The sequence below is a fragment of the Euphorbia lathyris genome, chromosome 10 (genome assembly GCF_963576675.1).
Source record: "Euphorbia lathyris chromosome 10, ddEupLath1.1, whole genome shotgun sequence".
Classification (NCBI taxonomy): Eukaryota; Viridiplantae; Streptophyta; class Magnoliopsida; order Malpighiales; family Euphorbiaceae; genus Euphorbia; species Euphorbia lathyris.
Genome location: NC_088919.1, coordinates 45,525,669 through 45,597,757, shown reverse-complemented (window position 1 = coordinate 45,597,757; position 72,089 = coordinate 45,525,669). Strand labels below are relative to the sequence as shown.

At 39.9% G+C, this 72,089-nt stretch overlaps 2 protein-coding genes across 2 annotated transcripts; one reads left to right on the top strand and one right to left on the bottom strand.

Moving 5' to 3' along the window:
- The first annotated feature begins 58,563 nt into the window (after positions 1-58,563).
- On the top strand, positions 58,564-60,606 carry LOC136209788 (small ribosomal subunit protein uS12). The gene is made up of 4 exons (XM_066001371.1): positions 58,564-58,677; positions 59,823-59,978; positions 60,075-60,201; positions 60,301-60,606. The coding sequence occupies exons 1-4, from the start codon at positions 58,673-58,675 to the stop codon at positions 60,439-60,441; spliced, it is 429 nt and encodes a 142-aa protein (XP_065857443.1). The 5' UTR covers positions 58,564-58,672; the 3' UTR covers positions 60,442-60,606.
- Positions 60,607-62,204: 1,598 nt separating this feature from the next.
- LOC136209936 (uncharacterized) lies at positions 62,205-69,346 on the bottom strand. Its single transcript, XM_066001569.1, has 9 exons — positions 69,102-69,346; positions 68,231-68,404; positions 67,695-68,132; positions 66,255-66,286; positions 66,081-66,176; positions 65,639-65,792; positions 64,887-65,557; positions 63,141-64,725; positions 62,205-62,470 (listed from the first exon to the last, which is right to left on the bottom strand). Exons 1-8 carry the CDS (start codon positions 69,223-69,225, stop codon positions 63,178-63,180), a joined length of 3,237 nt encoding a protein of 1,078 aa, XP_065857641.1. The 5' UTR covers positions 69,226-69,346; the 3' UTR covers positions 62,205-62,470; positions 63,141-63,177.
- Positions 69,347-72,089: the final 2,743 nt, after the last annotated feature.

Genomic DNA, 72,089 nt, shown 5'->3' with positions numbered 1-72,089 from the left:
CTTTGACAATTAACTTATACAACACATTACATAAAGATATAGGCCTAAAATCTGGCATTCTATTTGGATGTTCACACTTTGATATCAATGTAATAATAGTATCTTTCATGTTTGCTGGAAATTCATTACGTTCAAGCCAACCTAAACAAGCAACATAGACATTGTAACTATGTATGGCCAAAATGTTGAAAAACCCTAGATTAAGACCATCGGGTCCTGGTGACTTATCCGGATGCATTTGAAAGATAGTAACTTTAAACTCATCATAACTTAAAGGCATAGTTAAATCAACATTCATCAAATTAGAAACCAGAGACAGAACCATATCAACAAAGGGTATAATCACATTCCAACAATGCATTGAAGAGATTAGAAAAAAATAAGCTTTTGCAAGGGAACACATACCATTCAAGTTCGAACGCTCAACTTGTGTTTAATCCATAAGGTCAGCTATCTAATTACTCCTCTTCTTCGCTTTAGGCACATCATGAAAGAATTTTGTATTACAATCACCTCCTTCCTTTTGACCAAAAAGCCTTAGCCTACTACTTCCAGTAAATATCTTTTTGCCCGAGTACCACATTTAGATGCCTTTTAGTTTGAAAGATCCGATCAATAGAAGTTGGATCCTCTTTATCACGTACCTAGGTTATACTCCACTTGTACCGGCTAATTTTCTTAGTGAACCGAGTGCGAAAATTGGAACCCCGCCGATTAATCAATAAAACATACGCAGCCAACTGATTTAGGACCGATGAATTTTCGTTTGCTGCCTGATGCGCCTCAGGGCAGATGCCCAATTGAGACTCGCTAAGGGATAAGTGTACCCTGTTGTTATTAAGTAATAATCTGGACAAGTCCAGGTATTGAATCCACATGATTTACTCCTGCAAGTACCGAGCTACTCAGTTTCTAGTGTTATTTAGGCTTCAGGGGGTTTAAGTTTGGTTTTGATTAAGTTAAACTACTCTTATCTAAATTATTCTACTCCTAAGTGATCTTTCAATAATGTAATTACCCGAAGGGATATGGCGTGATACGATAATGATGAATATAAATCGTTTAGACAATCAATTAATAACCTAATCTAAGTCACTTGTGTTCGAGGCGATTAACCCTACTTATCCTTCTGTGGTTCCTAGTTCGTGATTCCCTTGTAAGGCCGAAACTAGCTCTAAGGCTCAGAAATTTAGGCTTAATCTTCTATAAGGTCGTCAATCTTATAGGCTCTAACTAGGTCAGATTCAGCTCGCAATATGTGCCAACAAAATATTTGGATTTATGAATGAGTTAAACCAATCAAACAAAGCGAAAGACAATAAATAGATGAATCAATTGAACAAAACAAGAATTATATTAACATTAAAGATGAAGAAAATTGCCACGAAGATACAATGAGCCTAGGATTCATAGACTTGATCAAGAGATAAACAAGTTGTAAAAGAGTAAGAAAATCCCTTTCAGGGAACCTGTCTACCGTTGCAGGCGTCTTCCTAGGACTTAAGGAGGAACCTTAAACAATCCTCAGAGGATGGAGCTTCGAATGTTCTTCAATGGAGGAGGAAGGAGATGGAGGAGTTGGAGAGGATGATTCAAGGGGGAAAGCTAGGGTTTTTACAATGAAAGAAAGATATCTAATTTACATATGAATAGTCCTATTTATAGTTGCGGTTTGAGTCCCAAATCTGACCGAATTCGTTTCCTATTATAGGTGGGAGAATGGGGCAGCAAACGTGGCATCGTGGGGTCGGGAATCAGTCAAAAGACTGATTCTTGCAGGCCAGCTCACCGAGTTGGCCTAAAAAGGCTAGTTTGGCGAGCAGCAAGTGCCCAAACGCCTCGTGTGACTATCGGGTGTCCTCGAGACGCGATTTTTGCCAGAACTTGTTCCTGTTTTGACCTGCACACGCATGTAAACTCCAAACGATATTAGTTCCGAGGCTAAATTGACCCACCAATCGCTTGATTTGAGTAAAAACTCAGTTTGGTACGACTTTTGGTGGATCATTTAGCCATAATAGATAATTAAAAGCTAACATAAGTGCTAGTTTGGCAATATTTGCCCAAAAACGATCAGAAAACGAACTTAAACCACAAAAGTAAATAAAACATATACAAAATCTAATTAATACACACATATGCATATAAGTGCGAGAATTGCTCGCTTATTGACGAAAAACTAAACTAAAATCGTCCTAAAACCGTACCTAAAGATAGGGGGTTTTAACCCCTATCAAACCTCCTCACACTTAAAATTTTACTTGTCCCCAAGTAAACTAAAAACTAAACCCGCAATCACTAGCCAAACTAGAAAAAACCTCCTGGTTTTACTAGGTGCCTGACACAAATTCAAGCATCTGTAATTACATGTATTCGGAAGTATAAAGTAGAGACACGATATCCAAAAGCCGCATTTCAATTATCACAGGTCATATTCTTAAGAAAATGATACATGTTCAATTAAACGAGCTTAAGAGGATAGCTAAGTAAAACACCTCCATAGGTAGTTCACTCAATTCACACAATATTTAGTGGCTAAAGTGTTTACTCTCGGCTTATGTTCTTGCTTAGGATTACGTTGACTTTGCACGTTCATCTGAGTTCCTCTACTTTGCTACATGACTCCGATAATATCAAAAACAACCTCAAATTGGGGTTGTAATGTGGTTAGAAAGGGTTATAGGTACAGCAAAGATTAGAAGTTCTAGCACTAGAAAAACAAAGTTAAAAATGGCTTTAGCAAGTATGAAGCGATTGAGCTTTTTATTCATTATTTTTTCTGAGACGTTTTGATTTTAAGAACCGGGGAATGAAGTTCTCCCCTATTGTTCGTCTCTTTTTCTTTTTCTTTTAATGGTAATGCTCGTTCACTTCTTAGCCTTTTGGCTTGCTCTTATAGTGTCATAAACAAAGGAAAAGCGCTAAAATAAAACAAAGACTCAAGGTGAGCTTTGCAAAAAAAAGGGTTAGTTAACAAACTAAGTGATAGTTTGTAAAAATAAGGGTTAAAAAGAAAGAAAAACTACAAACTACAAAAATTAAGGCTCAAAGGGGCTTCCTAGAGTGGATGAAAAAGATAAAAATAAGGTAAAGAAAAGGTTAATTCTAATGAGGCCGATTCATCGTTTACCATCTCAAATCAGTCCATGCAGATTCAACTTAGTATTAGGTGCAAAATCTGTAATCTTCCACAAGTCAAAACATTCATACAAAAATGTCAAGAAATAGAGCTTTTTTTATGTTCGCTCTTAGGCTCAAATTCAACTCACAATTCTTTGGGTTTCAATTTTGTGCTTATTAGTTCTCCTCAACCTCAAATTCAATATCACATGTCTTCAATCCTTAAGTTATCTACCTAAGTACTGATTTTAGCATTTCTTCAAAAGTAGGGTCTAAATGCAATCTTTAGCTCATGCGTTTACATATACAAGGATTGTGTCCCACACCTAAACTAGTTGTCATGCAATTTTAGATTCGGTTCTTAGTCCCTAGAAATAAATAACGAAGTTTAGCTTCGAAGGAAGTTTCGGTTTTTAGGCCCTAAAACATGCAAAAACAGAAATAAAACCCCAAAAAATCAAAACTAAACTAGACACGAAGCAACAAAAATAAAAAAATTTATACAATTTTTGTAAGTTTGTCTACCCCTGCTCCTCACACTTAAATCATACAATAAGTTCCAACATTGCATATAAAACAAGGAAGCTCATATGTAAAGAGTTAGGGTGGAGAAGAAAACTCACTAATTACTTTGCAATTGCCAAAAACTTGATGATTGGCGGTGCCGGGTTTTTTATTTTATTTTTATTTTTTATTTTTTTATTTATAAACAGAAATCTATAATTGAAGGAAAATAAACCTGAAAAGTTTAATTAAAACTTGGGTTGCCTCCCAAAAAGCGCTACTTTATAGTCGGTTAACTCGATGTAGAGTTCCTTCCTAGGTGTAAGCTTTTATTCGCGTTAGGAACTCAAATTCCTTAACAAATAATCCATACCTACAAAACGGATTAGGAGCCTCAAATGAGTTTAATGATAATAAGAGGCCAAATTTAAACAGATTATGAAAACGTTTAGTTTGCTCCTTTTTGGATTCTCTTGGTAGGTCGAAGAGAAGGAAAACTTCTGAACATGGAGTAAACCCAAAATTTTCTATTTTTTGAGGAGAAGGTAGTTGATATACACAAGTTTTGATCTGATCATTTATCTCTATCACATGATTTAAGTTTTCAGATTTTGAACCGGGGTTGCTTACCGATTCCGGTTCCTCACTTACTTTGAGTGATATATGCGATAGTGGACTTGGTTCTACCTTTTTGCCGTTCCTCAAGGAGATGGCTTGAGCTGATCTCCTTTGTGGGATTTCTATGTTTTTGCTCAGAAGAGTACCTTGGGATTGCTTTTGCCTCTCATGGTTTATTTGAGCCAATTGGTTGCTCAAGTCATTACAAAACTCCTCATTGATTGTAAGTCGGGTTGACATTTCTTTCAAAAGGGACAGCACCTCATCTTGTGAGCTAGAGGGTTATGGAGGAACTTGGCTTGCTTGTTCATAAGGGAACATTCCCAATTCGTTTTCCTTATGCTCATTAACAAACCTATTTGGAGGCCTCAACATGTTAGGGTTCCCGTAGGATAGATTTGAGTGTTGAGGTCTCCTCCAATCATTATCATAAAAGCTATAAGAATTGGGGTTAGAATTGTACCTTTGGTGATTACCCACAAAACTTACACGTTTATTGGTGTTGAAGCTCAGTTTCGCCATCAAGATATCCATTTTCTTATTTAACTTGGCCGTGGAGGGATTGGGAGCCTCATTCTCCAGGGCATGAATGTGTTGTCTTGATGGGATAGTAAACTTTTGAGCTTGCCACTAGACTCTTTCTTGCCAATTAATTGATCAAAGAATGCTGAGAAAAAGTGAAGTTCTATAGCATAAAAGTTCATAAGTAGAGCACAAAACTTAACAAGTATAAAATTAAAAATCACAGCTATGAAATTTTAACAAGTATAATCAAGGGTTACAAGTACAAGATTTAACACTAACAGTCTATGCCTATGAATATATAAAGCAAAATAAATCAAAAGAAATTATAGCTACTGAGTTAATAAGAGTTTTATGTTTATACAAACAAAAAGGCAAATTGAACAGCTATGAACAAATACAAGAAGAAAGGTATGAATAATTATACACAGATACAATGCCTAAACTAACGAATTCGACCTTTGGTTTGATTGCAGAGAAAATAAATCCCCGGCAATGGCGCCAAAAACTTGATGCGCCTCAGGGCAGATGCCCAATTGAGACTCACTAAGGGATAAGTGTACCCCCGTCGTTATCAAGTAATAATCTGTACAAGTCCAGGTATCGAATCCACATGATTTACTCCTGCAAGTATCGAGCTACTCAGTTTCTAGTGTTATCTAGGCTTTTGGGGGGGGGGGGGGTTAAGCTTGGTTTTGGTTAAGTTAAACTACTCCTATCTAAATTATTCTACTCCTAAGTGATCTTTCAATAATGTAATTACCCGAATGGATATGGAATGATATGATAATGATGAATATAAATTGTTTAGACAACCAGTTAATAACCTAATCTAAGTCACTTGTGTTCGAGACGATTAACCCTACTTATCCTTCTGTGGTTTCTAGTTCGTGATTCCCTTGTAAGGCTGAAACTAGCTCTAAGGCTTAGAAATTTGGGCTTAATCTTCTATAAGGTCGGCAATCTTATAGGCTCTGACTAGGTCAGATTTAGCTCGCAATATTTGTTAACAAAATATTTGGATTTATGAATGAGTTAAACGAATCAAACAAAGCGTAAGACAAAGATTAAATAGATGAATCAATTGAACAAAACAAGAATTATATTAACATTAAAGATGAAGAAAATTGTCACGGAGATGCAATGAGCTTAGGATTCATAGACTGGATTAAGAGATAAACAAGTTGTAAAAGAGTAAGAAAATCCCTTTCAGAGAACCTGTCTACCATTGCAGGCGTCTTCCTAGGACTTAAGGAGGAACCTTGAATAATCCTCGAAGGATGGAGCTTCGAATGTTCTTCAATGGAGGAGAAAGGAGATGGAGGAGGAAGGAGATGGAGGAGTTGGAGAGGATGATTCAAAGGGGAAAGCTAGGGTTTTTACAATAAAAGAAAGATATCTAATTTACATATGAAAATTTCTATTTATAGTTGCGGTTTGAGTCCCAAATCTCACCGAATTTTTTTTCCTATTGCAGGTGGGAGAATGGGGCAGCAAACGTGGCATTGTAGGGCCGGGAATCAGCCAGGTCAGCTCGCCGAGCTGGCCTCTGAGGGCCAGCTTGGCGCACTAGCAGTGCCAGCTCACCGAGTTGGCCTAAAAAGGCCGGTTTGGCGAGCAGCAAGTGCCCAAATGCCCCGCGTGACTGCCGGGTGTCCCCGAGATGCGATTTTTGCCCGAACTTGTTCATGTTTTGACCTACACACATATGTAAACTCCAAATGACATTAGTTCTGAGGCTAAATTGACCCACCAATCGCTTGATTGGAGTAAAAACTCCATTTGGTGCGACTTTTGGTGGATCATTTAGTCATAATAGATAATTGAAAGCTAACATACGTGCTAGTTTGGCAATATTTGCCCAAAAATTATCAGAAAATGAACTTAAACCACAAAAGTAAATAAAACATATACAAAATCTAATTAACACACACACATGCATAGAAGTGCGAGAATTGCTCGCTTATTGACGAAAAACTAAACTAAAACCGTCCTAAAACCGTACCTAAAGATAGGGGTTTTGACCCCTATCACTGCCTAATAAGTTGTAACCAGATCTGCAAAATTTGGTTCTATTAAACATTCAATTTCAAAATAAAATTGATACTTTTTCATGCGAGTGTAATAGTAATTGGCCTCCATCGGTAAAGGGGAATGATCCGAGTAAGAAGATACCAAATTAGTTAACCTGTAATCAGCGAACTTGTGCATCCAGTTGGGCAACCCAAACACTCGATCAAACTTTTCCCGAATCCAATGGTCTGACCATTCATGTGCTCCCAAATGAACTCACTACCCTTCAGGCAAAGCTCATGAAGGTCATTGTTAAGAATAGCCTCTGAAAATTTAGATATAAGAAATAATGGATAAGCATTCCTTCTCATTTCTCATTTTGCTTAAAAATATAGTTAAAATCCCCTATAAAACAACTAGGTAATATAGAGCGTTCATCAAGATTACTTAGTAATGTCCAAGATTCCTTATCTCGTTGTCTGTCAACATAACCATAAAAACCTACTAACCTCTAATACCCTAATATGTGTCTGTAATAGATAATTCAATATGGTGACCCAAGCAACTCCTCACTGAAAAAATGTTATTATCTCTCTAAAGGACAGCCAGACCTCCACTATAACCCCTTGCATCCGCTGAAAAACGCCCATCATACGAGAAAATCCTTCATAATCCCTCCATACAATTAGAATCTACCAGAGTTTCCATTAGAAATACCACTTTCGATTTATGAGCTTTCAAAAGGTTACCTAATGACTGAACTGCCCGAGGGTTACCGAGACCCTAATAGTTTCAACTGAAGGAATTCATAACAATCAGCGGGTCTGATCCTTAGACCTTGTCCTTTCTATCTCATACAAATCAGTTTTACCCTTATTAATCAAATACAAAAACTAGTTCAATGTAACCTTAGTAACCTTTTTAGGACTCGACTGCATAGTTTTTGGAACGAGTGCCATCATACCCAACTTTTCCCTTCTCATTTTCCGAGCATCTTGAAATTCCATTTCATGTTCCTCCCCTATGCTCATATCAAAATCATCATCGACATTATGTTACCAGCCTCCATTGAAGTGCCCCCTCTCTCCATTCTCACAAACCCCCTTACATTCATTGAAACTCGTTAGTTCTTTCCTTCAACATCACCTCCTAGTTCTTGCAACCACCGAGACACTAGTTGATTACTCCCCCGCCTAATAGGAGCTACTAACCACATCCCATTCTCATTTTAACTTATTGGTATGAAGCTTGAATAATTTATCACAAAAACGCTTTGTATGCCCAAAGATACCATATAAATAACCAAAGTTACATAGTCGATCATATTTAAAATGAACCAGCATCCAATCCGACTATGACCGCTTCACTCGTTTACATCTTGATGGCGTATCGTCTAGTGTAGTGTTATTTTTAACGATGATTAAATGTGTATTGCGGTGAATGTGCTATGAATATGGATGTGATCTTTTAAATGTTCTAACTCCACTAGACACTACGACTACTTAGGGGCAAGTGTACCCCGTCGTATCAAGTAATAATCCGGTTAAGACCGGGTATCGAATCCACGGGATTTATAATTACAAATATTAGACGACTCGATTTCGTATGTTATTTAAGCGGTGATTACTTTGGGGTAAAGTAAGACACAACTACACACTATCCCTAACTATTGGCGACACAGATTTATATAGCTAAAACCCTATGAAGTAGGATGAATAACGATAAGTTATAATCACGATAAATAACGACTCTAAATGTATACGGATAATAATTTACTCTTGTAAAGACGACTAAGTGTAGTAGGACCGACCCGTGAAGCACTTAGACTACGTGATTCCTAGTCAAGGCGTGTCTAATGCGGGGGAATTAGAAACTAGGGCCCGTAAGTTCCGTGGCTTGTCAATTCCTACGGTTTCCGGTTTGTCACTTCCAGTAAGGCAACTCCTATATAACTCCCTAAGGATAGCCCGAATGGCGGCGGAAATCGCGTTCTCCTACACAATAATCAATTACGAATATCAAAACAAGTAATAAACATTAACACGTAAAGGGAAATAGAGATTATGAATCATAAATTATAAATATGGAAAGTGAATAGATGAAATACAACCAAGCCTAGTACATAGGAAGAGTACAAGCTAATTAGCGGGTAAAAAGGGAGAATCCGCCCTTGAAACTAGCTAACCGGACTCAAAGCCGTCTCCTAGGTCGTGGAGGTGGAACTCTCGAGCTTAGTGACGAGTGGTGGAATGGAACTTCAATGGAACGCCGAAACAACCGAACAAGCTCTCGAGGGGGAGAGTTTAACTACAAAATCTGAATCTAAATTACAATAATCAAAAAGAGTATAGTTTTGCTCTCTAGTGTGTAATTGGTGTCCCTAAATGAAGTTCAAGGGCTTCCTATTTATAAACATCAAGCAAGGGCAATGTTGTAACTTTACAAAGCACAAGTATGGAGCAACATTATTTGGGTGCAGAAATCCCATGATACGCCCCGCGTAAGTGCCCATTCCGTCAGAAATCTCCTGCATGTGGACCAATTCCATGTCTTGTTGTCTCAAGCACGCCTTGCGTAGCTAAAGTACGCCCCGCGTGTTTGAGTCTCTGAAGTTTTATTGCTTGAATTGGAGCTTTTACGCCGTGCGTAGCTGAAGTACGCCCCGCGTAAAAGAGTCTCTGAGCTTTTATCATTGAGGAATTGCCTGGTACGCCTCGCGTGTATGGTGATACGCCTCGCGTACGAAGAGTTGACTCAAGGAGACAGTGCAGTCTGACTTTCAGGATTAGGCCAATTATTTCCGACATGTGTCATACGCCCCGCGTAGGGTGGCATACGCCCCGCGTATGCTGAGTCAATTCCACATGGCGTCTGCAGATAAGGCAATTATTGCTGACACCATGTTTCACGCCCCGCATAAAGGATGATACGCCCCGCGTATTTGAGTAGATTTTTGCTCCTTGCTCGTACCTGAAATACAAATCTTGCGAGCCGAGTTAGCTTGACGTTTTTATTTCCTAAACTAATCAAAAACACGGAAAATTAACTGAAAGTACGAAATTTATTTTTATTTCTTTATTTTATCAAAACGCTTTATTTTTGTAATTAAACTTATTTATTTTATCCAAAATCAACCCGTAAATCACGCTAAAAAATAGGGGTAAAATACCCCTATCACATCTCTTCATCAATTTTCTTATATACATTGCCACTCTAATGCGCATGAAACTCGATCGGCGAGTACCCAAACTATTCTTCGGATCATACTCTAAAACCACTCCAATGAAATCTCCAAATTGTTTACCAACATTCTTCGACATACACCCCATAGGCAACTCATGCGCCTGCACCCATATATCGATAGAATCAAAAACTACATGTCCTGGCATCAAACCATCCTTCATACCCTACAAAACCAATATTTATTGTCAAAAGACCATTGTCCACCATCAAGCACCCTATTCAAATCCATCTCATAATAAATTTCAAATTTAAATAGGTTTGAATCAATGTCAACAATCCACACCCCTTTATTCGGTATCCATAAGTCCGCCAATTTGGTTTTCATGGCTGGTCACTTAATGATAAACGTTCCAACCAATATAAGGCGTTATTGTTGAGTTCCCTCGTCAGATGCAGCAATAGGGATCTCGAAGGCATCATGTTCATCATCTACAAGAGTTAGAGATTCCAATTCTCGTTCGTGATAGGAATGAACCCTAAAATGCAGTTGTTGGATCCGTAAAAAAAAATAAAGTCGATAATCGCAATGAAAGGCAACAGATAGAAAAAGCAAGGAGAAACAATACTGTCAGATATGAAATCAGAAAACAATGGGATCCGCCAAGAAGAAAAGCAAGAATCGCAACATTAAGGCATGGGATAGAAAAATGAGAGTAAACGAAACCTCCGAACGAAAACAGAATGACGAACAACACGAGCTTGACAAGTAAGAAAAACCATAGACATCACTCTCATAAGGAAGAGACTAGAAGGGCATAAATGTTAAAAACTTCTCTTTTCTTCTCTCAGGTTAATTTTTATTCTTTTAATTCGCGTCTAAAATTTATATCGAGATAAAGTTTTTTATAGTTGTTTTATATATACATGGACATAAAATAAATACTTTCGAATTATTTTCGTAGGGCGTCTATCTTTGGGTTTTCACGATTTGTGAGAAGCCTCTTGTAGGCATCCAAGATGTTCTTTTTTTGATTATTATAGGACGGTTCGTCTACGGATGATTCGGTCCTAGTTATCTATTTTCTGGATTTATAGTCTTTCATTCGACAAAAAAAAAAAAATAATAATAATTGAGTTTCAGGTTTAAAGTCGATTTGTAATTATTAGGAAGTTAATATATGGAATTATTATTGAGCGTGTAAAAGCTAAATATATTAAATTGAAAAATGGATAGTTTAATCAACAAATAAAAAGATTAAAGACCATAAAATGATTTTTTTGTGAATAATTAAACGAAATAAAGCATGAATAAGTAATAATGTAAGAGAAAAAATTGCCTATAATCTATAATCTGTTCAAAAAGTTTGATCAACACTCAAAATTTTCAAATTTGAGTTAGTTTTGAAGAGAACCGTTCCACAGGAACAAAAAATAACTTCCATCTTCATCCCTCTTCTTCTCTTCTCTCTGTATCAAAGTCCCTGTTTTGTTAATCTACTACAAGGAGGATAAAAGTTTGTCTTCTTTTTTTCTCCTTCTACTGGGTTAGGTTTCTGTAATTTTTGTTATTATTGTTTTTTGTTTTATTTATATCATATATTTTATCGGATCTTCTTTATCCGTTTGAATTGTATCTGCTCTCTATTATTCCGTCGTTTATATCTTTCTCGGATTTAGCAAGAGCGGAAATGGTTTATCTTATCGGTGGATCAATAAATCTGCGTGGTTGCAACAACAAAAAGGACTCAGATCCGAATGTTCGGAATGACTTAAAAGATGAAATTTGGTTTGCAGATGCTTTTCTACAGATTTCGATTTACGAAAAGTATATGGTATTTATACCTTTTTATGGTTTTATTTGCTCTTTGTAGTCTTTTTAATTCCTTCGTGGATCTTGTATTGGCTTTAGCCTTTACTCGTGTGAAGTTTAATTCTTTATATTTTGCTTATTGTACTTCTTCTATCATGTAATGAAAATACAAGCATTTTTCTAAAAAAAAAATGTAAAAAAATAATAAAAAAAAAAGATATAAGTTACTATGAATTGAATAATTAAATACTTTATTTAATTAAATTCTAAAAAATTCATGGAAAGATTTTTTTATTTATGATTATTATTTTTTAATCAATGTGTTTTCTTTTGTAAATTATATTCTTAACTTAGGGTATCAGTTTGATAACTCCTTTTAACACTTCAAATTAATACATGAAATATTTATTAGTTTAAGGTTTCATAACACCATTTAAAAAAAAATCCAATTACGTACCAATTAAAGTTATCTTGAGTGGTTAAGAGTTTCAATATGCTTAAATTAGATCTTAAATTCGAGTCTTAGCATACGTAAAAAGTTTTAATTGCGAGAAAATCTATTTAAAGTGTGTCTGACAAGTTTCGAACCGAAAAATCTAACAAAATTATATATAAAAAATTCAATTAAGTTAAGAAATAACTTATTATGATAAATCAAAATATTTAATTTAAACTTTTAAATTGAACATTATCAACTAATATATTTAAATTCAGTATTTATTTTTTTTAATAAAACAACAATATTTTAGAGTTTTTCATGAACAATGTTTGTATTTATTTGTGGTGATAAAATTATTCTTTTTATTTCCACAAAACATGTTAACATCATTTTTTTTGGTAGAAAAGGAAAGGAAAGCAAAGCAAAACAAGCAACTACACCGGGATTAGCCTAGGAAAGCTAACCCCAATCCTATCCTCTAAAAGAAGAGGAGAAAGAGCGATAGGGGGAACGGTAAGGGTAGAAACACCTAACACCCCCTCATGGCCTGCCGCCGCCAAGTGATCTGCAACACGGTTCTGCTCCCGGAAAATGTGGCTGAACTCAAGGATATCAAATGAGGGGCTAAGCCTCTTAATAGCTTTAATAAGGATGCGGCTATGAAGACCCATGGCATGACTACCCAAAATCATATTGATGGCCTCCAAGTTATCTGCCTCCGTTCAATTAATTATTATTTATTTTATTTAGTTATTATTGTTATTTTTATTTTTATTTTTTGGGTAGAATTTATTGTTATTTTTATTAATTGTGTATTACAATTTTATTTTTATAATTTATTTATTGATTAATTTAAAACATGTTCATATTAGACATTTTACATACTAACGGTAACTGTAAATCATAATTTTACAATAATTAATCAACTAATAATTAATAGTTAACTGCAATAACAAACAACTAATTGTAACGACAACTGTTATTAACTAACAACTGAACCAAATGGACCTTAATTTTTAATCTTATCAAACAACTCCTTAATTACAACATGTTTAAGATGGATGTCGATATAAAAGAAATTAAATTTAAACTTTATTTCAATAAACTCATATATCTTTGAAAAATGAAACAATTTTTATTTATATCATATGAATAATTCATATTCAAAAAATTATTATAAAAAATTCTATAAATTTTTGTTTTAAATTAGAAAAATTACTTGTTTCCATTATATATGCATGATATTCCTATAATTTGATGAGGGCATCCCTTACCTAAGCCCGAGCTCGAAGCCAAGAGACGGGGACGACGAGGGCCGAGTTAACCAACCGAGCACGCGAGGCGTGATCAGCAGGACGCGGGGCGTGCAGGACTCCCTTGCCGAAGAATTGTCCAGGAGAGACCTGACGCGGGGCGCCTCTCTCAGTACGCGGGACGTGAAACCAGAGCCCGAAGAGAAGGCTGTCCAGGAGGCCGAATACGCGGGACGTACCACCAGGGACGCCACGCGTGGAGTCCATCAACAGGAGTCACCAAGATCAGAGGCTCCAATACGCGGGGTGTGACTCCTGGGACGCCACGCGTGCAGCGTTCTTCAAAGACTCTTCAACCTCAGAAGCTTCGACACGCGGGGCGTACCTAGGGCCACGCGGGGCGTATCTTGCCGGAACAATACTTCTCCTCCAAGTTCTTGCTAAGAGGGGACCATTTCTGTTGATGCTTATTTACTGTTTTGCCCTAGACCTATTATTACTAAACTGCCATAGACTCTTTCCTTTCCTATTCTATCCTTAGTCACTTGTCTTTTCCAAAACCTTATTCATGGGTCTTTGGTCTTTTCCCTTCTTATTTGGGAGAGTATTTAAACTCCCTTCTTTGTAATGTTAAAGAACTTTTGATGAATATTGAATATAGCCTCCATTGGAGAACCAAAGATTCACCTTGTTTGGGTTAACTCAACCTTCAAGTCTAGCTTGAGAAGATTGAAATCTTTGTTGGTTTAAGATTAAAACCTCCAGTCGACTTTAATCTACATCAGTTGGTATCAGAGCCGAGTCGTTTTCCTTCCGGAGACTTTTTCTCGGAAATGGTTCAACCACGTATCACAAACGAAGCCACCGGATCCATGGAGCAACGGATTGAGGCACTAGAAGGCAATGTGAAGCATATCACGGAGTCTCTAAGAGCGATAGATGAGAAGCACGACACGAGTACCCAAGATCTTCGTCTCATCCTTGAAGAACTCACAATAACAACCCGAAATACTCAAGCTCTCTTAGCCGGAGAGCCTCCTCGGCGGCAAGAAGAGCAATCCCGTCCTCTATTTGACCGACAACCGACACCACCACCAAGGGGAACTTATGCACCCCAAGCCATGGACCCTCGGGTTCAAGAGGTAAGATGGACTAATCCCATCATCATTAGAAATGCGGATAGTGATAGTGATGGGGACTTGTTTGATGACTACGATATGCCTAGGATTGATAGGAATATGAGGATTAGGATGGATGATAATGCTATGCATGATAGACCTAGACATGATGTGCATGTGAATGATGTTGTTGGTCTCGCGCATGTGCGTACTGGGAATATGGATATTGTGCATAATGATGTTGTAGGTGGTTATGAGAGGGAGAATGTTGACTTGAATGACCCGTATGGGGTCGGGTAATGAAAGAGGCGGATATAAGGGCGAGCCGAATGTGAGAATGGGGTTTGGAGGCAATTTTGAGAGGGACGATGCCTTCAAATTGAAAGTAGACTTACCGTCATTCGGGGGAGAACTCGACATAGAGGGTTTTCTCGATTGGTTGTTAGATGTGGAGCGGTTCTTTGATTATGCGGGTATACCGAAGGAGCGGAAGGTCTGTTTGGTAGCTTACAAATTGAAAGGAGGAGCTTCAGTTTGGTGGGATAATATGAAAGAGGGGAGAAGAAGAGGAGGAAGGGAGCCGATCAGATCTTGGCTTAGAATGAAGTCGATGTTGCGGGAAAGGTTTCTACCACCCGACTATGAGCAGTACATTTACAGTTCCTATCAGAATTGTTCTCAATGTGCTAGGAGTGTGCACGAGTACACCTCGGAGTTCTTGCGGCTTTCGGCAAAGGCTAACTTGTCGGAAACCGAAAGCCAAAAGACTTCAAGGTATCTTGAAGGATTGAGGTACAACATCCAAGACCGGATTGGAACACAGATGGTGATTCGGGTGCAAGACACCCGTAATTTAGCATTGAAGGCCGAGGCACAGTTGAGTGTGAGGGGTCGTGAAGGCAATAGGAGAGCCGGGCTGAGAACACTTATGGAGGGAGAGGAGCTCCCAAGGGGATAGATAAGGGTAAAGGGGTTGCAAGTTCAAGCGATGCCAAGTGCGGGAAAGGCACCTAGTGGAGATGTGAGGCCTTTTAAGGCGACACAACCCCCTAGGGGCAACAACCCTTATGCGAGGCCGACTCCATTCAAATGTTTCCGATGTAATGAGTCGGGCCACCGTTCCAATGAGTGCCCCAAGAGAAGAAGCACCAACATGGTTGAGCGGTACGAAGACGATGAGGAATATGATGATGAAGGGGATGTGTGTTGTGAACCGATTGATGATGACTATGATGGGGAGTATGATGGTGGACAAGCCATATATGTAGTAAAAAGACTTTTGGTCTCAAGTAAGGTGGAGTCGGATCAACGACATCAATTGTTCCGAACCCGATGTCTAGTGCAAGGGGTGAAGTGCAATGTGATCATTGATAGTGGGAGTCAATAGAATATTATCAGTGGCACGGCAGCCAAAAGGTTCGGATTAACTATTGAGGTGCACCCTAGTCCGTATAATGTGGGGTGGATCAAGGACGTAGGTGAGATGAAGGTTACCCAAAGGTGTAGGGTACCCCTTGAGATCGGGGAGTACCAAGATGAGGTCTATTGTGACATCGTGGAGATGGATGCTTGCCACTTATTGTTGGGGCGTCCATGGCAATTTGATCGAGACACTACCCATGTCGGAAAGAAGAACACCTATCGGTTTGTAAAGGATGGACTTCGATATGTGCTAACACCTCTAGTGGGAGAGACCAAGAACAAAGGGAAGTCTACATTGATCGTTTGCCCAACTCACAAGGCGTTTATTAACGAGTGTGAGGAGAGTCAAACGGTCTATGTAGTGATGGTGAAGTCTAGCACGCCGACGACTGGGGTAGGAAGTGAAGGCGGAGAAGTTCCGAAAGATGTGGGAAGATTGCTCAATGAGTTCCGTGATGTCTTTCCGGAAGAGTTGCCGTATGGGCTGCCACCTCTACGGGACATCCAACACCATATTGATCTAGTGTCGGGAGCTAGCTTGCCTAGTCTTCCTCACTACCGGATGAGTCCCAAAGAGAGTGAAGTGATGAAGGAGAAGGTGGAGGATTTGATAAGAATGGGCTACGTTAGGGAGAGTATGAGTCTGTGTGCGGTACCGGCTTTGTTGACACCCAAGAAAGATGGGTCGTGGAGGATGTGTGTGGATAGTCGGGCCATCAACAAGATTACCATACGGTACAAGTTCCCGATTCCCCGACTTGATGATATGCTTGACCAATTGGGTGGGTCCAAGGTCTTCTCGAAGATTGATTTGAGGAGTGGGTACCACCAAATTCGGATCAAGGCGGGAGATGAGTGGAAGATGGCGTTTAAGACGCGTGATGGGTTGTATGAGTGGCTAGTGATGCCATTCAGGATGACCAATGCACCGAGTACTTTCATGAGGTTGATGAACCAAGTATTGTGTCCGGTGATTGGGAAGTTTGTGGTGGTCTACTTTGATGATATTCTCATCCATAGCAAGACATTAGAAGAACATGTGGAGCACTTGGGGACCGTGTTAGCTTTGCTTCGAGAGAATCAACTCTTTGCCAACACTAAGAAGTGTGACTTTATGATGGAGAGCTTGGTGTTTCTCGGGTATGTGGTTAGTGGGAGCGATATCCGGGTTGATGAAGAGAAAGTTAGGGCTATTCGAGAGTGGCCGACTCCGAAGACCGTTGGGGATATTAGAAGCTTTCATGGATTGGCTACTTTCTATAGGCGGTTCATCCGGAATTTCAGCGCTATCGTGGCTCCTATGACCGAGTGTTTGAAGAAAGGTAGGGGCTTCAAGTGGGGAGATAAGCAAGAGAGCAGTTTTGCGTTGATAAAGGAAAAGCTAAGCACCGCTCCGGTTTTAGCATTTCCAGATTTTGATAAGCTCTTTGAAGTTGAGTGTGATGCAAGTGGAGTAGGTGTCGGGGGAGTATTGATGCAAGAGAGGAGGCCCATTGCTTATTTCAGTGAGAAGTTGTGTGACTCGAGGCAAAAATGGGCCACCTATGATAAGGAATTCTATGCGGTAGTGCGGGCTCTCAAACATGGGAGCACTATCTCATTGGAAAGGAGTTCATGTTGTATACCGACCACTAAGCCCTCGAGTACTTGGGAATTCAAAGGCAACTCCGGAGTTCCATACATGCTAGGTGGTCCGCTTTTGTGGATAAGTTTCCCTATAAGCTTCTCCACAAAGCGGGTCAATAAAACAAAGTAGCGGATGCTTTGAGCCGAAGGGTGGCACTCCTCAAAACAGTGGCCTTGGAGTTAGTAGACTTTGATCACATCAAAAGGGAGTACTTTGACGATCCCGACTTTGGAAGTGAGTGGGAGAAGTGCAAGAACGGTACCGAAGGGGGAAAGTATCAATTAGTCGACGGGTTCCTCATGAGAGGTAGTCAAATGTGCCTCCCGTGTACGTCCATACGAGAAAGAGTGATCTGAGAACTACATGGAGGGGTGTTGGGAGGTCATTTCGGTCGAGATAAGACCTTTGAGGCGGTTAGCTCCCGATATTTCTGTCCTAGGATGAGGAGAGATGTGGCGTACATCGTAGAGCGATGCGAAAATTGCCAAACCTCCAAGGGACATGCTACTAATGCCGGATTACAGATGCACCTCCCGATCCCGAAAACTATTTGGGAGGATCTCTCAATGGACTTTGTGTTGGGACTACCAAGGACCCAACGGGGTATGGATTCTATATTCGTGGTGGTGGATAGGTGATAGGGGTCAAAAACCCCTATCTTTGGGTACGGTTTTAGAACGGTTTTTAGCGTTATTTAGTTAATAAGCGAGCAATTCTCGCATTTAAATGCTTTTGTGTGAGTTAGTTAGAAATTGGAAATGTTTTATTTACTTTTCGTTGTTCAGGCTCGTTTTATGATCAATTTAGGCAAATACGGCCAAAATGGCATGCATATTATAATTTCGTTATCTTTTGAAGCTAATTGATCCGTCAAAAGTCGCACCAAACGAAGCGTTTGCTCAAAATAAGTGATTGGCGGGTCAATTTAGCCTTTGGACTAATATTATCTGGAGTTTTTGTGCATGCGCAGGGATAAGTTCGGGCGAAAAACACGTTATTGGCATTCGGCAACCGCGCGGGGGCGCATCGGGCTAGACTGCTCGACGAACTGGCCTTCGTAGGCCAGCTCGCCGAGCAGGCCCCCTAGAGGCCTACTCGCCGAGCAGGCAGTGCCTGCTCGCGACGAGCAGTGCCTGCTCGCCGAGCAGCTCGCCCTGCTCGGCGAGCAGACCTGCGGGAATTGGTCAAAAAGACCAATTCTGCCCCCATGACGCCACGATGGACCCCACGACTTCCTACCTGCATAAAGACACGAAATAGGTCAAGAAAAGGGCCCGAGCCACGCCTATAAATAGGATTTTTCCAATGTAATTAGAGATCTTTTATCTTTTGTAATTTTCTTAGCTTTTCATCTTGAGAAATCCTCTCCACCTCCTCCATATCCTTCAAACCTCCATTGAAGACACCTCCGAAGCTCCGTTCACCGAGGATTGCTCAAACTCCATCCTTAAGTCCTAGGAAGACGCCTGCATTGGTAGACAGGTTCCCTGAAAGGGATTTTTCTTCTTTTACATTCTGTCTAGCCTCTGATACATGTTATGAATCCTAGGCTCATTGTAACTTCGTGACAATACTTTTCATCTTTGATATATATTATAGTTTTGTTTCTTCAATTGTTTTATTGCTTCAATCTTTGTCTTACGCTTTGTCTGATTGGTTTAACTCATTCGATAATCCCAAAATTAAGTTGGCACATATTGCGAGCTGAATCTGACCTAGTCAGTGCCTATAGGATTGACGACCCTATAGAAGATTAAGTCCAAATTGCTGAGCCTTAGAGCTAGTTTCGGCCTTATAAGGGAATCACGAACTAGGGACTTTAGGAGGATAGGTCGGGTTAATCGCCTCGGACACAAGTGACTTAGGTTTTAATTCAATTGCTTAAACAATCCATTTTCATTATCATCGTATCCCTTCATGTTCCTTCGGATAATTGCATTGGTAAAAGATCACTTAGGAGTAGTTTAACTTAATTAGGGGTAGAGTAACTTAATTAAGCGTAGAATAACTTAATTAGAATCAGATAACTTAGCTAGGAGTAGTATAATCCAACCTAGGAGTAGATTAACTTAAGAAAAACCAACTCAAAACCCCCCTAAGCCTAGATAACATCTGAAACCAAGTAACTCGATACTTGCAGAAATAAATCCTGTGGACGATACCTGGACTTTTCCAGAAATTTATTACTTGATAACGACGGGGTACACTTATCCCAAAGATCGGTCTCCTTCATGGGAGGCCGCATCAAGTTTTTGGCGTCGTTGCCGGGGATTTATTTCTTCTGCAATATCGAACCAAAGGTTGATTTGTTAGTTTAGGCATTCCTTTGTGAATATCTTTGTTTATATCGTCTATACTTGTTGATATATAATTTCTTTATACTTTTCTATACTTGTTCATATCTGTATACTGTTACTTATCAACTTTTGTGCTAGAACTTCACTGTTTCTCAGCATTCTCTGATCAATGAATTGACAAGAAAAAGTCGAGTGGCAAGCTCAAAAGTTTACTATCCCATCAAGACAATACATTCATGCCCTGGAGAATGAGGCTCCCAATCCTTCCATGGCCGACTTAAATGAGAAAATGGATATCTTGATGGCGAAACTGAGCCTCAACACCAATGAAAGTGTAAGTTTTGTGGGTAATCACCAAAGGTATAATTCTAACCCCAATTCTTATAGCTTTTATGGTAGTGATTGGAGGAGACCTCAACACTCAAATCTGTCCTACGGGAACCCTAACATGTTGAGGCCTCCAAATAGGTTTGTTAATAAGCACAGGGAAAACGAATTGGGAATGTTTCCTTATGAACAAGCAAGCCAAGTTCCTCCACAACCCTCTAGCTCACGAGATGAGGTGCTGTCCCTTTTGGAAGGAATATCAGCCCGACTTACAATCAATAAGGAGGTTTGCAAGGACTTGAGCAACCAATTGGCTCAAATAAACCATGAGATGTAAGAGCACTCCCGAGATGCCCTCCCAAGCATAAAGGAAAACATAGAAATCCCACAAAAGGGAATCAGCTCAAGCCATCTCTTTGAGGAATGACGAAAAGGTAGAACCAAGTCCACTGTCACATGCATCACTCAAGGTAAGTGAAGAACCGGAAGCGGTAAGCAACCCCGATTCAAAATCTGAAATTCTAAATCATGTGATAGAAATAAATGATCAAATTGAAGCTTGTGTATATCAACTACCTTTTCCTCAAAAGTTAGAAAAGTTTGGATTTACTCCTTGTTCAGAAGTTTTCATTCTCTTCGACCTACCAAGAGAATCCAAAAGGGAGCAAACCAAACTTTTTCATAATATGTTTAAATTCGGCCTCCTACTTTCATTAAACTTATTTGAGGCTCTTAATCCGTTTTGTAGGTACGGGTTATTTGTTAAGGAGTTCGAGTTCCTAACGCAAGTAGAAGCATACACCTAGGCGGGAATTCTATGTCGAGCTCACCGACTATAACGTAGCGCTTCTTGGGAGGCAACCCAAGTTTTAATAAAACTTTTCAGGTTTATTTTATTTATATTATACATTGATATTTTAGTTTAGTTGTTTAGTTTTCTTTTATTTTATTTTATTTTATTTTATTTTTATTTTTATTTTTTTTAAGTGTTCAGGTTTAAAATAAAATTAAAAAAAAAAAAATTGGCCCCAGGAGGCCCAGCTCGGCGAGCTGGGCACTGCTCGCCACGAGCTGGGCGCTGGCGCCCAGCCCGCCGCTGGGCACTGCGCCCAACCCGCTGCTCGGCCGAGATAAGCAACGGTTCGGGATTTTTTCCCGAACGGAGCTGAAATAAATAAATAATAATAATAATAATAATAATAAATTTGGCACCGCAAATCATCAAGTTTTTGGTGATTGCGATAAAATCAGTAAGTTGTCTTCTCCACCCTAACTTTTTACACTTGTTCTTTATGGTTTGGGATGCAATGTTGGAACTTATTGCATATTTTTAGTGTGAGGAGGAGGGGTAGACAAACTTACAAAAATTTATATAATTTTTAAATTTTTGTTGCGTCGTGTCTAGTTTAGTTTTGCGTTTTTCGGGTCTTATTTATGTTTTGCATGTTTAGGACCTAAAACCGTGAACCTCCTTCGAATCTAAACTTCGTTATTTGTCCTTGAGGGCTGAGAACCGAATCTAAGATTGCATGACAACTAGTTTAGGTGTAGGACACAATACTTGTATCTGTAAAAGCATGAGCTAAAGTTGCATTTAGACCCTACTTTTGAAGAAATGCTAAAATCATTACTTAGGTAGATAACTTAAGAATTGAAGGCATGTGATATTAAACTTGAGTTTGGGGAGAACTAGTAAACACAAAATTGAAACCCAAAGAATTGTGAGTTGAATTTGAGCCCAAGAGCGAACATCAAAAAGCTCTTTTTCTTGACATTTTTTTGTGAATGCTTTGACTTGTGGAAAGATTACAGATTTTGCACCTAATACTGTGTTGAACCTACATGCAATGATTTGAGATGGTAGACGATGAAATCAGCCTCATTAGAATCAACCCTTTTCTTTACCTTATTTTCTCTTTTTCAACCACTCTAGGAAGCCCCTTTGAGCCTGTATTTTTGTAGTTTGTAGATTTTTCTTGCATCCTAACCCAATTTTTGCAAACCATCACTTGGTTTGTTACTTAACCCAGTTTTTGCAAAGCTCGAATTGAGCCTTTGTTTTCTTCTAGCACTCTATCCTTGTTTATGGCATCATAGTAGCAAGCCAAAAGGCCAATAAGTGATTGAGCAATGCTATCTAAAAAAAGAGAAAGAAAAACAGAAAAAGAAAAGAAAAGAGACGAACAAAGAAGGAGAACTCTATCTCCCAGTTCTTAAAATCAAAACGTCTTAAAGAAAATATAACGAATAAAAAGCTCAGTCACTTCATACTCGCTAAAGCCATTGTAACTTTGTTTTTCTAGCACTAGAACTATTAACCCTTGTTGTACCTTTAACCCTCTAACCACATTACAACCCCAATTCGATGCTGTTTTTGATATCATCGGAGTCATATAGCATAGTAGAGGAACTCGGATGAACGTGAAAAATCAACGTAATCCTAAGCAAGAACATAAGCCGAGAGTAAACACTTTAGCCACTAAAATTGTGTGAAATGAGTGAACTACCTATGGTGAGGTGTTTTACTTAGCGACCCCCTCAAGCTCGTTTAATTGAACATGTGTCCTTTTTCTTAAAACATATGACCTATGATAATTGAAATGCGGCTTTTGGATATCGTGTCTCTACTTTGTATTTCCGAATGCATGTAATTGCAGATGCTCGAAATTGTGTCAAGCACCTACTCAAACCGTGAGGTTTTCTAGCTTGCTTGTGATTGCAGGTTTAGTTTTTTTTTGTTTACTTGGGGACAAGTAAAGTTTTAAGTGCGAGGAGGTTTGATAGGGGTCAAAAACCCCTATCTTTGGGTACGGTTTTAGAACGGTTTTTCTCGTTATTTAGTTAATAAGTGAGCAATTCTCGCATTTAAATGCTTTTGTGTGAGTTAGTTAGAAATTGGAAATGTTTTATTTACTTTTCGTTGTTCAGGCTCGTTTTATGATCAATTTAGGCAAATACGGCCAAAATGGCATGCATATTATAATTCCGTTATCTTTTGAAGCTAATTGATCCGTCAAAAGTCGCACCAAACGAAGCGTTTGCTCAAAATAAGCGATTGGCGGGTCAATTTAGCCTTTGGACTAATGTTATCTGGAGTTTTTGTGCATGCGCAGGGATAAGTTCGGGCGAAAAACACGTTATTGGCATTCGGCAACCGCGCGGGGGCACATCGGGCTAGACTGCTCGACGAACTGGCCTTCCTAGGCCAGCTCGCCGAGCAGGCCCTCTGGAGGCATGCTCGGCGAGCAGGCCCTCAGAGGCCTGCTCGCCGAGCAGCTCGCCCTGCTCGGCGAGCAGACCTGCGGGAATTGGTCAAAAAGACCAATGTCGCCCCCACGATGCCACGATGGACCCCACGACTTCCTACCTGCATAAGGACACGAAATAGGTCAAGAAAAGGGCCCGAGCCACGCCTATAAATAGGATTTTTCCAATGTAATTAGAGATCTTTTATCTTTTGTAATTTTCTTAGCTTTTCATCTTGAGAAATCCTCTCCACCTCCTCCATATCCTTCAAACCTCCATTGAAGACACCTCTGAAGCTCCGTTCACCGAGGATTGCTCAAGCTCCATCCTAAAGTCCTAGGAAGACGCCTGCATTGGTAGACAGGTTCCCTGAAAGGGATTTTTCTTCTTTTACATTCTGTCTAGCCTCTGATACATGTTATGAATCCTAGGCTCATTGTAACTTCGTGACAATACTTTTCATCTTTGATATATATTATAGTTTTGTTTCTTCAATTGTTTTATTGCTTCAATCTTTGTCTTACGCTTTTTCTGATTGGTTTAACTCATTCGATAATCCCAAAATTAAGTTGGCACATATTGCGAGCTGAATCTGACCTAGTCAGTGCCTATAGGATTGACGACCCTATAGAAGATTAAGCCCAAATTGCTGAGCCTTAGAGCTAGTTTCGGCCTTACAAGGGAATCACGAACTAGGGACTTTAGGAGGATAGGTCGGGTTAATCGCCTCGGACACAAGTGACTTAGGTTTTAATTCAATTGCTTAAACAATCCATTTTCATTATCATCGTATCCCTTCATGTTCCTTCGGATAATTGCATTGGTAAAAGATCACTTAGGAGTAGTTTAACTTAATTAGGGGTAGAGTAACTTAATTAGGCATAGAATAACTTAATTAGAATCAGATAACTTAGCTAGGAGTAGTATAATCCAACCTAGGAGTAGATTAACTTAAGAAAAACCAACTCAAAACCCCCTAAGCCTAGATAACACCTGAAACCAAGTAACTCGATACTTGCAGAAATAAATCCTGTGGACGATACCTAGACTTTTCCAAAAATTTATTACTTGATAACGACGGGGTACACTTATCGCAAAGATCGGTCTCCTTCACGGGAGGCCGCATCAATAGGTTCTAAAAAATGGCTCGCTTCATCCCGTGTCGAAAGACTAGTGACGCCACCGCCATTGCTAAGCTTTTCTTCCGTGAGGTGGTGAGACTACATGGGGTACCAAAGACCATAGTATCGGATCGGGACACCAAGTTTGTTAGCCACTTTTGGCGGACTCTTTGGGCCATCCTCGGATCCACTTTGAAGTTTAGTACCATGGCTCACCCACAAACGGATAGGCAAACTGAGGCGGTAAATCGGACTTTGGGAAACTTATTGAGAAGCAAGTGTCGAGACAAACCTAAAATATGGGATTATGTGATCGCCCAAGCCGAATTTGCCTACAACTCCGCCGTGAGTTCGACCACCGGGAAGTCTCCTTTCGAGGTTGTGTATACCAAGGCACCAAACCATTTACTTGATTTGGGCGAAGTCCTGAAGGGAGAGAAGAAGAGTGTAGCGGCACACCACTTGGCCAACGACTACCACCAAATGCACCAAGAAGTTCGGCATAGTATTAAGGAGAAGAATAGTAAGATCAAGGCCAAGGTTGATGAGCACCGGAGAGATGTTCAGTTTGAGGTGGGGGATGAGGTGATGGTATACTTGGGAAAAGAGCGACTCATGCATGCTCCTAGTAGCGAATTGAGGCCAAGGAAGTACGACCCCTATCGGATCACCAAGAAGATTAGTGTCAATGCCTACCAACTAACCCTTCCTAATTGGCTTGGGAAGATGTCTTCTTCTTTTAATGTGCATGATCTTAGCTTGTGGAAGCCAGAGGGAGCGTTACCAACCAAGGCATCGGAGACGGAGTCTGCCTCTTTTAAAGAAGGGGAGAATGATGAGGGCATCCCTTACCTAAGCCCGAACTCGGAGCCAAGAGACGGGGATGACGAGGGCCGGGTTAACCAACCGAGCACGCGAGGCATGATCAGCAGGATGCGGGGCGTGCGGGACTCCCTTACCGAAGAATTGTCCAGGAGAGACCTGACGTGGGGCGCCTCTCTCAGTACGCGGGACGTGAAACCAGAGCCCGAAGCGAAGGCTGTCCAAGAGGCCGAATACGCGGGACGTACCACCAGGGACGCCACGCGTGGAGTCCATCAACATGAGTCACCAAGATCAGAGGCTCCAATACGCGGGGCGTGACTCCTGGGACGCCACGCGTGCAGCGTTCTTCAAAGACTCTTCAATCTCAGAAGCTTCGACACGCGGGGCGTACCTAGGGCCACGCGGGGCATATCCTGCCAGAACAATACTTCTCCTCCAAGTTCTTACTAAGAGGGGACCATTTCTGTTGATGCTTATTTACTGTTTTGCCCTCGACCTATTATTACTAAACTGCCATAGACTCTTTCCTTTCCTATTATATCCTTAGTCACTTGTCTTGTCCAAAACCCTATTCATGGGTCTTTGGTCGTTTCCCTTCTTATTTGGGAGAGTATTTAAACTCCCTTCTTTGTAATGTTAAAGAACTTTTGATGAATATTGAATATAGCCTCCATTGGAGCACCAAGGATTCACCTTGTTTGGGTTAACTCAACCTTCAAGTCTAGCTTGAGAAGATTGAAATATTTGTTGGTTTAAGATTAAAACCTCCAGTCGACTTTAATCTACATCATAATTATTAACTTATTTTCTTTTAAGCCCCAACATTCAACATATAAAAATTGAATTACAAGTAAAACAGAGTCTCAATTATTAATAGTTTAATTATTATTATTTTTGTCATGAGAATGTATTCCACCTTTTTTAGCATGAAATTAAAAAGCATAAGTAATCAACACATTTAATTAATAATTGATGAAGGATAAGGGCACAAGAGTGATATTAGGCCCAAAGGCTACGAATCTAGCCCACTTGCTCCACCAATAACCTCTTGATGTCAAAAAGGATCCGACCATTACGACGAGATCATGAGTTAACCCATGACATTTAGGACATTCCACAGACAACAATAGTAACCTATAAATAAGAGTACTCGTCCTTTAGTGCATGGATGTTTTTCTCTCTCACTTCTCTCTATTTTCTCTCTACATTACTACACTTATACTTTCTACACTGACTTAATCATTAGAGTGTCTTCTATAGACCGCTTCTAGCGCAGGTACAGACGGCCAAGACCCTTCAAGAACCCATCGATTCCAACTTCTCATCATTTGATACAGTGAGTGTGGAACTTATCATTTAAAACTCCTCCACGATCATCTGTGCAATTGTCACACCCGACCTTAGACGACCTCAATCGGCATCGGGCGTGAAATAGAAAGATTATAATCAACACCTAGGAGTCTCCAATTTATTCCAATATCATAATATCATATTATATTACAATTGAAATACCAAAGTTCTAATCATAATTCTAACAATAAGCAGCCAACTTCCAAACCTCGCCTAATCGGTCGGTAACCTTCTCTATATCATGTACTTTCTCACCTAAAAACATTAAAACATTTGAAAATGGTGAGACAAAAATCTCAGTAAGAAACTATCAGCTATAAAAACCAACTTTATTTAACATAGCTACATATATACATTTATAAAGGGATTTAATCAAAACCTTATAAAATATACTCAAAACGTAAAGTCATAATATAGTCAAAGGATTAAACCAAAATCCAAAATATATATAATCTTGTATTCATTCTTGAGTTCAAAACCTTATAAAATATGGTAATCAAATAAGTGTTTTATCAAACCAACTCGTATTTAATCAAACGTAAAACCTTATATCAAAATCAATCATAACCGAAAACATAATCCAAATGAACTTAAAACATTGTATCCATCCTCGAGTTTCTCCCCTTAAGTATCAATCCATAACCACATATATAAGCGAGACGTCTCTTAACATTGCCTATCCCATATGGTCTTACCCAACACTTCACTGTCATACCCAATAGGTCTTCAGACTGTGTACACAGGCCATGTCCATCACTGAACATGGTCTTCAAATATGGAACCACTGATCCGGATAACTCTCAATGGATATAAAATCATAACGTGCTCAAAATTCCTTTCACAATCAAATTCCAAACTATTTCATACCATAAATTAGCCCTTTTATATCATAAAAGTTATATTTAGACTTCAATCCGAAATAATAACAACAATAACCGCAATAGATTTCTCAATCCAAAAACAATTCGTAAGAAATCATCAAATTCATTTTGTTCAATATAGATATATATTGAAACCAAAAACATATATGTAAATATGTAAATCAACCAAATTAAGCCTTAAATCAACATAATCAAGTAAAATCTGAAATTCACATAGAAGCACAGTCAATAGCTTCATTTGAACCATAATTTCACAATAAAAAGCAAAATCATGAAAAACCCCAATTTTACAAAATTCCTGCATAACCCTAAAATATCAATTTCTGAAAATTCTTTGATTATATATATTTCTATATACATAAAACTCAAAATATAGTTGATAGTTACTTACCTCGGTTAAAATACACCCGTTCAATTCGCCTCTAAATCCTGTCTAAACCGTTTCTCTCCAAACATTGCCGAAACTCAAAAACTCTTCGGTTCGGTCTTAGATCTATGCATAACGATGTTATGGTTCTAATTTCGAGTAATTCGGACGGTCGAATCTCCGTAAATCAAAGAAACGGTGGAGAAACGGTTCGAGATCGATGAATCTGGAGAAGAAGCAGAAAGAAAAAGAAAAAGAAAAAGTAAAGATGATGATGGTGGTGGATCATACGGGAAGGTTTGGGATATATATCCCAAATCTGGCAAATATCCTTTTTGGTCCTTCATCTTTATATAATCTTTTAATAAGTACCCTAAACTTTTAATTTACACCTAAACGCATCGAATTAACTCCAAATTTTTCCTATAACACCAAATAAAAATCACATACCCCATAATTATCATATATACTAATATTAAGATATAAATTCTAGAAATTTAGACACGAACGTGACAGCAATAGCCAGCATGATGGAAACTCCCCTCTAGTCCGGCTCCTACGAAGGAGATTGTGGGCACTAGCTAGCCTAACATGAAAAAGAGATTGAGCGAGGACGGGGAAATGGCAAGCACAAACTCAGAAGATGAATCTCCAGACCCCACTATATAGCTTATGAAGACGCTACAGAAATTCCAAACAACTTAATGTCATGAGGCCATGTTTAAGCCAGGCCAAAATCTCGTGTGGTGTAGAGACTTCCCCAAGTCTCGGCTAGCCAACTCATACCAAATAGGTTTATCCCTTTTAAGTGTATCGTTAATATGTTTATTAGTATTCTGTCCTAGAGGGTCTCCCTGTATATAAACCTCACCTTATAAGGGGCAAACACTATGAGGTATCTCGGAGCCCATAGTGTCCACAGAGTTCCACCTTATGGAGACATCTGTCTTCCTTCACAAAGGTTGGATGCCCAACTCTCCTATTCCTTGATGGACTAAGGTGGACCGCTTAAGTTGATGGTGGTGGAGGAGGTGGCTCTTTGCCAGATTGAGTACCTTGATTGGTAACTGGACTTTGATGGATTTCTGGAGCTGAGTCATCAACATGTTGAGTTGGAGGTGGAGTTTGATCCGACGGACGCCGAGCGCACGTCTCGTGCCGCCGATTTTCCTTCGCTTATTATCCTTTATATATTTTTTCAAAACTTCCGGAATCAATCGCTTCAACCGTCTTGTTTTCAGGTTTTCGTCACAGGTCCTCCGACTCGGTGTCTACAGTTGCCCCTACTTTTCTATTTTGACAGTGACGTGTGTGTTTCGAAAACGTTTTTTGCTAACGCAACACATGCAATGTAAAACATATAAAAGTAAAAGACACGTAAAGAGTAGGAGGGAACATACCTGACCTTCGCGCTGCGGGTTCCGGTGTCATCCTCTGATTCCTTCCATCGTCACCTTTGGAATGGCCATCGATGAATGTTCTTTTCTCGGAATCTAGCGTACGTTGGTTATGGCTCAAAAGCAATTTCGGTGTACGACCGCTAACGGGATGGCTCAAAAGCAACTCAGGTCTGCGACCGCGAGTAAGATGGCTCAAAAGCGACCCTGGTCCACGACCGCGGGTAAAATGGCTCAAAAGCAACTCAGGTCTGCGACCTTGAGTAAGATGGCTCAAAAGCAACTCTGGTCTACGACCGAGAGCAAGAAGGCTCAAAATCGACCCTGGTCCACGACCGCGGGTAAAATGGCTCAAAAGCAACTCCGGTCTGCGACCGTGAGTCAGATGGCTCAAAAGCAACTCTGGTCTACGACCGAGAGTAAAATGGCTCAAAAGCGACTCTGGCCTACGACCGAAAGTAAGATGGCTCAAAAGCGACCCTGGTCCACGACCACGGGTAAGATGGCTCAAAAGCGACCCTGGTCCACGACCGCGGGTACAATGGCTCAAAAGCAACTCAGGTCTGCGACCTTGAGTCAGATGGCTCAAAAGCAACTCCGGTCTACGACCGTGAGTCAGATGGCTCAAAAGCAACTCTGGTCTACGACCGAGAGTAAGATGGCTCAAAAGCAACTCTGGTCTACGACCGAGAGTAAGATGGCTCAAAAGCGACCCTGGTCTACGACCGCGGGTAAGATGGCTCAAAAGCGACCCTGGTCCACGACCGCGGGTAAAATGGCTCAAAAGCAACTCAGGTCTGCGACCTTGAGTCAAATGGCTCAAAAGCAACTCCGGTCTACGGCCGTGAGTCAGATGGCTCAAAAGCAACTCCGGTCTGCGACCGTGAGTAAGATGGCTCAAAAGCGGGGATTGTCTCTGGATTCTTTTACAACACTGTTGTCTGTATTTTCTTACTGGAGCTAGCATCTCGGAGGTTTAATGGGGACGTATTTTAGTCTTGAATGATATAGACTAACGATTATTTTTCTGTTGACTGTTGTCTGTATTTTGACTGGTGTCACTGTTCTGTAAAAATTGACTGTTGTCTGGAGTTCATATCTTGACAATGTTGGTCGCTGTCTGGGAGAAATGCAGGCTAAAACGGACTGCAAATCGGAGGTCTGTGCACCTAGTAATTAATTATTTACTTTTTACCTTTATGTCAAATCGTACTTTTTTCACTATTTACGGGAATGTCATTCCCTTTTCCTATATAAGGTGGTGGGGTTTCATTTCAACCCCACACCTTTTCTCTCTTCTTTCTCTCACTAGACTTCAATTTGGATTATTCTCGGGATGGATTTAGATGAATGGGATGGCACTAGAGGCATGGACGAGGTTTACGTAAACCTGGATAGAGTGGATACTTTCCACGACCCTACGACGCATTTGAGCAGGACACGCTGCAACGAGGTAAGTAATTTCTCACTTTTATTTGATTCGAACTCTAGGCTTTAGCATTCCTATTCGAACATGATTTGCATGCTAACCCTTAGACTGCCTTAGAGGACTTTAGCTAGAAAACGTGAATTCCTTTACTTACAAGTAGCACTTGTTTATTTTTGTAAGAATGCGCGCTATATGCATGTGAATAGTGACACTACAAATTTATGCATGCTAACGGTATAAACAACGTGAATAGTGAAGATGTGAATAGTGCACGTAAATAGTAAAAACGTGAATAGTAAAAACTTAGCTAATGCACGTGAATAGTAAAAACGTGAATAGTGCACGTGAATAGTGAAAACGCGAATAGTGCACGTGAATAGTGAAAACGCGAATAGTGCACGTGAATAGTGAAAACATGAATAGTGCACGTGAATAGTGAAAACGCGAATAGTGCACGTGAATAGTAAAAACTTAACTAACGCACGTGAATAGTAAAAACGTGAATAGTAAAAACTTAGCTAATGCACGTAAACAGTAAAACCTAATATATGCTCCTTGTCCCCGCAGATGAGGGTGGATTAAAGAATTGACTAAACCCTACGTGAATGACCCTACAGGAGAGATTTTTACAGAAAATTGGTCCTAACTGACCGGATGTCTCTATGAAAGAATACCTAGTCTTAACACGTTCTTATCAATTGCATGCTTTAGGAGCTGTATTTAAATTTTCTTGTCTTGTTCTTTTTAGTTCATTGAGATTTCGGGGACCACCGCCGAGATTCACTCGTGGTACGATAGGCTAGGTGCCGCGGCGAGAGCCCGCATGCGTGAGTTGGGCTTCGAGCCTTTTATTGCAGCGTTGCCCCGCACCAACGGGGTATGCGATCATTTCGGCCTGCGGGCCTTATGTGAGCGGTGGGTTGACTCGACCCACACCTTCCACCTTTCTTTTGGGGAGATGACCATCTCGCCCAGAGATTTCTCACTGCTGATAGGGTTGCGAGGGAGCAATACTCCCGTTCCTTTCCATTTCGATATGATGCGACCACGGGTCGACCTTGCTAGGCTCGCTGCCTTGATTGGACCGGGAGTTCGTCTTTGTGCCAAATCTACTCCAGCGAAGTTTATTTCCACCGCGAGCCTCTTGAGTCGGCGAGATTTCTGCGAGACAGACGATACCGACTTGGCAGTTCTCAGCTTCTTAGTGTATACTCTGAGTGAGACGATTTTCCGCACGAAGGGCGGAAAGGTACACGCATGTCTCATTCAGGCGCTCAGCGATCTGGATGCAGCGGCTTCCTACGATTGGGCAGGGGCAGGCTTAGCCTTTCTCTACAAGTTTTTGGATCTGACTTGCAGGAAGCGCAAGGATTTCGGTGGTTACACCTTTGCTCTGCTGGTACGTGACGCCTTCTTGACTTGCCCGTCTTATCTTCTTCACGTTTTTCACACTCCTAGTCCTTGTTTTTACCGCAGGTGTGGGCGTATGAGAGGCACATCCTTCCCAGCCGGTCTCGATCTCGACCGAGAGTACCGAGGCCGCCTTTCATGACTCGATGGAGGGATTTTGACTTGAGCGCCGAAAGGAGTCGGACGGTGCCACGGCTCCTACATTGGATCGACTCGCTGACCCTCACACAGGTAGATTTTGCCTAATCATGCTCGGTTTTTGTTTGAGTCTTTCTGACTTTCTCTTTGTGCATTTTTAGATTAAGTTTAGGTAGGACGACCTCGACTTCGGCCCCGATTATACATATGTATCGATGATCCAGGAGCAGCAGTGTGTGCTCACCGGTCCCTGCGTGCGGGCATGGTATTTAGGGGATCGAGGCATCACTGGAGTTAGGTACGCTCACTGGACACCGGGTGAGATCCCCGTCTCTATGTTCGCGGTGCGGACCATGCCCTTATCGACCGTTCGTCGAGACTTGACCCGTCGGTTTGTTGGTAGAGCGGTGTGGATTCACGCCGGGGGCCGTGAGCCTTACTTATCTACTCTGCTGAGCGCGAGGGATGCCCCGGCGGCAGCGATGGAGGTGGATCCGGTGGCAGATGTATTTTCGAGGGAGGCTGTCGCGGCAGTCTTCGGTCAGGAGGAGGTCCCGGTAAGTGGTTCCATCCCCTTCTTATTTTACCTTTCATTCATGAGATGTTTAGGGGTTTTTATTGTGTTTTTTTTTGCAGGAGGGGTCCTGGAGGAGTGCCCATTTATCTGATTTCTTTGACGGTACTCGAGCTCAGACGCCTGTGTGCGAGCAGCCCTACTACATCGGTGAGTCCTCCAGTGCTGCCCGACCGGAGAGGTCTTCCCTAGGCGTGCCCCTACCAGACTACGGGATAGATTATGCCACGATTTGCTATGACGAGTCCGGGGCAGCTTATGCGGGATTCGAGGCGGCTCCTCCTATCTTCTCCTCGAGGGTCCCATTTGATCCTTCAGACGCTTCTCTGACCACGAGGGAGACTTGTACGGATTACATGGGGCTGTCTGGTTACCTACGAGATCGCCTCAGCTTGCGCTGCACCGATCACCTGGTATGTATCATTACTTTACTTTAGTGTAGTGGAATGTATGCATGTATGTATGATTTATGTTTTTGCCTATGCTGCTTTTTATTTGTTCTTCTTTTTTCTTCTTTTTCTGTAGAGTGATCTGCATGCCCACGAGCGGAGGCAGAGCGAGTTGGTGCGGGAGGCCAACGCCCGGGTTGGTCATGTGTATCAGGAGAGAAATGACCACTGGTCAGGGATGATGCGACGGGAGACTGAGGGTCGTCTTGCCGTCGAGGAGAGGGCGCGTGATGAGTCGATCAGGCGCCTTGCTGCAGAGGAGAGAGCACGAGCTGCTGATGAGAGAGCACACGCCTCTGATGAAAGAGCGTGAGTTTCTGATGAGAGAGCGCGTGCCGCCGAGGAGGCACTATCTGCGGAGCGGGCATCACACCTGAGAGATTTTGAGGACTATTGGGACTTCCCTCCGTATTAGGCTCGTTACGTATTGCTTTGTAGCTTTCATTATTGCTTTGTAGCTTTTATTAGAATTTCCCCGATGTATAGCTGATGTATATGGAGTGGGGTGGATAGTAGGTAGGCTTTTTGTGAAAAGTAGGATAGGAAATGTATAACTCGTGATTCATATTACCATGCATTCAGTAGATTATGATGATTCCAATCATTCTCGTCAAATATATTCATGCCTTTATTTATTTACAAACAACAGAAATACTTAGTCTCTTATACATTGTTTTTGTAATTGCTCAAGTCATAACTATTGTTACCAGGATCCGCCTTTCGGTTTTCGGATCCCGGCGATTTTTCTCCTCTCCTTTTACTATCTCGGAATTTTTAAATGAGTGCCCTTTCGGGTTTTCACCCATTGGGATTTCCCTTATTGTTGCATAGGTCGCCCTTTGCGGGTTTTCAACCTATCGGGAATTTTTTTTGTTTGTTTGTTTTTTTACGAAAAGTATTTCTTAAGCCTATCCAGGTTGGTAGGTTCGGAGAATTCCATACCGTCCATTGTGGTTAACTTCACCGCTCCTTTGCTTAGTATCTTCTTCACGACGAATGGTCCTTCCCAGTTAGGCCTGAACTTCCCCCTTGGGTCGGTGTGCGTCACACGGATCTATTTCAGCACCAAATCTCCTTCTTTGATAGGACTGGTCTTGACCTTTTTATTGAAAGCCCGAGCCATCCTTCTTTGATATAACTGTACATGGTAAAGTGCTTCCATCCTTTTTTCGTCAACTAGAGCCAACTGCTCACATCGCTTCTTCGCCCATTCCGCCTCGGGAATTTCTACCTCCACTGCGATTCTCAACGATCGCTTTTCGATCTCAATTGGCAGGACTGCTTCTGTTCCGTATACCAAGGAGAATGGCGTTGCCCCAGTCGAGGTTCTGATTGTCGTGCGATAAGCCCACAACGCGAGTGGGAGGTGCTCATGCCAGTTCCGATGTGATTCCACCGTCTTTACGAGAATCCTTTTAAGGTTCTTATTAGCTGCTTCTACTGCCCCATTAGCTTGTGGACGGTACGGAGAAGATCTGTGATGTTCAATGCCATATTCTCGGAACAGATTCCTTACTTCCCCCTGAAACTGGACCCCATTATCCGTAATCATGTGATGAGGCACTCCAAACCTGGTGATCAAGTGTTTTTCAATGAACTTTCTCATCTGCTTGGATCCCAGTTTGCTAAACGACTCTGCTTCTACCCATTTGGTGAAATAATCGATGGCGACAGCAATAAACTTATGTCTATTTGAAGCGTTAGGCCTTACTTCGCCGATGATGTCAATGCCCCAGGCAGCGAATGGCCAAATAGGTGCTAACACATGTAATTCCGTGGCCGGAAGATGACTGCAATCGCCGTGGATTTGACAATCGTGACATTTCTTCGCATACTCGTTACAATCTCTTTCCATGGTGAGCCAATAGAAGCCTTGCCTTATGATTTTCTTTGCTAACACCGCTCCTTCCATATGGGCCCCGCAAATTCCTGAATGCACCGATTCCATCGCCTCGCGGGCTTCTCCCACATCTAAGCACCTTAGCTGTAACCCATCGATGTGCCTTTTGTAAAGTAAGTCATCGTGGATGATGAACTGATGAGCTAGCCTTCTAATCACAGCTTGATCCCTCGGTTCTGACTCTGCCGGATATGTTCCATGCTTCATGAAGTTCACGATATCGAAATACCATGGTTTTTCATCTGCCTCTAACAGCATTACGTCCTCATAGCATGGTTTGTGAGATCTCCTTAATACCAACGGTTTCGAGGCAAGGTTCCGGGGGTTGTCCCAAACTGACACCAAAGTGGCCAAAGCATCCGCCGCCTGGTTCTGCGCTCGAGGAATGTGATAGAAACGACACTCCTTGAATCTTTGTGCCAACCCTTCTAGCTGATCTAGATATGGACGTAGCCTTTCTTCCCTCACTTCCCAGTTTCTTTGTGCCTGTTCGATGATCAACTTGGAGTCACCCCAAATATCGACATATGATGCTCCCAGTGCCGCTAATGACTCTAAACCATAAATGCACGCTTCATATTCGGCCATATTATTAGTGAGAGGGAAGGATAACTTCTTGGCCATCGGGATCCTTTCTCCTTCCGGTGAGGTAAGTAGTACTCCTACTCCGGCTCCATTCGAATTAACTGCTCCATCGAAGAACATTTTCCACGGTATAACTTCGATTGCGTTCAAGTGTTCATCGGGGAAATCATAGCTTATCTCTTCTTCCTCTGCATTCAGAGGTTGGTTGGCCAGAAATTCTGCCACGGCCCTCCCTTTGATAACTTTCTTTGTCACATATTCAATGTCAAACTCGGATAAAAGCAACAACCATCTGGCTAACTTCCCCGTCAAGGATGGAGTTCGGTATAGATACTTCACGGGGTCCATCCGAGAAATAATGATCACTTTATACGATTGGAAATAGTGCCGCAGTTTCTTTGTCAACCATACCACTGCCACATATGTCTTTTCGATCATGTTGTACTTGAGCTCGTACTCCAGGAATTTCTTACTCAAATAATACACCGCGTGCTCCACACCGGTGTCTCCCTCTTGAGCCAACATTGCCCCAATAGATCGCTCCTCAATTGCTACATAGAGGAGAAGCGGCTTTCCCAGTTTAGGCGGTCTCAGCACTGGCGATTAGACAAATAGCTCCGGACGCTCTCCAAAGCTTGCTGACACTTATCATTCCAAACAGCGGGTTGGTCTTTCCTTAGCAACTTAAAGATTGGCTCGCAGATTGCGGTGAGTCTTGCTATGAACCGACTGATATACTGAACCTGCCCCAGAAACCCTCTCACTTCCTTCTCATTTCTCGGCGCCGGCATCTCCTGTATAGCCTTCACTTTATCAGGATCCACCTCGATTCCCTTATTTCCGATTACATAGCCTAAGATTTTCCCCGATGAAATGCCGAAAAAGCACTTCTTCGGGTTTAACCTTAGCTTGAATTCTGCAATTCGGGCCAAAAACTTCTCGAGCGCGGCAAAATGCCCTTCTCTTGTCTCTGATTTGACCATCATATCGTCCACGTAGACTTCTACCTCCTTGTGTATCATATCATGGAACAGTGCTATAGCCATTCGCTGGTAAGTTGCCCCGGCATTCTTCAAACCAAACGGCATTACTCTGTAACAGTATGTCCCCCACTCAGTTGTGAACGAGGTTTTTGCTTTGTGCTTTTCGGCCATCTGGACTTGCATGTAGCCCATGAAACCATCCACATTCGTGTGTAATACACTTGACGCTGCACTATCGATCAATACGTCAATGTGAGGCAATGCGAACTCATCCTTGGGGCATGCCTTGTTAAGATCTCTGTAATCAACGCACATCCTCACTTTGTCGTCCTTTTTCGCAATTGGTACCACATTTGCGACCCAAGGGGGATAGTCGATCACTTCGATGAATCCTGCTTCTAACTGCTTCTTCACCTCCTCCCTGATCTTATCTGCCCATTCGGGTCTCATACGTCGGAGCTTCTGCTTTACGGGCTTTGCTTCGGGATAAGTTGGAATGCGGTGAGTTACGATAGATTGATCAATTCCAGGCATGTCTTCGTATGTCCAAGCGAATACAATTTCGTATTTTTTAATTATTCTCTCAAATTCTTTTCTCTCTTCAATAGTTAAGGCTTGAGCAATTTGTATAAGTTTAGGATTTTCATCCGTACCAAGATTGAAAGTTGACATTTCTATCGTATTGATTTCAAATGTAGGCATGTTATATGAATGAGAATGCATGGAATGATCATGATCAACATCAAGCAAGTAAGCAAAATCAGAATTCATTTCATTGATAGCATGGGTGATTACATCATCTGATTCAAACAAAGCGGTAATACAATTTTCATCATCAGGGTTCTCGGGCTCCTCATGAACCTTGGAGGTACTGGGCTCGTCCACCGCTCTCGCAGTTGCTTCAATGGTGATGACTTGCTCCTCGACATTCAAATCCAGCATCATAATCTCCTCGACAAAGCAGCTCGCCTTTCCTTTGCCCTAGTCGGCAACATCATTGAAGATTTCGAACCCTGGCAGAATCTTCCCTTCTGTGCTAGTCCATGCCTCGGGGGTCCCTGAATACGCCTTCCCATGCCCCTCGTTCACGAAGTACTTCCTCAAGCCCACTTTTCCTTCGCCACTTGCGTTGGATGGACCTCCCTGCTCATATCCCAAACCCCTCCGGGTTTTCTGACTCTTAAAATCCGGAAATTCTGGCAACCCCTGATGGTGTGCTCCTAAGCCCATTCCTGGGATGAAACCTCCCTTCATCATCTTCACCACGTCGGTGGTCATGCTTGATTCGTAAATCCCGGAGACTTGGAATCCGGAGAAAAGTTGAGGCTCAATTCCTAATGCTGCCACCGAGCTCAATTTCTCAGCTTTAATTGTCACTATCTCCTCCCCGAAGGGGAATTTAATCATTTGGTGGAGCGTGGAGGGCACACCTCCCAGCTTATGGAACCAAGGGCGTCCCAACAGTACAGCAAAGGTTACCGGTATATCCAGCACGGTGAACTCAGTTTCTTCTTCATACGGCCCCACTTTCAACTTGGCCTTAAAGACTCCTTCAATATGCCTACGGCTATCATCATATGCTCTAATCACAGTTTCAGAGGCTGTCAAGTTTCCCCTCTCCACTCCCAACTTCGACAAGAGTTTCAACGGACAAATATTAATAGCCGATCCATCATCGACCATCACACAGTTAGTCTTCTTTCCGTTGATTTCTGCTCGGATATACAAAGGCTTATTGTGAGCCTTCCCCTCTTCTGGGAGATCCTCGTCAGTAAATGTGATTTCAGCCTTCTTTCGGGCCATAATTGCTCTCACTAGCGCTGCCGGCTCAGTATCGGTGGAAATAACCAGATTCTGCAACTCTTTCATCAGGTTCTCATGATGGTACTTAGAATGGCATAAGACTTCCCAAACTGTGGACTTAGCTTGCGTCTTCTTCAACTGCTCAAGAACTTGGTCATCGGGCTTAGGAGCCGACCCTTCTCTAATCTCTGTTTCTATCATAGGTGCCTTCCCCTCGGCCACTCGCCCTGACCTTGTCATGACGGCGATTTCTGGCTCATCATCCGATTCATCCCAAATGTTAATAGGAACCCTCTGATTGGCATCTTCCTCGTCCGAAGAACTCTCCCAAATGTCCACAACCATTAAATCCATGACGTGAGGAACATTCGGATTCAAGTAAAAGGGATCCGCCGATCCATACAAGGCCCAACCTATCAACTCATCATAATCCCGGAGGGACACTCTGCTCATCCTTCTGGCGGCCAACGGAATAACACCTCGTTGTATGCACATAAGCTGCACCTTATCGCTCATTGTTTCATGACACTGCTCATAACGGTGCCTCCACCTCCTAGCATAGTCCACAAATGGTTCCTCGGGGAACTGCCTGATCCTATCCAGATCCTCCAGGGATCCCGTCCATGGAACATACATCTCATATCTTGCCACAAAGGCACTCCTGAGCGGTACCCAATGACCCATTTCCTCCTCTGATAGGCCTTGATGCCACAATAAGGCTTCACCCATCAAGGTTTCCGGAAAATGTTCATGCAACTCACATTGCAGAAATCCGGCGTCATACATATGATTGCGGAATAACCTCGCGTGCTCCACAGGATCCTGGTATCCACCATACCTCGGCATTGCTAACACCGCATCAGGTGTTTGGTAAGACGGAGAATCAGGGGTTTGCTCTGCTAGCATCCATACTGTATACTCCTTGATAAATCTCTTCGTCATTGCTGCCCAATCGGTCTTGACATACATTGGCAACGACATGTACCACATTAACGGTTCACCCATCAACGAATTGCAAAACAAGCTAGTGATCTCTTCCTCTTTAAAACCCAAAGGCGCCATAGCCGACAAGTAGAAGTGAAAGTGCTCCATAGGGTCCTTGTTGCCATTATATTTGCTAACCCTCGGTAGCGGACGCTTGATAGGTCCAATCTGCATTGCGAAGTGCTCTGCGGCCCTGTCCTCGGCTCTTTGGTACTTTTCTAAGAATAAATCTGATAATTGATCCCAATCATGCTTGCAAAAGTCGGGTAATGAGTGGAACCATTCTAAAGGCTCGCCTATCAGTGAATGGTGAAACCACTGAGCAATCTCATCCACTCCGAAGGATTCGACAAACATATCGCGCATATATTCACGCAAGTGCACCTCGGGGTTTTCTCCACCACTAAACAGACCCAATTCTGGCACAATAGTCCGAGACGACCCTTCCCCGGTCTCTTCGGCACTATCTTCATCATACGGTGCTCCACCGTCCGACCCTTCATCCATTAGTTCATCCTCTTGTTCTTCACCAAGGAAGGACACATACAGACCATTTCCCACATTATTCTTCTCATCGGAGTCCAACAACTCCTTTACGTTCTCCTCGAAGGATTCCATCACTACACATTATGTCAAGCCAACTCCGATCATGCTCACCCTATGATTAGGCAATGGATTACGCCTAGTGGAAGGGTTCGCTGACGAAGGATCAGCTATCTTTTTCTCCTCGATTAAATCCTGGATTTCGTGTTTCAGCCTCTCGCAATTCTCAATTGTATGCCCATAACTGCTATGGAATTCACAATACCCTCTAGCCTGTATCTGCGAAGTAGGTTGAGCTTTGTTATACGGGGTAAGGGCTTTCAACAATCCCTTTTTTTGCAGACGCTCAAAAACTTTTGCGTAGCTCTGATCGAACTTGGCGAACCGCCTCTTTTCAATAGCATTAAGATCAACCACTTTCACTGCTGCGGATTCCGTACTCGCACTAGGCCCTCCGGCACTATACCCAGACTTCGTCCACTTGGTATAAGCTTTCTTTGGCTCCCCATCCCCTTCAACAGTCAAGGCACAACTATACATCTGATTGAAATCAGTAAATGGCATATACCGCAACTCATTCTTGATATACGGCAACGTGTTGCCAACCACCATTCGGATCTGATCCTGCTCGAGCGGCTTTTGTTTCATCACTGCGGCCTTAGCCCTCCATCTTTTCATAAAATCGGAAAAGGATTCCCCAGCCTGTTGCTTAGTGCTCTCTAGCTCTTTCAAAGTGACCTCCAGCATGGTGTTAAAGCTATACTGGGCGATGAATGACTTCTCTAACTCCTTCCAATCCTTCTTTGTCACCATTGGCAATGCATGGAACCATGTGAGGGCAGCCCCCTCTAGGTAGGTGTTAAACAGCCCTAGGACTTGATCCTCAGTCAGGATCGTGTGCTTCATCACAGCAACATACTGATTCATGTGAGCAGTGGGATCCCCCGTTCCATCGAACTTTTTCATGTCAGGGAGACGAAATTTCAGAGGCAAAGCTATTGCCGATAAAAAATTCTTCAAGTTATAAAAGTCCTGACTCCCGGAACTTCCTCCACGCAAGTCCTGTACTTCCTGTGTGATGTGTTGCCTCCACTCCTCTTCCTTAGCTTTCTCTTTCTCTAACTGTTTTCGGATATAATCCTGATAATCCTCCTCATTCCCAAAGCGAGGACCATCGTTCACCTCATTCTCAGCACGCTTACTACCACTCTTGTTGTCCTTCAGTGCTAACTCAGCTAGCTGGGCCAAGATCGCGGCCAGCTGATCATTGATATTGTTCACAGAATTCTCCAATTCAGCCACTTTCTCGTCGGTCGCAGACATACTGACGGAAGACTGAGTATACCCAGACGAAGATGATTCAGAAGCCGCAACTACTGATTCTGAACTGTCTACTCGTAGCTGGTCAAACTGTCTGACAAGCCGATTACTCTCGCGAAACCACAACCGCTTAATGATGACGTCTGCGCGAACGGTATCCATTAGTATGTATGCATGATTTTATATGCATGATTCGTGGTGTGTGCGTTTATTTATTTTACGGATATATAAGATAAGAAGAACAAACGTTAGTCTAATTACATGTATCACAACATCTCTCTTCCACCCTTATTCCTCCACACACTCGTTGGTCCAGGTCTCTTTTCTAGGATTTTGGTTTGGGGCTCACATTGCGGTCCAGGGGACGCGTGATGCCGTCGATTATTGCGGAAAAATAAATCATTCACCATACAACACAGTTCGTTTTGACGTACCAACGTTCAGTGACTAAGATATCGACCAAGCGGATTGTCCTTTCGGAATAACTCGTCTTTTGTCCTTTCATTAATTCGGGTTTTGACTCCCTTTGAGCGCATCTCAGTTTTTAGACGTGGTACGAGTTATTCTTCTAGTCCAATCGTTCGTTATTGTCAATGATTCGTTCCCTTTTGTTCGCGTGGGTTCGTGTCTCGATTTTTGGATTACAACGGGATCTTTTAGATCTATCGAGAGACGTAACCACGTGTTTATTTAGTGATGGAATCACTTTTGGATTTTATTTTAGGGAACGGACTCATCGCGTAACGCGTTTGTTCTTAGCGTCGAGGATCCGTTTGCTCATTTTAGCTACGTGAAAAGACGGCGAGTCTTATTTTGAGCGCACGTTAACCTTTCGGCTAGAAACAGTTCATTGTTCTTCTCAATCCTACGGGATATATCATCTTAGTGTGGTTATAGAAAACCCACCTTTCGTTAAATCGCGTGTTTGTTCGAAGCGATGATACCACCGTTTTCTTTCCTTTAGGCGCGAATTTAAGCAAACACGTATATCGGGCCATATTTCTTGCAGTTTTGGTAACGGTCGAAATGATCGAGTCGTTAGTCAAAACCCGCAGTCTCGTCCATATGGCGCAATTATATGGTTTGGCTTAATTCGGCTTCGAGATTTTAAACGGGGTATACACTCGTCCGAGGCACGTATTCAACGACATTGGTTTATTTTCTTTAACTACCCTCGGGATTGATATATATCGTAGTCTCGAAATGATTTTGGTCGATTAGTTCATTTTTCTTTTCTTTTATTTTCTTAGTCACCTTTGCGGACACATCCATTTCTCTTAAGAACGACACGAGGCATAACGTAAAAGCTCGTCTTTTATTCGGAAGGGACGGGCTACTTGTGCGAAACTTTTTACGTTACGACAGGGTCGTTCAAGACAGAAATGTTCTTCGTTTTCGTTTCGTCGTGATCTCGTTTTATCCCAATTTATCTAAAGAATGTGAATAACGGCTACTGTTAATATAGTCTTTTGTATCGAAATGTAACTATCCTTAACACCGAACTGATTCATACTAATACGTGCTTACGTCATAACGTATTTCCTGAACACGTGCCTTCGTCGGGACACCGAAAGGGACAAGGCGGGTCGCACATGTTCATTCATACGAGATAACTAAGTCGTCTTTAGTTCAAATTGTTTCGATGTTTTTAGGGTAATTAGTATGTCGATTCATAAGTATATATTAACGCATCGTCTCATTTTCTTTACATACTTTAGGATTAGACACGTATCATGGCGGTTTGAAAACACGAACTGATTCATTTATCACATCAAAAATAGTAACGGGTAATCCTATGGAAACTTCTAAGGCTACTATATGCTGACACGGCTGACCGCGGGACCTCACAGGACCGCGCAGATTCACCCCTAACGAATGGATGGGGACCCTCTGGCGCCTTACTGTAAGGGGGAACTTACACTAGCCTCTTTCGAGCGACGAATGGACTCTCGCTAGAGGTTTCGTGGAAATTACCCAAAGGGTTTGCAATAATGCACATGAATGCATACGAAAAGAAGTAAAACGATCCGTCCCCGTTAAGGGCTTAATACACGCCTTCCGGAATCAAATTTCTCGCTTCCCCAGCAGAGTCGCCACTTGTTAGACGAGGTGCCGCGGCCTAATCTCCCGGGCGGACCGGGGGGTGGACAACCTCATGGCGACGTAAGCGGTGATTGGCGCCGAAAGCAACCAATCGTGGAATCAAGCTGCTCGGCAGGACCGGAGCTCGGAGATATGGAAGAGTCGCCACCCACGAATGGGAAAATGAACACCGATCCCTTGCGGGAGACCGGTGTGGGTTCGGGAAACTTAGGTACGAGCCGAGAAGGCTAGCTCCTTTCCGGAGAAAGGCTACTAGGCACCCCGACATCGCCCGGTTATGAACCACCGGCCTCCTACTCAGCATGTTAGGCGATAACGGACTAATCGTATACTTCTTTAAGTTTAAAATTCATTTGAAACCCTTTTCTTTCTCTTTTTTTGAAACTGTTTTGAGCATATATTATTGAAAAGCCATATTAGTAAAGAATCACCCATTTATGTTATACATACACAGAGAGGGGGGAGAAAGAAGTGATTTATTTACAACCGTATTTAAAGGTCATGTTGTGTGTTTATTCTACACTAACTTATTCCCCCAAAACGAGTTTATTTATATGGTTCGCACCTTAATCGCCATTGGAACGATTTAGGTGCGTTTTAAAACCCCGATTGATGAGGTTTACCCGAATCGCCGTTAGAACGACTCGAGTATTTGAAAACGTTTGAGATAAAAACCTTTTAATGAGAAAGCGTGGTTAAACATACAAGTCAATTTTATTTTGTACAAATCCTTTAAGAAAATGATTCAAAAATTCTATTATTCACAAAGAAAATGATTTTAATTACAATGTTCGCTTAATCCGCCTTTGGAACGGATTAAGGTTTTAAAACGTGGTGTTTTGAAAACGATTTGAACTATTGCAAAAAAACAACTCTATTTATTAGGAATCTCTAAAAATTCATTAGTTTAAATGATTAAGTTGAAAAACTCTCTTTTTGTGATTTATTTTCCCCCACTTATTTAATGGACTCTCTACCTATTATAATTACATTAATAAACCCATTTAAACTAATATTCACACTCAAATAATACTCATTTGGAACATGGACCCATGAATGGGCCAAAAGAATAAAGAAAATAATTTATACATATATATATATATACATTTAAATCAAAAAGGAAGATATGAAAATAAGAGTTAACACAAAAGAAACTATATGTATATGAAAATAATAGGTACAACACATTTATACAAAAAAAAATGTGAAAATAATAAGTAAATCTTATGAATAAGAAAATAACATTTACCCAAAAATAATTTCATTCAATAATCAACAAAATAACCCAAATATCCCAACACTATATATATATACATAACTAATATAGTTTTAAATACCAAAAATAACATATACTAATATCTATCAATTATTTCTCAAAATATCAAATAACTATCATTTAAAACATAGCCTAAATTAATAAAAAGGAAATACATATACATAATTATACTTATATTTAGAAAATAGTATAAAAATGGTATACAAATATTATCAAATAATTATATATGCTAAAGGTCCAAAATAATTTGAAAAACATATATTACATAATTATACATATATATATTAAAGATTAAAAGCTTAAAAGTTAGGAAAAAGGGACTGAAATGGCATTTTTTACGTTTTGGCAGATTTACCGACGGAAAATCCGTCGGTAAACAGCATTTAGTGACAGAATAGGTAAATTACAGCAGCACTCCTAAATGTTTTCAGATTTATTCAAAAGCTTTAAATTAAATCTAATTCAATCGTTTTGGATTTCCGAACTACCAAAGATGGATCATAGTCGAAAACGGAAATTCCTAAACGACGTTTTTTATTTCAAAACATTATTTAGAAATTTCTTTTAAATTAAAAACTTATAATTACAACGTTTTCGATACCCGAACTACCTTTTTATCGGATCACGGTTCGTATTGGGATATCAAAACGAGGTTTTTTATTTTAAAACAAAACCGAATTTTATTCAACACGAGATGAAAATTAAATAAATACGCTAATTAAATAAAATGTGACAACATAAATAAATAACTAAATAAATAAAAACTATAAAAATAAATAGGAGAAGAAGATAAATAAAATAAAATAAAAGAGAGTCTAGTCCTCGGATAATACCTTAAATTCGGTATCTGACAGTCGAAGCCGATTGATTCCACGAACCACGATCTTCCGTTTTTAATGAAAATTTAGTAAAAATTGAACTTTAAGAAATTTGGAATTTTTGAGAAAAAAAAATATTTTTCTCAAAAAAATTCACTCTCTCTCTCTAAAAATGTTTAGAGTGAGAAAGCTATCCAAAAAATCCCCTTTCTTTTGCATGGGGATCCGTGCCTTTTACAGGCAAACGGGTCCCCGGACCAATGGGCGACGCCCAAAGGAAATTGGGTGTCGCCCATTGGGGTTGGGCGGCCGCCCAACCTTGTGTTGGGCGGCCGCCTAACATTTGTTGGGCGATCGCCCAACAATCGTTGGGCGATCACCCAACGGCGTTGGGCGAGCGCCCAACGCAAGGTTGGGCGCCCGCGCCCGACCTTCGTCGGGCGTTCGCCCAACGGTCGTCGGGTGTTCGCCCGACGTGGTTGGGCGCCCGCCCGACGACCCTCGGGGCGTGCGCACCCCGCGGCCGCCGAGCGCGCGTTCCGCGCTGCCGGACGCTCACACGTCGCGACCGCCGAACGCGCGCTTCGCGCTACCGGACGCGTGCGCTCAGCAGCCCACGAGAGTGCGCACCGTGCCACCGGACCCGGGCATTGCTCGGACGTCGAGAGCGTGCCACTCGCGGTGCGTCCGACGGACGCCGAGCGCACGTCCCGTGCCGCCGATTTTCCTTCGCTTATTATCCTTTATATATTTTTTCAAAACTTCCGGAATCAATCGCTTCAACCGTCTTGTTTTCAGGTTTTCGTCACAGGTCCTCCGACTCGGTGTCTACAATTGTCCTAGCTATTTCGACGATGGTTCTATTTTTCCTTTCAACAACCCCATTTTGTTGAGGTGTTCTAGGAGCGGAGAAATTATGGTCAATACCACTGGTTTCACAGAATTCATCAAACTGTTGGTTTTTGAATTCTCCACCATTGTCGCTTCTAATGTGAGCTACTCTTAGGTCTTTGTCATTTTCCAGTTTTTTAATCAATGTGGTAAACATCTCAAAGGTTTCATCCTTGCTACTTAGCAAGATGATCCAAGTGTACCGAGAGAAATCATCTACAATAACCAAGGAAAATTTCTTACCTCCCAAGCTGAGTGGCTGGATAGGTCCGAAAAGATCCAAGTGTAGTAATTCCAATGGTCTTTTGGTTGAGACGATATTTTTGCTATGAAATGACTTTTTAGTTTGTTTGCCTTGCTGACAAGCTTTACATAGTTGATCTTTTTCAAACTTTAATTTGAGTAATCCCTCAACTAATTGCTTTCTAGCTAATTTGGCAAGAAGGTCCATGCTGACATGCCCAAGTCTTCTATGCCATAGCCAGGAGTTGTCCTCTTTAGACACCAAGTATATGTTTTTAGAAAACTGTTTTTCTAAGTTTAACATGTATACATTTTCTACACGAGGGGCAGTTAAAATCAATTCATTTGTATTTCCCTCGAGTATTTGACACTTAGTATCATCAAATACAACCTTTCTGCCGCTCTTGCAAAGCTGAGCTACACTCAGCAGATTGTATTTGAGACCTTTAACTAAGGAGACAGACTCAATGGTTGGGTTACCTCCGATAGTACCTGAGCCGACTATCTTACCCTTCTTGTTGTCTCCAAAGCTTACACTACCACCTCGTTTAAGCTCTAGTGTGATGAACTGAGTTTCATCACCTGTCATATGCCTTGAGCATGCGCTGTCTATATAACATAGTTTTGACTTCTCCACGCATGTCAAGCTGACCTGCAGTTTAAACTATTCATTTGTAGGTACCCAATTCCTTTTGGGTCATTTCTTGTTAGTATAAACAGGTGCAAAATCATATTTTAACTTGTGACGGCATACTTTTATGGTGTGACCTGGCTTACCACAGAAATCACAGAAAGATACCCTTTGTGGGTTGAACTGAGTATGGTCAGCATTATTGTGTTGGGCATGCCAACATACTTTTGTGGAATGCCCTTTTCTTCCGTAGAAGTCACATTGGACAATCCGCTTGTTATGCCAACACACATCCTTTATGTGCCCCCTTTTTCCACAACACTCACATTGAGTGAATTGCTTATGCTGACTAGTATTTGCGTACTCAGTATGGGGTTTATTTCTATTTGAGCCCTTCCCTTGACTCTGTAACGTTGTGATATCCTTTCTAAGTTTCTTTGACTCAGATTGAATCTCCGTGACAAACTTATGTAAGATTTGCATGTTGGTATGCAAGTCAGAGTTGTCCTGGAGAAGATATCGGAGGTCACTCAGCTTGACCTCTTCAATCTCATCACAGCGCCTGCTGAGTGATTTAATCTTTTTGTTACACTTCTTAGTTAGTGTATATAAGTCACTCAGAGCATTTACCATTTCGTTTCTAAGCAAAAGTAAGGATGTTACCTCATTGTTGTGATCCTCCTGGTCAGTTTCATCAGAAAGGTCAGCTTGCTCAGATTGGGATTGGTCAGCTCCATCATCTGCCATGAAACATATGTTGGCTGTTTCATTTTGCTCAGCTTCAGATGATGTTGACTCATCACTGTCACTCCATGTGGCTACCATAGCCTTTTTGCTTCCCGTCTTTTCTTTCTTGAGGTTGGGACAGCTTGATTTGATGTGCCCATTTTGATGACACTCAAAACATGTGACAGACTTCGAGCTGTCCTTTTTGTACTTATCACTTGACTCAACTTTGTATTTGTCCTTTCTTCTAAATGACCTTTTGCCGTTTCTATCATTTCTCCTGAATAGCTTCTTCATCTTTCTGGTGAACATGGCCAGTTCCTCATCATCAGTTGACTCCGCTTCAGTTGAGTCAGCTTTCATGACAAGTGATTTTTGTTTCTTATCTTCTGATTTTTCTTTCTCTTTGGCTTCAAAGTTTTTCATAGAGATTTCATGGGTCAGCAGGGATCCGATCAGCTCATCATATTTATAGGTAGTCAAGTCTTGGGCTTCTTCTACAGCTGTTTTCTTTGCTTGCCAGCTCTTGGGCAGACTTCTCAGAATTTTCTTCACCTGTTCTTCTTCAGTGAAGTTCTTTCCAAGCCTTTTTAGCTCATTTATAATGTTTGTGAATCTTGCATTCATTTCTGAGATGTCTTCATTCTCATTCATCTCAAACAGCTCGTAGAGTCTCATATGTTGATTGACTTTAGACTCTTCAACTTTGCTTGTGCCTTCATAGGTTACTTCAAGCTTCTTCCAAATCTCCTGTGCTGACTCACAACCTGAAATCTTATTGTATTCTGTAGCATCTAACGCACAGTGAAGCATATTTATAGCCGAAGCATTATTTTGTAATTTTCTGAGGTCATCCTCTGTCCATTCAGCCTCACTTTTAACAATTTTCTCATTGTTAACAGTTTTGTATGGCACATGTGGACCTTGAACAATTACAAGCCATGCACTCATGTTTGTGGCTTGTATAAAGTTCTTCATCCTATTCTTCCAGAATGTATAGTTTGACCCAAAGAATAGGGGAGGTCTGGTGATTGATAATCCCTCTGGGAGTATCTGTGTTGTTTGGTTTCCTGGAAGAAACCGAGTGCTATTCTCACCCATTTTTAGGGACCAGCTCAAGATTGTTAAATCTTTGAGTAGTGAGCTTAGGCTCTGATACCACTTGTTGGTCCCTGGTAATTAGTTCCAAGGGGGGGGGGTTAGGAACTAATATAACTTTTTCGCGTTTTAATTAAGCTGACTGGAAGTTATTTTGAGAGTTTATTAACTCAGCTTTTGGTCAGCTTGGTGAGATATGTTTCAAGACAGCTTTAGTCAGATGTTGACTAAAGTTGTTTTCTTGTGAGTTGAGAATTGACACTCTTGGAGGTCAGCTTCTAACTCAGCACCACTTACTTACTCAAGGTCAGCTTAGGCAATTTATATGCTGAGTAAATATAGCAAACAACACATGCAATATAAGAGAGAGTTCAGAGATTACTCAGTATCACTTATCCTGGTTCGGCCTCTCTGCCTACGTCCAGTCCCCAGAATCCTCCGGGCTTTTTAAATCCAATACTGAGCTCTTTAACGGTAGAGCACAAACCAATTACAAGGCAGTTGAATATGCAAGAGTACCTTCCTCTATTCGTCTACTCAACTCCTACTAAGTGCTACAACTCACCACCTAGATTTCTCTATCACTGAATGCTTACAACCAAGCACTCAGCTTCACGCTCTCAATATTCCTATTGATCACAAACTTGTTCTTTTTATGCTAAAGAACACTTTAGATGATTATACAACAATCAATCTAGCATTTACACAAAGAATGAAAAGTTGGTGTAAGATCTTTTTGTATTTGAGTGCTTTCAAGATTTTCTCTCCTTGTATTTTTCTCTTAATGCTTCAGTTGTGATCCAAGGTTCTTCATTGTCCTTTTATAGAAGGAAACTGCAGATTTGGATCGTTTGATATTGTTACCGTTAACACCAAAATGGCTCTTTTGGGGAACAATTTCTGGTCAGCTTCAGACTGTTCCGCCATTCCCTTTCTCTGATTTCTTCAGGCGTCAGGTTTGTCTTCTTGCGTCTGGCTTGTCTTTTTGCGCCAGTTGTCTTTTACCAATAATCCAACGACCCATGTTTCTTGGAATTAGTCTTTTGTGTGTCTTCGAGGTTCCAATTATTGGTGCAGAAGATTGGCAGACTTTGTCCTTTAGTGAACGGATCCTTCATGCTGTCCTGACTGTCATTCAGCTTTCTTTGTAATCTTCGGATGTTCAACTTCTAAGCTGAGTTCATTCTTGGTCAGCTCCGTTCTGTGTAAACGCTTCTGAGGAAGTCTTCAATTTTAGTCAGCTTCGTTTTGCTTCTGAGTCCTACTCCACTCAGCTTACATTCTGTCATGCTGAGTTCCGTTCTACTCAGCTTTGCTTGTGCTGACTTTTGTCCTGTCTTTACTTTATATATATTTTTGCACTCAATGTTGAACAAACACATTAGTACAATTAAATCAAAGCATTTAAATTTAATTGCCTCTTAATCATGGATGATTTTGTTAAATCAAAATCTTGTGGAAAGGTGTTTCAACAAGTTTTACTTACAACTCGAACACTACCGAGGTTTTGCACAAGTCGTCTGCACATCTGTTTCCCAAACTGATCTCCACTCACTCTTGAACTCTGCTTCAGTTTCCACGTTGTTCCCTTATCTCTAAAAAATGGCTTTAACTTTAACCATCGTTCCACTACTCCCACAATCTACAACTTGAATGTCTTCTACCAAATAACTTTTCTCATATTGCAATCATAAGCACATTCTGTATTAATAGCAAAACAAATTTTTCAAAGTTCTCTAGAATTTGAAAATTCCTTTTATATTATTAAGGTTTTTTTATCTAAGTCTTTTTTCTTTATCCAGGGTCTTTCATTTCATTCTTATTTTACAATTCATCAAAATCTAGCCCACCCTTAAATATATATACTATAATATACCATAAGGAGGTCCATACGAGTCCAACTCCCCTCCCCCAAGCTTTGGTACAGGGGCAAAGCTAAGGAGGGTCACTGAGGTTCACCGACCCTCTGCCCCTAATTAACCTTATAGTGGCCATGGCTACGAAGTCGTTTTGGGCTCCCTAAAATGACATCATTTTATTCATCTCTTGTTAAATGAAAAAATAGGAAAGGATATATTTGTTCTTCCCTTAAACTATTTATTTGTTGTTGCATTCTCAACAAAAGAAGTAGTAGCTGACTTATCATTCGTGAAAGGAAGGAGACCAACTAAACCAATATTGTGACACTGCCGATGATAGGAGGAGACATTGTCCGAAAGAAGACTGGTGAGAATAGGAGACGTCGATGTCGCCGTTGCTTAGGAAGAGAGAAAGAAGGAGAGAAATATAGAGATAAATATTTAATTTCGAGTTTTCAATTATTTAGGGATTTTGGTTTTAGGGTTTTAATTTTAGGGATAGAATTGATAACTCCACCAAATCATGATTTAGACTAAGCAATACTCGTATAGAATCGATAACTCCACGAAACTCAGTTAAACCGTGTCTTACGGAATTAACAGCATTAACAACATTTAGCACATCCACTTCGAACACCACTCTCGAGAGCTGCCTCCCAATGACCCATCATAGAGCTTCTAGCAGCGCCACAGCTTTAGCCAACTTTAGAGAGAAACTCCCATTGTCCACAGCATTACAACATCCTCTAACTAACCCAGCTGAATCCCGTAACACAACTCCTGCCCCCATTAGTTGCTCCTCGCTGAATATTGTAGTGTCAACGTTAAATTTCAAATCATTTTCTCGTGGACTCTACCATCGAATAGGCTTAGAAATAGCGCCTAGTTGTTGATCAGTTACTGCTCCTTGCGGTAGTATTAGCTTCCTTCCACTCCGCCATTATCCGACCAGACTCATAAATCGCCGACGCCAGCGTGCTGCACTTTCCTTGCCATAGCTGTTTATTTCTTTGAGTCCAAATAGCCCAAAGAACTTCAGTGTACCGGCTAGCCTCCTCCACATTCTGCATAGCGCACAGATGCAAGAACCACTCTTCAATTTCTTCCCATTCTTCCCCGGGGGCGTTTAGACCCGCAGCTGCCCAACACGATAGAGCATATTGGCATCTCGAGAAAAGATGCCACTCGTGTGCTATATATCAGGGATACACATGATGCAATGGTCCTCTGTACAAACCCGTCTATTTTACAGTCGAGTTCTGTGAGGGATCAACTTGGCCCCTAATTTCCACGCGAAAAACTTTAACTTTGGCAAAACTTTTAACTCCCAAAGCTCCCTCCATCCTGCCCCTGACTCGCCTGCTTCCTGAGCCATTACCATCAATCGATATGCCAACTTCACTGTGTATAGCCCGTCACAGCTAAAGTGCCAAATTAACCGGCCTGCCTGCTGCGTGGACGGAACAACCATTCGTATAATAGTAGTCGTGTCTTGCTGTGTGAACCATCTTCGGATTCGAGCTTCATTCCAGATTCATAAGGTGGGAAGAAACAGATCAGAAACATAAACCTCCTGATTTTCATCAGTTACCTGCGACACCGACAGCCGTACAGAATCTGAATTAATCCACGTGTCTGACCAAAATACTTAGATTCGCTCTTCTTCCTATTCGCCAGCGCACTCCTTTTTTTAGTAAATCAATCGAGCTTCATACGCTCCTCCAGATGTAGCTAGGATTATTGTCCAATCTGGAAGAAATGAAAGGTACATTAGCAAAATATTTAGCTTTGAAGGTTCGACTAACCAGCGTATGAGGGCTATTGATAAACTTCCACCCATGTTTTCCCAATAATGCGAGGTTAAAGTCCCTAAGGTCCCTGAAACCCAACCCTCCATTGTCCTTTCGTTTACACAAGTTCTCCCGATTGCACCAGTGTATATTCTTCTTCTCATTTTCCTTCGTACCCCCACCAAAAGGAGTTCATCATTTTTTGCAACTCATCAGTTATCGAACGTGGTAAAAGGAATGTACTCATACAAAACGTAGGTGAAGTCTATGCCACTGACCGTAACTGGACATATTTACGAGCAGCAGACAAAAACCGAAATGACCAGCTACTGAACCTTTTCATCAATCATTCTTTAAGGAATTGAAAGATCTGCTTTTTGTTGTGCACAATCAATGACGGTAAGCCAAGATACCTTCCTGTATCAAGCTGATTAGTAACTCCCAATGCTCCACTGATTGAATCCCATAGATCCATCCTCACGTTGGAGCTAAAGAAAATTCCTGATTTAGCAAAATTAACTGCTTGTCCTGATGCTTGTTCACATTGTTGAAGGATTGCATCGACCCTTTGACTTTCCTGTTCAGAAGCACCAAAAAGCTGTCGTCAGAAAAAAAATAGATGAGAAATGTTAGGCGCCCCTGGGCAAACTTTGCAACCCGATATTAACCCTGCATTTTCTGCCTTGGTAATCAATCTTGAGAGGACTTCTGCACACAAGATAAATAGGTACGGATACAGTGGGTCTCCCTGCCTCAGCCCCCTTCGTGGATTGATTGGGCCAATTGGTTCCGTATTCAGCATCACAAAATAACTCACTGTACTGACACAGAGCATCATCCACTCCACCCAAGTTTTTGTGAAAGCTCTAATCAACCATGTCATAGGTCTTGCTGATATCAATTTTAAGTGCAACATTGCCTTTTCTTCCTCTATGCTTTCTTTTCATGTAGTGGATAGCCTCAAAAGCTAACTGCACACTATCAATTAGTGAACGGACAGGACCAAAAGCAGACTGAGTATCAAAAATTAATTAAATATTTAATATTTTAGTTTAAATTATTAAATGAATTATATACCAGTACTAAGATTAGAAAATTAATATAACATTTTGTAAGTTAAGGATGAATCCATTTATTTTGATAAAGTTCGTATCCTAAATACAATTAGAAACAAAAAAAAACAAAAATAATATCTGATTTTCTTTAAAGGGATAAAACATTATCGGGTAAATTATATCTATGGTGACTACCTTTTAACATGGTGGTCACTATACATGTCCACGGTTCCGGCTATCCGTTCGACCCGCCCGATCCGTTCAGACCCGTGTTCTTTGGATCGGGCTTGGACAATAAAAATTGTTTATAGGTCCATCCTGCTAAAACTCGTCTATTTTTTGGGCGGGTTTGGGATTAATAAAAATAACACGGGCCGGGCCGACCCGTATATTAATATTAATTAATAAATATATTTATTTTTTATAATTAATAAGTTTATATTTATATTCAGGTGGGCTTATATGGGTTGGGCTTGAGATTTGAGTTTTAAGTCCGAGCCCAGCCCGGCCTGAGTCCGCCTAAATTAATAGTGGGCTGGGTTGGGCTTGGACCGAGCATTTTTCCTAAAACCCGACGGGCCCGGCCCGAGTCCGACCCAACCCGACCCATGGACAGGTCTAGTGGTCACTCAATGCCTCAAAACGATTATTAACGGTCTCAAAATAAAAAATTCAAAGAGTTAATGATATTCTAAGGAACTTTAATTCTTAAAAATTTCCTTTTTGAGGTGTTTTTGGGTTAGGAGAGAGCGTAAATTTTTAGAGAGAGAAAACTTTAAAAAATATGGTTTTGAAAAGTTTCATGGTAAATATCATTTTTAACAATTTTAATTTTTGAATATTTTTATTTTGAGGCTAGTAATGGTTAGTTTGAGGAGTTAGTTAAAGTTGAGTGCTGTAAGTGTTAAAAAGTGTAATTTCCGTAGCCACAGTTTAAATTGGGTAAATTTCAATAGCCATGGGTGTAATTTCCCCAAAAAATATCTGATTACATGATATGTTTTACACGTGTTTTCCATTACTCCCATCTTTCCGATGTGCCTTGCAACTTGCAAAGACTATTTTAGGACCTATATTATTTAAAAAATACATCACTCAATTTTAACTTAGAATCATTGAAAAAATAAATATTAGTATATTGGTCTTACAAAATTATTTATTTTGTATTGTAGCTTAGAGTTATTTATATGAATACTTTTTATAAAGTAATGATTAATATATATTTTTTAAGAGAATATTTTTTTTAAAATAAAGCATGTATATATTATTCAACTAAAGAAATAAAATACAAGCAAGAAAAGTAAAAGAAAAATACTCCATTTAGATCCAAGCTATAATAGGACAATAAATTTCATAAATGCATAAAATGAAGTCCTAAATATTGCAAATAAATCCTCATAGTTTAAAAATATTAATAAAACATACACTATAATATTAAGTTCTCAAAGTTGAAAATAAATATTGGGTGGAATATTATATTTGAATAGGTTGAATCATGATTAAGTGGATAATTAGAGTTTACCTAAATTATAAGCTATAAATAGATAATTAAGATACCAAACTGGATGATGGAAGATAATTAAGATATCAAACTGGACAAATTCATCGTCGTTGCATTTACCGCATCAACAACTACTTTAATATTAGTCTCAAATTCAATCAGAATGACATTTTTTGCACACATTTACAACATGCTTGCACGAAGTGCAAGGATTTTGACGAACTGGGGCAGAATAGCACCGACAATGGAGCTATTACTACATTCGTAGAATCTACTCTCTACATCCCACACCAAAGTCTGACTCCGGTGGATCTTTAAATGTGGCACCATCTACATTACATTTGAGGAACTCAGCTCGCGGTTTCTTCTAGGTCGGCCTGCTTCCAGAAATCGCGGCCTTTCGACAAGGCAAGGACCCCATACCGTAGTTCCAATCATGAATGTAATCTCGTGATCATCGAACACACTGATCGACTGTCACTTCAGTCTCGTTCCAATACTTATTGTTTCGTTGCTGCCATATAGAAAATAAAACTCTAATGATCTGACCCAGCCCCCCCTACTTGCTACTTGACATTGCCGCAGTAGCCATTCTGCTGCTGACCGAAAGTTTCCTGTTGGATTCATCAACCTTGCTGCCTGTCAGCATGCACCTACAAAAGAACAATTAACAAATATGTGCCAACAATCTTCTGTTGAAACACTTTTCCACATGATTTTGATTTGACAAAATTATTTATGTGAATGATAAATATATTCCAACACATTAACTTTAAATGCTTTGATTTATTCATACTAATGTGTTTGTTCAATGTTGAGTTATTGGATTTATAAGACATTAAGATAAATGGCCCAAAGGCCCAAAAGAGGAAGTCAAGCCCAAGTCAACAGATCAAAGCCTCACGGTCCAAGTAGACTCAAAACGTCGTCGTACTGAGTAAGGCATTAGCCCAGCAACAAGAAGGATCGAGAAGCCTTCGACCAAATAGCTTCAAGACGAAGCTGCTGAGCTGAGCGACAAAGTAGTCAGGTCAGCGGCAGAACATAGTGAACTTGGAGACCAAGTATTTCTACTTCGGGTAAAGCTCAGAAGACGCAGGAAGCTGTCGGGAAGACTTTGCCATAAATATGGAAACATTCTGTTTCATCTGACGAAAAGCTGCTGAGTACTGGCGAAGACAGAAGATACACGAATATGATTGGCCGAGGACGCTGAGCACGTACTGAGTGAAAGCGACAGAAAGCCGTTTTGCTCCAACGATTATTTCGAAATTCGAAATCACCGGTGCCTCAAGTGTCACTATAAATAGGCCTCTCAAATGCTTCATTCGATGCAGATCTTCAATCAAGTCGAAACGCTGACCAAATTCATACTTCAAGTTCTGTGAGAAAAGCAAAGCAAATCTTACACCAATTCCAATCATAGTGTAAAAGTCTAGAGTGATTTCATTCATCTAAGGTATCTTAGCAATTGTTGTTTAAGACAAACACTTATCATTTCTAAAAGAATAGAAAGGAAAAGCTGAGTACTCGGTTATAGTACTCAGCGGTAGTTATAGGAGTGAGTAGAGGAATAGAGAAAGGTACTCTTGTATACTCAGCTTTTGTTGTAAAAGGTTTCGTGCTCCACCTTTAAAGAGCTCAGTAGAAGATTCAAAAAGCTCGGAACGAGTTCCGGGGACTGGACGTAGGCGGAGAGGCCGAACCAGGATATGTTTGCTGAGTAACATATTTCTAACCTTTAAACTCCTTTATATATTGCTTGCTGTTAAAACTGACTAAGTAACGAACTCACGCTGAGTTGAGTGCACTAAGAAGCTGAGTTCAGGAATAGACTTAAGTGCTATCTCCTGACTCAAGGAAAGAAGCAAACTTAGTCACCAGTTGACTAAGCTTGTGTCTTAAATCTACTTAGCACTGCTGTGTAAACCTTTTCTCAAAGAAAAGAAGTCAGCCATAACGGATAAATTTTTTAAATAGTTTCTATCCCCCCTTGGAACTAACCTTGTCACGTTATACGAGACCAATATTTTCCTCCGCCGATTCGCACATCACACAACTCATCAATATAGATATGTGTCCAGCTGCTGAACGAGATCGAGTATGCAGACAGCCTGCACAAAGCTTCCATACAAAACTTTTCCACTTCGGTGGAATATTTAACTCCCATAATACCGATCAACCTTCCATACAACAAAATAATGATTGTATCAAATAAGTTGCGAGAGTCAAATCGTATTAGAAATTAACATTAATATACTATATTCAACCCACAGAAGTAAGGGTGAGCATTGATTTAGTTATTAACCGCAACCAAAACGATTTTTTTTTATCAAAATCAAATTCAAAACCGAATCGAATAGGTTTAATAACTAAATATAACCAATCCAAAATTTATCGGTTCGATTATTAACCAACGACCGATCGAAAATTTATTATAAGAATTCAAAAAATTTAAAAAAATCTATAATAAATATGGAAAAATATAATAAATATGAAAAAGTAATAATGTATTAGTAGTAAATATATCAAATAGCTAATTAAATTGTAAAAATGTATGAATAGATAGTGTATATACATATAAAGGAATATTTTTATATTATACATAATTCAGTTTGATTTTCAGCTATGCCGGTATTTTTTTTAAATAACTGAATCAAAATTATCCTAATTTTAAAATTGAATCAAACCAAATTAAATAAATAAATAAATAACAAAATCAAACTATAATCTCAATTGGGTTTTAGTTTGATTATCTTCTAATTCTTAAAATATATCAAAAGCAATGATTTTATTATTTTAATATAATTCAAAATCATTACTTCGAACATATTCGTTGACAGTTTTTTAAAAGTGAATTTATAAGTAAATTTCCCTCAATTTTACTCACTCCTACACAGAAAGCCCCAATGATGGCGAGTTGATGCATAAATCCAGCCAAATTATGGGCTCAATAAAAGCCCAACAACTGAAGCCCAATATTCCCCCTATTTATATCTCTTATATATACAGACCCCATCGATCCAGTTTAGGGTTAGGGTTTTAGTGTAGCGGACACATCTCTTCTCTCTCTTTCCCGAGCTCTGAAGACCTTCGTCGCCGTCTCAACATCCATCAGCAGCCATGGGGTATGATTGCTCTGTTTGAATCTTTCATTGTTTAGCTGCCTTTTTTTTTTGGTCTGTTTCGATGTAATTGTACCGGCGGATCTTATTGTTACCGCATAGTGGACTGTCCGGTTCCTCTGAAATTTGGAGAATGATGGTATTCTAGAAAGACTTTTGAGCTTGATGCTTTTCACTTCTTAATTCTGTATTGAGTTTTGAAATTCAGCTCCAGATGAAGTTGTATTATGCACACTTTTTCTGATGGGTAACGATTTGATTGAACAACTAGCGTTTGTGTGTATTGCTGGAGACTGATAATTACATTGTTTTCTAGGATGCAATAGCATACACTTCATTCATATGCAGTAATAGTTTTTGGTAATTTTTTCAAATGAAAATTGAATTACTGGTTGTCTACATTAGGTTTATAGGCTGTGCATCAACTCATTAGCAACATTTGTTTGAGTGGAGATTCTCGTAGTGATCTTTGTCTGGATACAAGATGACCAGAGTGTTGTTCCTATACCTAGGGGGATAGTCTATGTTGCAAACTTTGATTTTAATGCTTTTCACACTTCCTAAATGTTTCGGAATCCCAAACTCTCTTGAACTTTTATGAAATGTTAATTGAAAAAATTGGCAACTTGTGTACTAGGATGTAATGTAAGGGGATCAATACTGATTACATGTTCATTAAATACCTAATATTTTATAGTCCATGTTCCATAAGCTTCAAAAACGAATTCTCTCTTTCCCCTTTGTTTTGTGAATTGTATAGAATGTTTTTTTAATCCATATATGGTATATATATAAAAAGTAAAAACATGGACTCTTATAAATTTTTTTATTTATAGATATATCCATATATTTTTATTCTTTACATGTTTACCCACTTTTGTTTGCTATGGTTTTTACTAATTTTGTTTCCTAGTTTCTGTTTCCATGTAAGATAGGCGGTTGTTATAGTTGATGTATTGTCAAATATATGCTGGAAAGTCAGACAAAACCAGTCCTATGCAGTATGCAAAGTTTCTGTTTGTCTGCTCAATTGTACTGCGTGTTTTATGAAGTTTTCATCATCCCTACCATATATGGTATTCAATCAGAGGGAATTGTGTCAGTGTGATTTTTGCATTGATTTGCCTATTTTTGCACTTTCCTTGCAGGAAGACACGTGGTATGGGAGCTGCTCGCAAATTGAAGTCTCACCGAAGAAGGCAAAGGTGGGCAGACAAGTCATACAAGAAGTCGCATCTTGGAAATGAATGGAAAAAGCCATTTGCTGGCTCTTCCCATGCCAAGGGCATTGTTCTTGAGAAGATGTGAGAATTCATTGTGTTTGTATTTACATTCATTTTCTGATGTTTTACTTTCTTAGAGCTTTAGTTTTATATCATGTGATTTCTCTCTAATTGCAGCGGTATTGAGGCTAAGCAGCCTAACTCTGCTATCCGAAAATGTGCCAGAGTGCAACTCATTAAGAACGGGAAGAAGATTGCTGCTTTTGTTCCCAATGATGGTTGCTTAAACTACATTGAAGAGAATGTGAGGATCAAATTCTTTGTGATGAAACAGTTTCTTGTTCAATTATATAGACTCGCTCTCTCTATGTTCTAACTGTACCGTGTATATTTGGAATGGCAGGATGAGGTTCTGATTGCTGGATTTGGACGTAAAGGTCATGCTGTCGGAGATATTCCCGGTGTTAGATTCAAGGTTGTGAAGGTATCTGGTGTCTCCCTTTTGGCCCTTTTCAAGGAGAAGAAGGAAAAGCCAAGATCTTAAGTGAGTAATGAAGAGAGTTCTTGTTATGTTATAGTTTGTTCCTAGACCTTCCAAAAAATTGGCAATGTTTCTCTTCAATTTTGAGTGAATCTGTTGAAACAATTTTTATTATTCTAGTTACTGTATCGAATCGAATACCTTTGGTTTCTAGCAATTTTTTACACAGATCGTCTTCTCGTAAAAGTAGAATGAGGTTATCAATTTCTGATACGACAATATTGTTGCATAGATAGCACGGTTTTCATATGATACAATTATTATAACACAATAATTTGTTTTGAGACTCAGAAGTCTCTCTTTACCTCGTTTACTGAAGTATGCTTTCCAATAGACTAAGTACAACGAACTAAAATACAGAAATCGACTTGTATAAGAGATTTTCATCAAAATTGCCATTTTGAAGGATTTTTTTCTCTAATTTTATGGGATCTCGTAATAGGTTTCAGTTTTAAATATCACAAGTCGAACTAGTAATTCTTCTGGTTTTAGCATATTCAGATAATTAAAAAAAATAACTGAATTATTAAAGTGCTTGATGTACTCCTGATAATTTTCACTTAATTTTACTTTCTATTTTTTATTTTCAAATTCTTTCTCCTTAATTCTTATGGCTTAACTAGAATTGTTTCACTTTAAATTTTACTTTTATGTTAAAATTCTTTCTACTTAATTCTTAGGGCTTAACTAGAATTGTTTGTATTATTTATTAAACCTCTCTTAAAGTTTGATGTAAGTCTATTTGTAATATAGAATGACACAAAGAATAATAAATTGAAAATCCTATAATAAATTGAAAATCCTAAAATGATCCTCCATTCCATTATATAAGAATGAGATTTTATGGTATTTTACATAAATCAAGAAAGATCATTAATGATTCAGAGAATGTGCTTCCAACAAGCGAATTCAAAAGGAAGTGATAAGAATGATCAGTCCTTACTTTCTTAAACTCTAATTTGAGCCTAGAATAATAAATTGAAAATCCTATAATAAATTGAAAATCCTAAAATGATATTCCTTCCATTATATAAATAATTCTATGGTATTTTACACATTAAACAAACAATTAATATAGACTCTAATTATGATTTATAAAATGGAATATAGTGAATATTTATTTGAGACGAGGAAAGTACCTTTTAGTTGCACAAGCAAGCTGATTCCCAAGCTGTATAGAGGAATTAGCAAGCTGATTGAGCTTTGCGTATGAAAGAGTGTCTTTCAATCGAGTTTTTATATTAAGCATCCGGTCTTTTATGTCATTTCGAGTATTCCCAATTCACATTTGGACACGTGTATTATGATCTCACTGAGTTTATGTTACACATGAAAAAATATATATAGAAAGTCCTTCCTTTGACATAGAAAATCATGTGTTTTTAATAATTTCCTCTTTCAATACATATATTCCATCAAAAATAATTTAGAAGAGAGAGATGATGAGTTTTAAATGTCGACAATGTTCTGAATGATATGATTACATGTAGTTTACATTGGAAAAAACAAACCGAATACTGAATGGTATGTCTTTCAAACTAAACATTAATGTTCCATTTCTAATATACTGCACAAGCATTCATTTTTGCCGATCTCAACTCGTAGACTGTGTTTCTGTCGATCTCGATTTTTAGAAGGAACTCATTCAAAATATCAAGCATATATCAAAATTTAGCTCATACTTAAAATGCAGATTTAAGTGCCATCAACTAGCTGTCTTTTTCTTTATATCTTTTTCTGAAGTTAAATAACAAAAAGGAGCTATAGAAAATGAAATCAAAGGAGCACTACTAAAAGACATCAAATGTACAATGATCTATCAGTATCATTTTTCTTTTCAGATGATATAAGTCTGTTGTAAATGCACAACTGACATTTAGCTCAACAAAAACAGTCACAGCTATTAGAAATTGAGACAAAATATGCTCATAAAATCTACAATGACACCATAAGAAATCATCTCTCTCTGCTGTGATTAGCCTATCTATGCTTCTACACTACAGACTCGACTTTCCAACTTCAAGCGCATACCCTGCACGATAATCGCATCAAACAAATTGTGTTAAGTTGTTTCTATAAATCGTATTGTTGTGTTAAAAATTAACAGTCTAATAAGGGCACAAGGTAATTTTTCAAAGTAAAGAATAACTCGAAAAAACTTGTGTTATAACCCGGAATCAAATAAAACTCTATGAAAATGCGGAAGTTGGATGATGTATATGGTATAACTCTCCATCTAGTCTAAGGCTATGTTAATGGAAACAAAGATAGATAAAGAAATTGAAATGGAAACGGAAACGAACCAGAAAATAATATTTGCAAAATATATGGAAAATGAAAAACATATTATTATATAGATATATTCATAAATTCTTAAAATTATAAGAATGTAGGTGAATTATATATATAATTTTTTGAATTTTCGTACTAGAATTCTAAGTCTAACAAGTCTAAATCTAACAATATTCTATTCAGGATCCATGTGAACATCGGTGCTATATATAAAATTAGATACAACCCATAAAGCAGAGGGAACAAAGATGGTTTCATTTTGAAAGCTCGTAGAAGTAGAAGGTGACCTAAAAAAAGACATTAGGAATTTACTAAACACTTTGTACAAGTTTCCAAGATTTACGGTTTTCAAAACGTGAAATGCTTAAAAATCAAAGTTCCATGGCAACACAGGTCTAAAGTTTACATACCTTCAAGAAACTTGCTGCTATACTTTGAAAACAATCTTTAGCTCTCATCGGTATCTACAGCTTTTGCTCCAATAATATGCGAGGGAGAAACCATTGACAAGTTCACAGTTTGAACTTGAATGCCAGGATTAACTGCTATGTTTATTTGAACTTGATATAGAGAAGAGCAGTCATCTGCAGGTTTTTGTTGGATCTCCCCATGAAGTTCAAATACTTTTACTTGTTCAGCCAAACCATCAACACAAACATTTTCCTTCTTACTACTGCTGGAAATATAATCCAAATCATTCTTTTGAATGCAAAATTCACCTTCCTCTACCGATGTGGAACTTGAGTTACATGTAGCACTAGATCCTCCATCAATGGTGAGCGTATGAAAACCGCGAAAATCTGGATTACTCGTTGCAGTATTAGATTCTTTAGCGGCAATGTTTTCGGCATTCAAGTTATGTTGCTCATCTTTTACAGGAGACTTCTTGTTCTGAACTTCCAGAGGCATTCCAGGACTTTGTTTTCCAGTTTTTGAACCGCTAAAGACCTTTGGTGAGAGATTTGAAGCTTCCTGAAGAGAAAAAGGAGCTTTGGATTTAATTGCCGAGGCAGGTTTCAGATCACTCTTTTGACTATAAAATTCACCTTCCTGTTCTGTTTTGGAACTTGAGTTACATGTAGCACTAGATCCTCCACCGATGGTAGGAATGTCTGCAACTTTTTCAGGCTCGTTCCCATCACCACACGAGCTTAATTTATCCTTACATAGACTGTTCTTCCTGTCAGAGCTGCGAAAATCTGGATTGCTTATTGCAGTATTAGATTCTTTAGAGGCAATATTCTCAGCAATCAAGTTACATTGCTCATCTTTTCCTGGAGACATCTTATTCAGAACTTCCAGAGGCATGCCAGGACACTTTGTTCCAGTTTTCGAACCACTAAAGATCTTTGGTGAAAGATTCAAAACTTCCTGAAGAGGTAAAGGAGATTCAGTTTTGATTTCTGCAGCAGGTTTGAAATCATTTTTCTGACTACAAAACTCACCTTCCTCCACTGATGTGGATCTTGAGTTACATGTAGCACTAGATCCTCCACTTATTGTAGGTATTTTCTCAACTTTTCCTGAGTCATTACCCTGGATATATGAACTGATTTTATCTTTACATGGACTGTTACTCTTTTCAGAATCACAAAAATCCCGATTGCTACTTGCAGTTTTAGATTCTTTACTAGCAATATTCTCAGGATTCAATTTAAGTTGCTCATTTTTTTCAGGAGACTTCTTATTCTGAACTTTCAGAGGCATGCCGGGATGGTTTTTTCCAGTTCTTGAACCACTAAAGACCTTTGGTGAGAAATTTGAAGCTTCCCGAAGAGGTGAAGGAGATTTAGGTTTGGTTTCTGAGGCAGTTTTCTGGACACCAGCTTTGGTGCCTCGAATTGCCATGACAGTTCTAGCAGGTTGAAGCTTTTCAGGCCTTGTGTCTTTTGACCCTCCGCCAGGGCTGATATTTCCTGGCCCAGATCTAGGCAAGTTACAAGGTGCTGTAGGGGATTTCAGACTTCCATTATGAGTTCGCACCATTGGCTTTGCCTGCATAATATAAGAATCCGAAAAATGACAAAAATGAGACTTAAATGTAATGAAAAGTGAAAGCTTTAAGTGGTTTTGCCAGCATAATTTTCAGAGATATCTTGGCAAAACAAGTTTCGCAACAGATGTAGAATACTTATGAAACAGAAAAGTAAACTGACCCCATCGAAGAATCCAATTTTTGGTGATGGCATCCTAAGGCCTGATGGTTTGATAAGCTCAGGATGATTAAGTGCCCCACCAGTTGAAACTCTCTTTGCACCCTCATTCACTAATCCGGTTATCCGAGTACTATTTCCAACTGAGCAATTGTCATTAGAAAGGTTTGCATAGTCTGAAGTTTGGAAAGCATCAGGTTTGTTGGAGGCATTTTTACAAGAGGTCGTGTTCAAACTAGGCCTTGAAACATTGGACCTATTATTAAGAGTAGAATTAGGTGACAGTGACGCAGAAGACCACTCACTGATAGAGCTTGCAGGCGATATGCTAGAAGATGGCTTGGTCATAGACTTCAAACGAGGCGAGATGCGTGAACTCATAGACTGATTCCTATTTGTTGGTGCAGTTCTTGTTGTAGTTCCTGTTGTACTTCTAACAGTTGAGCTAATAGATGAATAGTTGCCAGTTTTGGAATCAATTTTTCGTTTCTCCATCTCTGAAGAATGTTTACTGCTACTATTGGATGACAAACTTCCAAAGCTATCAATTGAAGAAGAAGGTGACACCTGGGCCTTAATTGCCCCTGAAGAACGTAAAGAAGACTTAACAGATGGCAGAGGCTTGGGCACGCCACATCGTGAAGCACCATTAGCAGGGACTTTTGTTCCTCTACCTGGCATGATTAGATTCACAGATAGTCAGGAAAAACGTATATGGAAAGAACATATATGAATAGGATAAACATGCAATTTACCAGTCGAAGTGTTTGCATTATCCTTTTCTACTTTGATGCCGTTGGCACTCAAGGAAGCTCTCTTTGTTTGTAATGCTGACAAGGAACTAGCTCTGGCCAATATCTTGGGTGGCTTACTAAGAGATGAAGCTGACTCTCCGATTCTCAAACCAAACTGCACAGAGGTTGTTTAGTCAAATTATACTTTAAAATCCAATTCAACCTCATGTTATTTAACTACTCATTTTGCACTAAATCAAGCCAAAAAGAACATACTGTAGCATAGGGCATCCTTGATGCGCAAGGCTGCCCGCTTTGCAAGGACCAAGGAAGATTGTTTAAAACAAAATAAGGTTCAATTAGCCTATTATAGGACCAAACTGAGGTGTAACATACTTGTACCAAGATAACAGTTATTCACATTGATACTATTTTCATGCAATATTGCAATATTAGTACGTGCCTTTGATGCTTCTGGGCTAGGAGGGACCTTATTGACCATTTTCCCCGATCCTTTGGTAACCACGCTTGGCTTCTTGAGAGCAGCTTTAGTCGTTAACTGAAATTCAAAGTACAAGTAACAAGTCACAATTTAGATAAAAAATGAATGCTAAGAATTGACTGCCATTGAACTTACCTTGTTAGAAATAGTGCCCACCTTCTCTGAAGCTGAAAGGAAAATTAATGTTAGTTCTGCAAATAAAGGCAATACAACAACATAGAAGGATTCAAATATCACACGACATTCTTCGCAAAATGCTCTAATAACTTCAGTTTGGAATGGAAATTCTCAACAAATACAAGCTCAATAAACTCTTTCGTCATGTTTATGGTCATTTCTTTGTCCTTTATCAACTGGTTACTCATTTTTAGAATGAATCATTGCATTCTGGATTACTGCTTACAGTTTTGAACAGTAATGCTCTTTCTTACTCCAGTTGTCACCCCTTGAGATCCCACTTAATTCACCATGCTAATTTTTTTCTTACCTAGATGATATTAACATTTTACCAGTTTCTCTCAAGGTAGAAAATAGACATGTTTTCCCTACATTTTCTTCATATATGGACGTGCGGATTCAGAAATTCCCGAGAAGGTAGCGATATTCCTACTAATTTTTTTAAGGTCCCTAAGGTTAATCTATGCTGAAACGACGAATTGGACCCCTCCCATAATTAAAATAAAATCTGATTCCGTTATTTTATATTTCTAATTCGATTTGGATCAGTATTTCCTGATAACTTAGTTTCGATTATAAGTTTAAAAAAGGATTTGAAGCACGAAACTAATATATTATATCAATGGTTGACTTAGGCTAAAAGAAGTCTTCTTTGAGTAAGGAGAGAAATCTCTCAATAGTAAAGAACTTTTACCAAGCATTTAGCAATATTAAGGGGAGAGCTAAAAGCAAGTGAAGAAGAGTGTCTTTATGAAAATTCAAAACAAAAAAAGAGTAGGAATCGAAATCCGCTAATTAGTTATGCCCTGGGGGAATGACCCCAAGCACCCATATATTTTTTTATATTTGTATATATAATATTTATTTCGGTTAGCTCTAACTGATTTTTTTTACTACAACGGAATTGATAACTGAAGGTGAAAATATCATAAAATGCTAATCAAAACCCATTGAAACTATAAATCAGCCGAACTGATAACCTAAATTTAAAATATCATATAATACTAACAAACCAAACCGGAAAATTATAAAATGAAAGAACCAACATTTTATTCCAATTGAGGGAGGGATCTAATTAGCAATTTCAACACAAGTTGATGACCTAATTGGCGATTTTAGAAGGTTAGGGATCTAATTGATTTTCAAGATATAAGTAGGACCTAATTGATGACTTTAGAAGGTTAGGGATCTAATTGACTTTTAAGGTATAGGTAGAACCAAATTGATGACTTTAGAAGGTTAGATATATCTAATTGTTAATCCAAAAATCAGCAACACAAATAAAAACTAAAAGCAGTAATTATTCATTCTAAAAATGAGAGACAAGAGGCCGAGAAGTGGCCATAAACATGATGCAATTGTTTCTTGAACCAACTATTAAGTTAAAGAAACACTCACGCTTTTTTAGTTGGTTTGCATTTACTCCAGACGCCAGTTTACTCTGAGAAATAGTTCGTGATGCTTTACTTGATTTCTGGATTGAAGCTCTTATATCTCCAAACAAGTCATCCTCAAGAGTTCCTAAGGTTGAATTGTCTGTTGCTAATGTAGATGCTGAATCATTCGATCTACGCATATCCTCCTCAATGCCTTTTAACGCAAGGTTTTCTTCACATTTATTAGGTTTTCGAATTTCTGCTTTACTAGACTTCTGGATTGAGGCTCTTATATCTCCAAACAAGTCATCCTCAAGAGTTGTTGACTTGTCAGTTGCTAGTGTACATATTGACTCAGAAGATCTGCATATCTCTTCCTCAATTCCTGGTAATGCACATCTTTTCTCACCTTGCTCGGCTTCCCAAATCATGGAAGATAACTCCTCTGGTTCCAAAACACCTAGTTACAAACGATATGCAGCTCTGACTAAGATTTATCAAATTCGAGAAAGAAAGAACATAAACCTCAAGACTCAAACATTGCACATGTTAAAATACCTGCACTAGTGAAAAAAGCATTGTCCCAAGCTAAACTTTTACGCAAGTTATACTTTTCATTCTTTTTTGTCTTCTTTACACCTGATGATTCAAATAGTTGAATAACTTGTTCATCTTTTCCCTCTGAGGCTTGCACCGCCGGGAACTGCACACTATTTTGTTTTTTCTGATCATCTGAAATTATAATTATGAAAATGGAACCGTTTTGTTATTGAAAATAAATAAATGAATACATCAAAGAGCAGAAAATCATACTTGAAAAATTAGCAATCCATATAATGCTCCTACAAGATTTGTATACTTTTGTTTGTATATACATCACTATAGAAGTATGAAACATGTGACAAGCACAGAAGCAAAACATCCGCCTAGTCTAGAATGTAAGTAAATAGCATTTTCAAGAAAAAAGAATCAGAGTAAGCATAATTTCCTTATTTTTTAACCAAACAACTAAAACTAAGATTAATGGAACTTTTTCATTTTGATATTCTAAACACTATAGCTATCAATCAACCCAATCAAAACCTACTGTTTCTTTAGTTGAACTAGGTATACGTATATTGTATTCTTTTACTCTCTTTTTTCTGCAAATTATCGTCCTTTGACCACCTCTCCAATATAAAATTAATTTCCAAATCACTTCATCCGAACATAAAAGAACAATTGAACATTAACATTCTAACTACAGCTGCAGAAATGTAAAAAGTTAGGTTTATATCAGTGAGCTTCACAAACATAAAAAAATAAAATAAAAAACAACAACAACAAGCGCGAGAGCTCATCCACGGAAATGGAGGCTAAACCGAATATCAGAATTCCGAACGTCAAAGTAAGAAATCGGTGAAAAGGAAACAAGCGTGTAAAAAAAAACCTGGAATACGAAGATTTGGATGGTCGCGAGGTGGAGAAGCGTATAGGCAATCGTCCTCGGAGCAGAAATCAATAAGACTGAGGGTTTTTCCTTCAAGATCGAGATTCGTGTCGGAAACACTCATTGTAGAGAAGAAGAATCAGATCGAAGCGAAATTGAAATGGGGAAATGCTGAGTGGTTCGAATTTGAGAGGACGAAGAGAAACGGAAGGAGAGAAAAGGGAGAGATTTTGAATTTTGGAGAAGCGCCTATTTCTTGAATTATTAATGAAATTAAAAATAACTAAGAAATGGGAGAGCGGCGTATTACACTTTTACCCTGCATGTGCAAATTGACAAATTTCTAACGTTGGTTTTTCAAAATAATACTAATAAACTTTGGGTGTTGTTAAACACAGCCCCATTTTCCCACCTCTAGCCCCGTGAAAGGACGAAAATGCCCTTTCATGGGTTTTGGGAGGGGAATTGCTATTTTTTTTTGCCAATCCGACACGCGGGCGTGTGGCCATCACGCCTCACCTCGCGGTCGGACGTGATAGTCACACGCCTCACCGTGTGGTAGGATGTGATAGCCTCACACCTGACCGCAAGGTCGGACATGTGGCTGTCACGTCCGACCACTCGGTGAGGCGTGAGGCTATCACGTCCGACTGCGAGGTGAAGCGTGATGGCCACACGCCCGCGCGTCGGAATGGCAAAAAAAATAGCTTTTTTATCCCGCAAATAGTTCGTTAAACCCGTAAATAGGCTGTTAAACCCGTAAATAGTCCGTTAAACCCGTAACTACAGAATTGTACTTAAAACCAAAAAATAATATAAGTTAATTAATAAATATTATTAATCACAACATATAAAACTAATATAATCTAGTCCAAGCCTCTCTCCTTTCAGCGTATAGATTCTCCAAGTGACGAACACTCTGATGACAAAATAATCGTCATTGGGTGGCAATGGGAGGTACTGGAAACGCATGATGTAAATAAAGACGTATGTAGTGACGATAACTCCCCAAATGACAAATCACAATCTCTCGCTCTGGTGGTCTTCCATCGTCCGAACGCATCGGCAGTATAGTGCAACATCCTAATTGTTCTGTAGTAAAGAGAAAAATTACTGCGTTTAATACAGATGCAGCAGCAAATAAGTCATTCGGACTCACCATCCAGTGGGACTCACCACAACCCGCTCTTGCCCATTTAATACGTGTGAGGGCAGCATCAAATCCGTTCCCGTACACTGGCGCATACAGATCACGGTTTGCCCGCATCTCATTCTCTATGAGCACTCTCATCAGCTTCCACTCCTCTTGGTTATAAATGATGGCATCGGCTAAAACACGAAATCCACAGTTACCATCTGCTACAACATCATGGAATCAAGTAATAAATGGTACGATGAGACGTTGAACCCGATGTAAATGGTGGTAACTGGCGATAGCCACATCAAATCCGACTGAAAATATTAATATATGAAATTTATCAATAAAAATATATTTACTTTAACTTCAACATATATATAGATGAAATAAAATATACCCGGCATCTGGCTGTTATGCACAGATGAGGATGAAGAACGGCCTCGACTACGACTACTCCTCGAACCTGAGGACCGTGCTCGACCTCGTGGTGACTGACTGTACTCCCATGCACTCGGATTTCATTTTGTTGATGAATTTCCCTTTGGTCTACCCCTAATAGTGTCTTTGACCTCAGGTTCTTTAAAGCCACTTTGTTCCGGGTTTATCTGATCATGAATCATCATCGATATGCTACGCACCATTGAAGGATCTAATTTTTCAACCTTTTCCACAAGAGATTGAAAAAATCGGTGATCCTCAGACCCGTCAGCATATACTGGAGCAGTAACTGGTATGTCACTCAACCCTTCAAACGCAAGAGATCTCCAAAAAGGATGGATGCGGTCAACACAGACCGATTCATTTGTGTCAATATATGTTTTAAGCTCACATGCACACGGAATGCCATGAGTCATGGACAACACGCATCCGCATTCACTTACCACATCCATACTCAATCTGTGCATACGCTTGAGCTCATCATTTAGTACAGCCAAACAGTAATGTGAAACGTGTAAGTCGAGATACGTGAAAGGTTCTCCACATTGATTCACCGCAGATCTTCTTCTCGAGCCCTCGAGTGAGTATCTGATTATATACAATGAAGGATTACAAAACTAATGTATTAAATTTTAAAAGATTAAAGCAAATAACAGAATAAATGTCTTACTTGATCGCCTCGATCTGAGCCTCAATGTCCCTATGCACCTTCGCCCACGCTGTATCAAGTGCACCAGTAGATGAATTTGACCATTGTTTCAACTGTGCATGTGAACTCTCCACTCGACAGGTTGTGGTGTTTCCTAAGTGCAACACCTTGTTCGTCCATGCTCGACAAAACTTCTCTTTATGCACTAGCCACGTGGTCTTCACGTACTGAATCACACCAGGCCAGTTGCCAGTAGTATTCTTCATGGCTACCACTGCCGCCTCATATTCAGCTTCTGTCGGGGCTTCAATTATACGTTTCCATTTGGAATTCTTAAAAATTTCACCAAACTTCTTCATTCCACTCAACTTGCCAACTCTATCCTCCACATCTTTATTAATATGCCATGTGCACAATAAATGATGAGAATGAGGAAATACCTCACGAACCGGCCGCATCAGTCCTAACTCCCGATCTGTAGCAATGGCTGTTGGATGCACATCAGGTTGGAGCAAAAGCTTCAATTTTTGTAACACCCACATGTAACTACCCTCGGTTTCATCCTTCATGATTGCATAGGCGATCAAGAAGTTTTTGTTTGAAGGCGTCATTCCAATGATTTCAAAGAATGGCATCTTATACTTGTTTGTTTTATATGTTGAATCCATACCAACAAACAAGTAATAAGATCGGAACAGTGTGATCGATGTTGGATGTGCCATAAATAAGTGAGTCACGACATTGCTGCCCGGCACCGCTTGCG

Excerpts from the sequence above, each read along its gene's own strand:
- LOC136209936 (XM_066001569.1), bottom strand. The coding sequence starts at position 69,225 with ATGAGTGTTTCCGACACGAATCTCGATCTTGAAGGAAAAACCCTCAGT. Across the intron at positions 66,287-67,694 it reads TGCAAACCAACTAAAAAAGC|CTTCAGAGAAGGTGGGCACT; the intron begins GTGAGTGTTTCT and ends TTTTCCTTTCAG. Across the intron at positions 65,793-66,080 it reads CTAGCCCAGAAGCATCAAAG|TTTGGTTTGAGAATCGGAGA; the intron begins GCACGTACTAAT and ends ACCTCTGTGCAG.
- LOC136209788 (XM_066001371.1), top strand. Across the intron at positions 59,979-60,074 it reads GGCATTGTTCTTGAGAAGAT|CGGTATTGAGGCTAAGCAGC; the intron begins GTGAGAATTCAT and ends CTCTAATTGCAG. Across the intron at positions 60,202-60,300 it reads TAAACTACATTGAAGAGAAT|GATGAGGTTCTGATTGCTGG; the intron begins GTGAGGATCAAA and ends TTGGAATGGCAG.